Below are 72,089 nucleotides of genomic sequence, written 5' to 3'. Positions count from 1 at the left end.
GATGGTAACTAGTGGACAGAGCACAGTTTACTCCCAGCATCTTACAGAAAGCACGCCAAAACCTGGCTGTAAACTGTGAGCCTCGATCCGAAACAATACTCTTTGGTAGCACATGCAACCTAACAACATGTTGTAAGAACAACTCTGCTAACTTGCCTGCCCCGGGAATATCAATACATGGAACAAAATGAGCCTGTTTGGACATGAAATCCACCACTACCCAAATGGTATCAAACTGGTTATCTGGTGGCAAATCAGTTATAAAATCCATGGAAATGTGAGTCCATACTTTTTCTGGTGTAGGCAATGGCTGTAAGTAACCTCTCTTTTTAACATGATCAGCCTTGTTCCGTACACAATTTTCAGACTGTAACAGATATTTTACCACATCCTGTCTTAATGTAGGCCACCAAAAATACTTCTCCAACATTTTTTGCACCTTTCTCTGACCTGCATGCCCCGCCAACGGGGATCCATGGCACCAAAACAGCGCCTTTTCTTGCAATCTTTTAGTGAGCAAATACAAATGACCCTGGTGGTAGGGTAACCCATATCGCACAGTACGTGCCGGATGACTGTCTTTCCACTGTTGCAATTGTCTAGAAGAGACAGCTTTCTTTATTTGGTCAATTAATTGTTTAGTGACTGCCCCAATGACTTTCTCTGGAGAAATAATGGTCTTAACTTCCCCTACTGTCTGGTCTATGTTTTGTTGCCGGGATAATGCATCCGCCTTCCCATTTTTACTCCCTGGTCTGAATGTCACCACAAAATCAAATTCATTAAAGTACTGGGACCATCGGAGCTGTCTTTGACTCAAGGTGTGCTTGGTTTTGAAATACAGTAAATTCTTATGATCAGTCACCACCACCACCTGATGTCTCGCTGCCAGTAAATAATGTCTCCATTCTAAGAATGCTGCTCGAATGGCCAACAATTCTTTGTCAGTGACTGAATAATTCTGCTCACAACCAGTTAACTTCCTTGAAAAAAGACTACAGGATGCCATACTCCTTCCTCATTCTTCTGTGATAATATGGCTCCTATGGCGATGTTACTTGCATCGGTCTCTAGCTGAAATGGTTTCTCCGTGTTTGGGTGTCTCAATACCAGAGCCGTAGTCAAGGCCACTTTCAATTCTTTAAACGCCCTCTCTGCCTCCGGGCTCCACACAAAACTCACTGCCTTCTTCAGTAATTGTGTAATGGGTGTGACTATTTTAGAAAAATGACTAATAAAGCGTCTTTAGAAATTGGCAAATCCCAAAAAGGATTGAATGTCTTTGATACATTGTGGAGACGGCCAATCTTTGACTGCCTGCACCTTCTTTGGGTCCAAGACCACACCAGATGGAGTCAAAATATACCCTAAAAACTCCACTTGTTTCACATGAAACGCACATTTCTCCAATTTTACACATAATTGGTATTCTTCACCAATCCAATGTGAGTGAAAGCAAGTACATAATGAGCCCCCACCCCGCAATGGCTTCGGCACTTATCTGATCGCCGAGGGCCCCTCGGGACACCTCAGAGTTTTTGTAGCATGCCGTGAGTCGCAGCCGGCCCGCCTGCTCTGCACTGTGCGAGCGAATGATGGCGGCTTCAATGGTCCATCATGCGAAACTTCGTTGCAGCAATCAAAGGGACAGAGCTTCGGCGTCCCTGGCTCTGCAGCGCTCCGTCGACCTGCTCCTCACACCAACCGCACCAAAATCATTAATAAGCCACACCTGATTTACGCACCATTGCCCTTTATGCTGCTCACAATCACTGCAGTTGGCAACGCGCACGTGACATACGCCTGTGGCCGTGATCTGAACTACAAGCCCCCCGTGACTTGCTGGGAATTGTAGTATTGCCTCCATACTTGCCTTAGGAGGTTAAGAAACAAAACGTGTTACTCCCGTGCGCTTCCAGCCCTTATTCCTCACAGATTGCTCCATTGACCTCTTACCAGACATGGTGATACCACACGGCAAGGTGTACTCTTTAACCTCACAGGAAAGGGAGGTACTACTGGACTATCTTCAGGAATGTCTTTGGAAAGGATACATTGCACCCTCAACCTTCCCAGCGGGGGTTCCCTTATTTTTTGTCAAAAAGAAGGAGGGTACCCTGCGACCATGCATCGATTACCGGCAACTAAATGACATCACTAGGAAAGACAGATATCCACTTCCCTTAATACGAACCATAATGGAATCTCTGCATGAAGCCCGGGTGTTTACCAAATTCGATCTCCGAGGAGCTTATCACTTGGTGCGCATAAAACCCGGTGATGAGTGGAAGACTGCGTTTAAGACACCGTTGGGACATTACGAGTTTCGTGTGATGCCCTTTAGCTTATGCAATGCTCCTTCAGTCTTTCAGCGCCTCATGGATCATGTATTTGCTGATTTAATTGGAGTATCTGTGTGGGTTTACTTGGACGACATCCTGGTATTTTCAAAAGACCTTAGAGAACATTTAGTCCAGGTGAAAGAGGTTCTTAGAAGGTTACAACAGGATCATCTATACGTTAAACCTGAACAATGTCTTTTTCATCAAAATCACATTGAGTTCCTAGGATACGTAATCAGTTCCTCAGGTATACATATGGATCCTGCAAAGGTTTGCGCCATTTTGGATTGGAAGTCTCCCAGTGATCGGCGATCGCTTCAACGTTTCCTTGGTTTTGTCAATTTATAACGCCATTTCATACCATCATTCTCCAAGTTGGCTGCTCCCCTTTCTAGTTTGACCAGTATCAAGATGACCTTTGAGTGGGGACCGGAGGCCGCAGTCTCCTTTTAGCAATTAAAGGAAGCCTTCAGCACCTCTCCAATCCTTCATCATCCCCGGGAAGACAGGCCCTTTATTGTGGAGGCCGTTCTGTTACAACTTGACCCTGAATTGAAGATAGAATTCCCACTAGCATACTGTCATGCTTTCAGACTCACCCAATCACGACCGGGTGATATGCAGGCGGCGGAGAGAAACATGGACCCCTCCCGCGATCACCTCTGCTTGATCGTTAGTGGGACGCTACACTCGGAGGTATCCCTGGCGTCGATTTCCACGCCTGCAGTGGGGATTGCCTTGGAGATTGCAAGCGCGGAGGAGATCACCACTCCATACTGCGGTTCCCCGCTCGACGCGATTCGTCACAAAGAAGGGGTCATGTGACATGGCTTCCAGGAAACAGGCATCAAATGAACCACTGGATCATGTGACCAAGTGAAAGATCACGTGACCAGGAAAATGGATCATGTGACCAAGTGAAAGATCACATTACCAGGAAAATGGATCATGTGACCAAGTGAAAGATCATGTGACCGTCCCCGATTGGCCAACGAATCAGGAAGACTGCAATAAAAGGGGCTTGGCCTTTGCACACATTGCTTCTCAGCTGATCTCTCGGCGTTTAGCGGTTTCCTGTGTTTTGAACTTCATGCTTATCGAATTTCTTGGATTTTGGACTTTGTTTTTCTTCTGGATTACCCTCAAATTTTGGTGCTTGGATTTCTTCTGACCTGTATTACTAGATTATCTGAACTTTGAACTGTTTTCCTGGATTGTTTGTGGATTGACCTTTGGATTTGGCGCTTGATAAACCTTCAGTTACCTCTTGGAACTTTGTCAAGAACTGTGCACCTACAATCAAGCCCTCTCCTCTCCCTTTAGATCCCGTGGTCCCGTTATCCCCTCTGATCCTTGGGGAAAACTCACTTAGATTCAAGTCACTCATCATTTACCTCCAGGGTAAGTCTTTCTTATTATTTGTTTATGCTTGTTGTGAATACCGTGTAGTCATTAGCTAACCTGGTATTTTCTTTGCAGCCACCCGGGACCTGGAGTTTCCTGTTTTCCCCACCTGTGGCTCCAATAACCGGTCAGCGAGTACTTTGCCCCTCTCTGACTGGTGCTTGGGGACGGAGGTATACTAATCCACGTGGCCCTCCGGATTTGACAGACTGAGAAGCCGTATACCACTGGATTATGGATACCTCCGCCGGGGATCCGGTGGCTGCGCTTGTACAAGCAATCACTGTCTTAAGGGCTGACATGACAGCCGCTAACACGGCTATTCATCAGCGGTTAGATGCCATACAAAGTGAAAGACACGCCTTACCACCAGATGAGGAGTTTGGAGATGCACCCGAACAGGCTGCACCACCTGTAGGGGCAGTGGCACCATCCCCAGTCTACGTCCCCACCCCATTTCCTTTGGCGGCCCCCGAGAAATTCCAGGGTGACCCACGTACATTTCGCACTTTCCTAAATCAGTGTAAGCTACATTTTTTATGTCGACCACAGGCCTTCCCTGATTCGACTACTAAGGCAGCCTTCACTTTGTCTCATTTAAGCGGCATTGCCGCTACGTGGGCGAATCCCCTGTTGGAGAATAATAGTCCCGTTTTGTATGATTTTGATAGAGTAGTGGCAGAAATGACTAAGGTTTTTGACACACGACATAAAGCGCAAACACAGGACCTCGAATTCCTAGATTTGACCCAAGGAACAACCACATTAATAGAATACATAACACCCTTCAACCAACTGTCTGTCGAAACTGCCTGGCCAGAAGAAAAAAAGGCAGTTGTGTTCTACAAAGGTCTCAGCGAACGTTTGAAGGACGCCCTGTCCGTCATACCTACCTTACCTACTCAATACCCTGAATTGGTTGACTTGGTCTTACAAGTTGATGCCCGGTTCAATGAAAGAAAGACTGAAACAAAGAGAACGAATCTGGTATTTTCCCTAAGCTCGAACTGTACAGAACAAACAAGCGAACCCATGCAAATAGGGGGAATACGAAGTCCCATATCACCCTTAGAGAGAGAACGACGCAGACAGGCTAATGCTTGTTTTTACTGCGGAATGTCAGGTCATTTTGTCAAGGAATGTACCCGAAGACCCAAACAAAAGACAATGGGCCTCATTACAAGTACTCCGGTCCGGAATTAACACTGCCGGTAAAACCATACCGGCACCGTTTGCATGTCCGCGCAATCATGACCCGCGGCCCCGGTAATAGCACCACCCTGAACCGCCACCGCGGAAATAGGGTTCCCCTTAATTCCGCCTGCACGGAAACCCCTCCGTTACCGGCAACACGAAACACCGTGAGCATCACAACTAGCGCGGACACGGAAATACCGGGAAGAAAATGGCGGAAATACCGTGATCACGGTGGCGGAACCGCCGCCACCGCGAACATGGCGTTATACACTGCCGGCTGAACTGAATCAGGGCACAGGTGCACCAAATCAGCCCAGCTGGACCTAGCAGGCCACTGGGAGCCTACAAAAGGGCCACACCCAGCCCAACACAACACAGAACCATGCAGGCAGCAGGGCTAGTAGCACTGGGACTGGGCCTACTCAACCAACAGGCAGTACTGCACATGGTGGCAGCAATGGCGCAGAGGAGGAGGCGTAGGCGGAGGAGGCGCAGGCGGCAACCAGCCAACCCTGCAGCTATGGCAAACCCCATTGCCCAGCCAGCCCGACCCCGCCGCCAGCCACCAATACCACGCATCATGGCCTCACCCTGGAACCTCACCCCAGGACAGATCCACACCCTATACCGGCTGGACCGTGCAACAATCATGCACATCACCGCCATGATTGAGGACAACATCAGCAGCCTAATTGACACCCCCACCGCCACCCCCCCCCTCTTGAAGGTTGTCTCAGTTCTGCATTTCCTTGGCACTGGCACCTATCAACACACGGTTGGTGAGCTGCACGGCATATCACAACCGTGTTTCTCAAAAGTCCTGGTACAGGTACTGGATGCCCTGTTGCGCCATGTGTCGGAACACATAGCCCTACCCCGCACCCTCCCCGAGGTCATTGCCACCAAGTTGGCCTTCCATGCCATGGCAGGCATGCCAAATTGCATAGGCGCAGTTGACTGCACCCACGTCGAGCTGACAGTACCACATGCAATTGAGGCGGTGTTCCGCAATAGGAAACAGTATCACTCTCTGAATGTCCAGATGGTTTGTGATGCCATGCAACTGATTACACACTGCTGCGCACGTTTCCCAGGCTCATCACATGACTCAATGGTACTGCGGAATTCCACGTTGCCACGGTACATGGAACGCTATGCCGGACAAAGCACATGGCTATTGGGTGAGTACAGCTGACGATGCTACAACCCTGTCGGAGTGGTGTGTGTGTGTCCAGGCAATGAGCATTGTGAGTGTGCCGCTGTGACCGCACATGCATCACCCCCCTTCCATCTACCAAATACACAGCGGATGCCAAACATCATGAAGGAAGACATGACAGGGCACCACAATGTGCCCGTGCACACGCTGCCACAGCCAATCCCGTCACTGTCCCATGAACCCTGTGCCACTGCAGACACCCACCCTCAATTGAAACACTGCCCCAAAAAGCACGAGAGGCGTGCAAATGATACGACGAGTATTTACTACTTCCGTACAGTGGAGTCACTCTGCCATGTGTGGACAGCACTGCACCATGACATGCACACAATCAAATGTCACCCGCAGGGCACAGCAAACATGCAAGTTAATGTGTAGGCCCATATGCAGTCAGCGACATTCCTCGTGATGGCCAAAACATACCTCCAGACACTGCATGGTTCATATGCATGAATGAATGATGATACAAGAATGCACAGCAGCAGATGAGGACATGATGCCACAAACACTGACATGTTCCCCCATCTACATCCCATGTAGGTGATGCGGGATATGCACTCACGCCATGGTTGATGACACCTGTACGGAGACCAAGGAACAGGCATGAAGAGGCATACAATAGGGCACATATCCGCACACGTGGAATGATTGAGAGGACATTTGGACTGCTGAAGGCCCGTTTCCGCTGTCTGAGCAGATCTGGCGGATCACTGCTGTACAGCCCAGTGAAGGCGGGCAAAATCACGCTGGTATGTGCCATGCTGCACAATATATGCCTGCGCAGGAACATCCCAATGCCACCAGACGCAGATGAGGAAGATGGGGATGGGGATGGGGATGGAGATGGGGATGGGGATGGGGATGGGGATGGAGATGGGGATGGAGATGGAGATGGGGATGGGATGGCACCGCCTCCCCCTGGGGGTGCACATGATGGCCAGAGAGCACGGGATGCCCTGATTCGCATTTACTTTTGAGTCACAGCACATTCACAGTAATGCACAAACATGGTGACGACAATGAATTAATAGTTGCACTGCAAAATAAATGATCAATGTCCACACATGTATGTCTTGATTTGAAATGGTGATGTATTGATGTAATCACAACAGGGAAGAAGGTGCATTGGTTAGGGAAGCTGTACACCCGGGGCCACCCACCACCCAAACGTGCCCACCCCCACCCAGAGCCCATTGTCCAAACCCCCAAAACTACCTACCCCACCACCCAAACGTGTCCACCCCTCTCACACCCTTGTAGTCCACATGTGTCCTGCACTGCCCCACACACATGCCATCACTTCCGTGTGCGCTTCTGTGCAACCTTGCCCAAGGGACCCGTTAGTCTACTCGAGCGCCTCCTTGGACTGGCAGTAGTGGAGCTGGATGGGGTGGTAGTGTTTGATTGGCCAGAATCAGGGATTGAGGGCATCCGTGCCAGATTTGCCTGTTGGCCAACCAACATGGCCTCCACAAGCCTGGAGGTGTGGTCATTGCCCTCCCGCACATGGCGTGCAAGGGTCACTATGGTGCTCGCAAAGCGTCCTATGGACCTCGACAGGCGACGCACTGAGGCGCTGTAGCTCTCCCTCTGCAGCCTGGATTCCTCTAGCTGCCTCTCCACCAGCTGGGTGAGGGTAGCCTGCTGGTCCTCCATCCGCTGCATGCGGGCATTCAGTTCGGCCATGGATGGGGTGGGCGACCTCATGGGACTCCCCAGTGAAGTGGGGCTGAACCCCAGCTCATGGAAGGAGCCCAGGTCTTCCAATGTGGGCATCTGCCCCTGTGGCCCCGTTTCCGAGTGCTCTTGCGGGGCACTGTTATCACTGCAGGCCGCCCCCTCTGCAGTGCTGCTGCCTTCGGTGTTGTGTTGGGTGGCCATGATAGGTTCCTGTGGCACCTGTCTGGACTCAGCCAGTGTGGAGATGGTGGGGATGTTGGTGGTGGTGTGCTGCACATCTGTAGTGGCTGGTAATGTGGCCAGAGGTGCAGAACTGGCGGCAGCATCCTCCTGTGTGGTGGCGGTGGCTAGTGTACTTGCCGATGCTGATTGGCTGGCCTGTTGTGCAGTATCACTGTCACTTGAAACGGCTGTGGGGACACAAAGGGCATGCAATTAGTGTTGTTGTGGTGGCAGATGGGTGCATCACATGCGTCATTAAGATTGTACATTGAATAGTGTTAGTCACATGCATCTGATTGCTGGTGTCTGCATTCAGTGATATTGGTTGCCATACGGATCATAATGGGTCCTTTGGCCCACACATGCACTGCCTGGGGGGGGGGGATTGTTAATGGGCCCTTTGGCCCACACATGCACTGCCTGGGGGGGGGGATTGTTAATGGGTCCTTTGGCCCACACATGCACTGCCTGGGGGGGGGGGATTGTTAATGGGTCCTTTGGCCCACACATGCACTGCCTGGGGGGGGGGGATTGTTAATGGGTCCTTTGGCCCACACATGCACTGCCTGGGGGGGGGATTGTTAATGGGTCCTTTGGCCCAGTACTCACAACTGCATATTTACATGTGGCATTCATGTTTGGGCACTTACCGGCATCTGCAGGTGGGCTCACTCCTGCCTCAGCCTGCCCAATCCCATGGATTCCCTCTAGGTGGAGGACGCTGCTGCAACGCTCCTCCCATGCTTGCAGCCTCAGTGGGGAAGGGGGTCCTCCGCCTGTCCCACTGCTGCGTTGGCGGTGCGTGGAAATGAGGTTGCGTACCCTCAGCCTCAGGTCGTCCCAACGCTTGTGGCAGTCCTTCACGCTCCTCACTGCCACGCCCACAGCGGTGCACTTGCGTGCAGCTTCGGCCCACACCTCCTTCCTCCGCTGCTGTGTGGCACGCCGTTGGTCGGCGCTGAACAGCATCTCAGCATTGTCCACAATGTGCTCCACCAAGACGGTTAGCTCCGCCTCGCTGAAGCGCTGTTTGCGCTGCCTCTGAGCAGGAATCCTGGCAGACATGCTTGTGGTCCCTTTTTGCTTCTCAGAGTCAGGATTGTGCTTGTGCTGGCTCTGGATGGCAATGGATTGTGCTTTTATATGATGGCCGCCTCTCTGTTTCCTGTTTTGGCGATCATGGTATTTCCGGTTCCGTGTCCGTGGCGGCGGAGGCGGAAACGGGTTTTGCGCCACTTGTGGCTTCGTTATTTCCATTTCCGTGGGGTATTCCGTGACGGCGGTAACAACGTTTCCGAGTCCGTGTGGTGCGCGCGACCGACAGCGTGTAATCGGGCGGTTTTTCCGCACCCTTGCGGACACGGAAACGTTTTTACCGCCATCACGGATTTTGCACGGTCCCGAACTGGCAGGTTGTAATGAGGCCCAATGGGCCTCATGACGACCCTTGCGGTCCGGAAATAACGGTGGCGGTAAACCCGCCGACACCGTTGTTTCCGGACCGCCTGATCCCGACCCCTGCAGGCGGGAGGTGATGTTCCCGCCAGGTCTGACCTGGCGGGTTTAACACCGCCCGCCTGCAGGCGGACGAGGAAACACCGGCAGCATTACAAGATGCTGCCGGTGTTTCCATGATCCCGATTCCCATTGAGTCCCATAGGACTCAATGGGAATGGGGATTTACACCATTCCGCCTCCGTGATTCCCGGAAAGCCGGGGTTGTGATGACCCGGTAATTCCGGGAATCACGGAGGCGGAATGGTAATACGAGTCCGGCGTTAACCAGGCGGTTTTACCGCCTCGGTTAACGCCGGACTCGTAATGAGGCCCAATGGGTTTTCTGAAGGCGCGTCCTTAGATAAGGGGGCGCGGACTAGCCTACCAGTACAATCGTACATACCCCCTTCATTGTCGGATTCAACCCGGCCTTTGTTTCTTCCGGCACTTTTGTTTTCCTCTGACAACGTTAAACACCAGGTACACTTGGTCATCGATTAAGGGGCAACAGGTAACTACGTTGACAGTGCTTTGGCCGCGTCCCTAAATCTCCCTTTACAAAATAAAAAACATCCAGAACCTGTACAAGCGGTTGATGGTTCTCCGTTGATTTCGGGCCCTATCAGGCAACAGACGGCACCCATAAGTCTCATATTCCAGGACACACACCAGGAAACCCTTAGTTTTGACTTGATAACTACCCCTAAATACGGTATTATCCTTGGTATCCCCTGGTTACGCACACATAATCCGCTCATTAACTGGTCCTTGAGCTCCATTTCTTTCGAATCCTTGTATTGTCAGGAACATTGTTTGCTATCCCCAGAGCAGGCAACGACGCCAGCACAAGCGCTCGGGGCATTAGCTCATTTATCTTTACAAGAATCACAGATTGAGGTTGACCCTCCTAGGCATGTGGTAGGTTCGGTTTCGGCCCAGATACCCTCACAATATCATGACTTCTTGGAAGTGTTTGATAAAAAATCATCTGAACACTTACCCCCGCATCGTCCCTTTGATTGTCCGATAGATCTGGAACTAGGGGTCCCTGTGCCCCACGGACGCATATACTCCCTTTCAGCATCTGAAGACCTGATTCTTAAAGAGTACATACAACATTCTTTACGTTTAGGCCACATCAGACCCTCACAGTCTCCTGCAGCTAGTCCTATTTTCTTTGTACCCAAGAGGGAAGGCGATCTTCCCCCCTGAATTGATTATCGCCGTTTGAACAACATCACGATCAAGAATAGATACCCCATACCCCTTATCACTCCACTGCTAGATCGTCTCACACATGCCACTATTTTTATCAAGCTCGATCTGCGAGGAGCATATAATCTCATACGCATCCGAAAAGGGGATGAATGGAAAACAGCTTTTTGTACCAAATACGGCCTCTTCGAATATACCGTCATGCCCTTTGGGCTATGTAACGCACCCGCAACCTTCCAGAGGTTTATGAATGAAATATTCCACGACATCATAGATAACTATGTGGTGGTATATCTGGATGATATTTTGGTATTTTCTCAATCACACCAAGATCACGTCACTCATGTACGAGAAGTCCTGAATCGGCTGCGCACACACTCCCTTTACGCTAAACCAGAAAAATGCCTATTTCACGCCAAGGAAGTAGACTTCCTAGGTTTTCACATCACGTCTGGCGGTTTGGCTATGAATTCAACCAAGATCTGTGCAGTCGTAGATTAGCCCATTCCACAAAATGTCAAAGAAGTGCAGTCATTCCTTGGCTTCGCCAACTTCTACAGGCGATTCATTGCAGGGTTTTCAGCCTTGGCTTCCCCATTAACTGAACTCACTAGCCCCCGTACCCCGTTTGTTTGGTCCTCTTCTCAACAAGATGCTTTTTCAGCTCTCAAAACGGCTTTTACCACAGCCCCTATTTTACAGCATTCCAATCCAGATCTCCCCTTTATTCTTGAAGCCGATGCCTCTTCCTATGCTCTGGGAGCTGTCTTGTCTCAATCATGCCCCTCCACAGGTCTCCTACATCCGGTTGCCTTTCATTCTCGAAAATTCACACAGGCTGAAATCCATTACACAGTCACAGAGAAAGAACTTCTCTCCATTAAAGATGCCTTCCAAGTCTGGCGTCACCATTTACTTGGGGCAAAACATCAGGTCACGGTTTATACTGAACATCGCAATCTTCAGGATTTGGCCACGTTCAAGTGCACCAATAGCCGCCAAGTCCGCTGGCGTTTATTCTTTGCAGCATATGACTTTGTCATTAAGCACCGACCGGGCATAGCCCACGGCAAAGCGGACGCTGTCTCCCGCATTCCTGGGGGCGTCTCTTTGCCTGTCTTTCCGGAAACACTTCTGGACAGCAAACACATCATCTGTCTCTGTACGCCAACTAAAGACTTAGGGCCTCATTACACGTTGTGCGGTAATGGAATACTGGTACCGATAACGAATTACCGGTACCGTTAATTCCCTAAGCCAATCACGACCCGAACCCACCGCTATCTGCGCACCCGTTAATTACGGTGCCACTAATAGCGACAAGGTCGCGGGCGCGCGACCCCCAGGCCGGAATTAGCGCCATGGCGCTAATACCAGGCCATCACAAGCCATGCGGACATGGTATTAGCGGCATGTTAAACACCCAAAAACCCCTTACCGGCATGGCGCTAATAACGGCATCGAAAATCACCCGTTAAGAGACCTGAGCAGTGTACCCATCAACTACAGATGGACACAATCAGCACAGGTGCATGCAATGGAGACAGGCAGCACAAAAGAGCACACCACACCCCTACCCACACCCCTTCCCACACCAAGATGGTGCCAATAGCAGCAGCATGACATGACAGCCTTGACTACATGATAGCAGTGCAGCACCAACAACAACAGCCCACACCAGAGGTGACCCATAACAGGTACCCATTCCTCACACCATACAGGCAATGCCAGTGATCCACTGAGGAGGTGGCTCCCAACACCTGTACGGAACCCACAGAACCAGCAGGAAGAGGACAACAATATAGTACATCCCTCCAATGACAGTGCTCCGCTGCCTAAGCGGCCTGGGTGTGGCACTCCTGTACGGCCGTGTCAAAGTGGCAAAGACAACCATGGCATGTGTAGAGCATCACAAAATGTGCATATGATAGAACGTGCCTATGCCACCTGAAATTGACATGCAACCACCAGAAGAGTATGATGTGGCTGAGGATGAGTGCGGGTGGAATGCCCCGGCAGGACATGAAAGAGGCAGTGCCAAGGAGGCACACGATGTACATCAGCATCTGATTCTGTAATCTCATAATGCACCAAGGTGAAATAGCATGGACGTAGATGGGAATTGTTGCCCTGGTGCATGTTTCGAGGCCCACAAAGGACCCTGTCCACAATGAATGACACATACACAATAATGGAGACCACGCTTGGGTTTCAAACTCTGAACAGTGTATATTGAACATATTGTGGTACGAAAGTGCATTACCCAAACTCCCAAAATACACCCTTACCCCCCTGACCCCTCAACACACCCAAACAGACCCTTTCCCCCCTCCCCCCTCAACACACCCAAATAGACCCTTACCCCCCTCTCCCCTCAACACTCCCATGTGAGTCTCATGACGTGATTGTGTCCATCGCCACATGTGGCACACGAATCCTGGTGGCCCTATTTGCCAGTGCCTGCATTGTCATCTGGTGGTTGTGAAGCCGTGCGCCGCAGGTTCCGCATAGACCGGCGCAGGGGACTAGTCTGGCGTGAACTCTCAGGCGAGGAGGGGCCTGGTTCTTCCTGGGCCGTGAGTGGGCACCGACGCTCAATAGCGTCTGCTATGCGGTTCATGGCCTGCCGCAGTTGGGCCATTTCACTGCAGATTCGGCTGGTGCATGCCTCCATGCCCTCCCTTGTCTGCTGTGCCAATGTAGCAATGTCCTCCCTCAGGCGGACTGTCTCTGCCACATGTTGACCTACTAGGCCACTCATCTCGTTCTGCCTCTGGTAGATGCTCGAGAGGTCATGTCGCATGGTGGGTGCTGGTGGGATGGCTGATGCACCTGGTCCCATTGCACTTGCATCAGGAGAGGATATCTGGGGGCTCCATATCCCTTCAGGGGTGGGTGAATCTCCATGACTACCCGGACCTGAGGAGTACCTCGGTCTTGCCAGTAAGGGGCTTGTTGGTCTGGGGCTCTGGCTATCGGCATCAATGGCAGGTGTGTCCTCCTCATCTGAAGGTGGGGCCGTGGCTGCTGCTTCACCCGTTGAGCTGGTGGCAGCAGAGTGCATTCCCTCGATGCTGCCCTCACCTGCTGGGAGACACACTTCCGTGGGTGCCACGACGGGAGCAGCCATGGCCTGTGGATGCGTGCAACTGGTGTTCCGGCTGCTTTTGTCCCTGTGGTCATGGACACTCGTCCTGGCTGCCCTAGTGGATGTGGCGGTGTCCCCTGTGGCATCCCTCCTTGCTTTTTTGCTGGATGTGGGAGCAGGTGTGGAAGTGCGTGCCTCCTCAGTGTCAGTGTGTGATCCTGCAAGGGTGAGAAATGTTGACAACCATCAGTAATGGGTCGACCTGCCTTGAGCAAAATGAATACGTCATGCCGTTCTATGCATTCCGGGCTCTTCAGTGTGGATGCAGCTAATGGGGATGTTGGATGTGGGTCATGCATGAATGGGTCTGTGTTGTTTGGGCATGTGGTGATGCATGCATGTCTGTTTGTGGCTGGAGCCACAGCATTGATATGGACACATGATTGGGGGGAACATCACACTTCACTGTGCATTGTTTGATGCATACACTCACCTCCATCGGACGAAACGGCCACGCCATGCTCCATTTGTCCAACTCCCTCAATGCATTCCACCCCGATGGTTGATGCGCATGTCTCCTCCCACTCGGTGAGCTTGATTGGCGATTCACTGCCTCCTCCTGTGCCCGTAGCCAGGTTGCGGTTCACGGATAGGATGTTCCGCACACGGAGCAGGAGGTCATCCCACCTCTTTCGGCAGTCTTTGACTGTGTGGGTTGTGGTGCCTACCGCGCTGACCTTGTGGGCTACCTCTTCCCAGATGGCCTTCTTCTTCACAATGGTCTCCCGACGCATGTCGTTGTTGAAGACGACATGAGCATTGTCTGCTAGTGTCTGCGTTAGCATCAGGAGCTCCTCCTTGCAAAACTTCTCCTTGCGTTGCCGCTCAGACGATTTTTTAATGGCCTTGGGCATCTTCACGGTGTCCTTGGTGTATTTCCCAACGTGGTTCCTGGTAAGGTGTCCTGGATAAGGGGGATGGCAATGGATTGTGTTTTTAAAGATGGCCGCCGTGCTCTTTCCCGTTCCGGTGCGATGACGCTATTTCCGTTTCCGCAATATAGCGGTGACCGCTATTAGCGGTGACCGCTAATGGCGGTCACTGCTATTTGCCGAAACCGCTATTTGCATGTGGCGGCAGGGCGGAAGTGCTAACAGCGCTTTCGAGGATGCCGTTAAGGGACTTTTTTGGGACTTTTGCGGCATGGCGGTAGGCTCATTACCGGCATGGCGGTAGGCTCGTGCCCGCGATCTCGTAATGGCATGCAATTTGCGGCCTCTTGCGAGGGTGGACACGCTATTTACGCCATGCCGGTAATTGCCGGTTTTTACCGCATACCGTGTAATGAGGCCCTTACTAACCTTAGTTCGACAATGGGTCAAGTTACATCCAGAACAACTACGGGAGTGGGAGATAGAATTGTATGAAGGCCTACCATATTTACAGGGCAGATTATACTTACCAACACCAGATACTCGCTCTATCGCATTAGAATGGTCTCATGATGCTCCCATAAATGGTCATCCCGGCCAGAAGCGCACACTGGCCTTGCTCCAACGTTGGTGTTGGTGGCCTTCCATGAACAGAGATACAATGGCTTATGTGTCTTCCTGTTCGATTTGTGCCCAATGCAAAAACAGAAAAGGTCGTCCTCTAGGCCTATTACAACCATTGCCTCTCCCAGTTAAACCCTGGCATACAATTACGATGGATTTCGTCACTGACTTACCTAAAGTTAGTGGGTTTGATACTATTTGGGTAGTGATTGATTCCTTCACGAAGATGGCCTGATTCATTCCCTGCACCGGTATACCTACAGCACCTGCCCTGGCTGACCTCTTCTTCTGCCATGTCTTTTGTTTTTTTGGGTTACCTGCTATTGTCATTTCTGATAGGGGCTCCCAGTTTACTTCACGATTTTGGCAGTCCCTTACGAGACAACTAGGTATTGACACATGCTTCTCGTCCTCCTACCATCCCGAAACTGACGGGCAGACCGAACGTGTCAACCAAACCGTGGAGCAATATCTCCGTTGTCTCTCCTTACAACATCAACAATCCTGGCACAAGCTACTGCATGTAGCTGAATTTGCTTACAATAATGCACCCCACTCATCCACAGGCTATTCACCTTTTTATTCCTTGTATGGGCAGCATCTTCGCACACTTCCTATTCCAGATGTACCTCCCCTACTCTCTCCTTCTGTTCCCTCATGTGTACAGCATCTTAAAGACATCCATGGCCAGGTCATATTACATCTTCAGGAAGCACAGGCTTCTATGTGTCGGGCTGCTGATAAGAAATGGACTACTGCCCCCACTTATGCAGTTGGGGATCGGGAATGGCTTTCCACCAGACACCTACCTGTACCCGGATGTCGTAAACTGCTTCCTCGCTTCGTGGGGCCGTATCGTATTACCAAAGTCATCAATCCAGTAGCCTACAAGGTTTCCCTGCCAACCACTTGGCGAATACATCCTGTGTTCCACACTTCCCTTCTCAAACCATGTCCTCTCTCCACTCGTATCATTCTACCTCCTTCCCCTGTAATGAAAGGTACTTCTGAAGAGTACGAGGTCAATGATATTCTTGGATCCCGTCTCACGAAGGGCCGTCTTTATTATCTAGTGGACTGGTTGGGTTACGGCCCGGAACAAAGATCGTGGGAACCTGCTGATCAAGTACATGCCCCAATTCTAGTTGCCCGGTTTCATAAGAACAACCCCCATAGCCCACGAGGACGTGTGCCTTTGAGGGGGGGTTCTGTCATGCTTTCAGACTCACCCAATCACGACCGGGTGATTGCAGGCGGCGGAGAGAAACATGGACCCCTCCCGCGATCACCTCTGCTCGATCGTTAGTGGGACGCTACACTCTGAGGCATCCCTGGCGTCGATTTCCACGCCTGCAGTGGGGATTGCCTTGGAGATTGCAAGCGCGGAGGAGATCACCACTCCATACTGCGTTTCCCCGCTCGACGCGATTCGTCACAAAGAAGGGGTCATGTGACATGGCTTCCAGGAAACAGGCATCAAATGAACCACTGGATCATGTGACCAAGTGAAAGATCACGTGACCAGGAAAATGGATCATGTGACCAAGTGAAAGATCACGTGACCAGGAAAATGGATCATGTGACGAAGTGAAAGATCATGTGACCAGGAAACCGTCCCCGATTGGCCAACGAATCAGGAAGACTGCAATAAAAGGGGCTTGGCCTTTGCACACATTGCTTCTCAGCTGATCTCTCAGCGTTTAGCGGTTTCCTGTGTTTTGAACTTCATGCTTATCGAATTTCTTGGATTTTGGACTTTGTTTTTCTTCTGGATTACCCTCAAATTTTGGTGCTTGGATTTCTTCTGACCTGTATTACTGGATTATCTGAACTTTGAACTGTTTTCCTGGATTGTTTGTGGATTGACCTTTGGATTTGGCGCTTGATAAACCTTCAGTTACCTCTTGGAACTTTGTCAAGAACTGTGCACCTACAATCAAGCCCTCTCCTCTCCCTTTAGATCCCGTGGTCCCGTTATCCCCTCTGCACTACTCATCTGACCCTTGGGGAAAACTCACTTAGATTCAAGTCACTCATCATTTACCTCCAGGGTAGGTCTTTCTTATTATTTGTTTATGCTTGTTGTGAATACTGTGTAGCCATTAGCTAACCTGGTATTTTCTTTGCAGCCACCCGGGACCTGGAGTTTCCTGTTTTCCCCACCTGTGGCTCCAATAACCGGTCAGCGAGTACTTTGCCCCTCTCTGACTGGTGCTTGGGGATGGAGGTATACTAATCCACGTGGCCCTCAGGATTTGACACATACTACTCTAGAAAACTTACTGCCAGTGAACGTAACTATCCAATTATTGAGAAAGAGCTTCTGGCCATAAAAACTGCCTTTGAAGAATGGCGTCACCATCTTTTGGGAGGACAATTCCCAGTAGAAATACGCACGGATCATCGAAACCTACAGTTTCTAAGTTCTCTACAGTGCAGAACTTCACGACAGGCTCGGTGGGCCTTCTTCTTTTCACATTTCGATTTCAATATCATCTACATATCTAACACCAGAAACGCGAAAGCTGATGCACTGTCTCGCTCTTTGGAGGACGATATTATACAAGAGAATAGAGGGCAACCTGTGTTAGCCCCGAAACATTTTCTCCAGGCTTTAGTACCCTATCTACAAAGAGTCGCTCAGGAAACGTCAGTGGATCCTAGACGTTCCACCTTACTGAAACATCCACAAATAAGCGAAAATGACGGCCTTCTGCTTTTTCGAAAAAGGTTGTACTTGCCCACTGAAGATCTCCGTAAAGTTGTATTGCAAGGTCTACATGATTCCAAGAAAGGGGGGCATCGTGGTATTCGATCTACACAGGAGGTGATAGCCCGTCAGTTCTGGTGGCTTGGCTGGGCTACTCAAGTCAAGCAATACGTGGAGTCCTGTCCGGTTTGTGCCCAGGTTAAGACCCCACGCAGGAGACCTGTGGGCTTGTTGCAACCTACTGAAATACCACCATACCCCTGGCACACACTTGCCACTGACTGTATTGTGGATCTCCCACGTTCCGAGGGCCATACCTGTATCATGGTGGTGGTGGATTGCTTTACTAAAACGGCTCACTTCATTCCTTTCGAGAAGATACCCAAAGCGACTCAAATGGCACAATCCTTTCTACAGAATATTTTCCGTCTACATGGGTTACCTGAAAAGATAATGGGCCTCATTCCGAGGCTGGCGCTATCCATGGAGTAAAGAGCACCATGGTAAGCAACCATGGAGCTATTTACTCCATGGAAATCCGGCATGGTGAATGGAGTAATTACCGGTCCATTCCAAGGTTGGAGGGACCGGTAATTCCCCATTCACCATACCGGTTCCCCATCCCCATTCCTGCCCCCATAGGGCTCAATGGGAATGGGGAAGGAGTAAATTACGGCACGGTAAATTACGGTGCCGTAATTTACTCCAAGGTATCTTTGCGGGTTGGATTTTTAACGCCTGCTAAAAGCAGGCGTTAAATGCCAACCCGCAAAAGGGAACTCGGAATATGGTGGTAAGTGTTAACGGTCACCGTTGCCATTAACGGTGACCGTTAACCCTTACCTCCAGCCTCGGAATGAGGCCCAATATCAGATTGGGGCTCTCAATTTGTTTCGGCTTTCTGGAGTCAACTCTGTCAACATTTGGGTGTACATAGAGTGTCAGGAACTGGAGATTGTGGAAGCGCTGGAGGCTATGATCAGCGCGCGCTCCAGTCCTCACCCAAGATGGCCGCCGTACCTTTAAGAGGCTGGCTCCTCCCACAAGCCGGTGCGTTGTATCTGTTTGTCAACGCTCGGTTCGTGTGTTGGAGTTTCTTCTGTGGATCCTTCCGTGCCTACAGCGAACTTACTTACCGCCTTGGATCCTGCTCTAGTCACCCTCCTCCTTCCTGCCCGTGCCTCTTTTGTTTGTTTGCTCTGTTTTGCTTCCCGCCTTATCTTCTTCATCTTTCTACTCCCGGTGTCTCTGCGCCGCCTGTCCTGTGCCTTTGCCTTTAGTTTGTCCTTCTTTGCTCCTGTTCCTTTCGCTACTCAGCTTCTCCTTTATTATTTTATTTTGAATTGTGGGCGCCGGTATGTCTTACTTCTATCGGCGCTGCCTTGCCTTTCACTTGTTGGGTCCCTGTTGCTCTGACTACACCCTGGGAACCTTTTGCTCTTGCTTATTTAGACTAGATCCGTATACATTTATTTCCTTTCGGTCAGCCTTTCATAACCAGTTCAGGATATTCTTTTTGTCCTAATCCTATTTATATCCATCTTCGGTCTCTTATCACGTGGTGTTGCCTTTTCACCTTATATCCCTTTACTCTTATCAGCATTCAATTTGGAGAACTTCTGGTGTTCTATTCCATTTATACTCCCTACAGTCTGGACAATTGTGGAATCAGACATCTATTCAACCAGCATTGCTTTTTGGTGTGGAGCAACAACGCCTTCCTTGTCGATTGAGGGGAACCGACTGTCCCCCATCTGAGCCCATCCGGAAACAGGGTTTTTTCTGCATTCGTGCTTTTTCCCTGGAAATTAGGACTGGCCCTCTGGGGATCCCCAAGGTTAGAGTTACATCTCTGCCAAGGTGGCCTCCGGAGGGGCCAGACCCTACCTACACGATAAGAAGGTCCGAACTCCAAAGGACAAGACTCCCTCAAGGAGAAGGGATCAGAAGAAGCCAGAGGCCAACCCTAAAGAATCCTTCCCAGAAGAATCAGGTGAGGAGTTGGGGGAGGAAGCCTCGGTTCTTGACAGTTGTCATGAGCAGCCGACCCTGGCGGGTATGGAGAAGGTGGAAATGGTAGACGGACACCGCCCTTGTAAACTTCAGGCACATTCTAGTCTTCCAGCCTATAAAAACCCGGAAGAAGCTAACGCGCATGCGTTGCAACTTTCCAGTGCTACGGGAAAGTTTTTCCTTATCGCTCTTGTGCGTTTGTTTTTCTTCCCGTTTTCAGACGGGACCCCTTCCTACTCCTTTTTCCGGCTTCCCTGCCCTTCCCTCCTTCTGACTACTTTCCAGTACGTAGTTCCCTGTGCCTAGTACTTTCTTCCTGTTCCGTGCTTCCCTGTTATTTTAGCCTTGTGCTCTGCTTACCTTCGTCTGACCTCTCCCTCTGTTGGATTCTCCGCCTGACAATCTTTGCTGTACAGTTGCTGCTCCATTTCGCCGAACTCCTGTGTATACTCGCATCCGCATCACAGTGCATCCTGGGAACTGAAGTCCTCAGCTGGTTTACGCCGTTACAACTTGCCAGGGTTTTTTCAACAAGCTTTTTCCCTGGTTTGGGGTGGGCTCCCTGGGGTCCCCGCTGCCAGATTTACCCACGTTTCTGGCAAAGTGGCTTCCGGTGGAGCCCATACCTGCAACTACAAGCAGAAGGGAAGGATTTACCCGAAGGAGATCAGCGAAACTTGGCGACAAAGAAGGAAAGGACTATCCTCAGACAAATCGGAAGAATTCTCTACAACTCATACCAGCTCAGGTGAGGAGGGGGTCGGGAAACCTGGTGTTACCATACAGTCCAAACCTGAGAGATTGCAACGCCCAAAAATGGCCTCCCTTGAACAGTTTCAGGAAATGGTAAATGCCATTCAGGCTCTGACCTCAGAAGTGCAGTCCCTGAGAGCGGATAATTCCGCACTCAGACAAACTGTCCAACAAATACAACAAGCAGGGCAGCATGTCCCACAACAAGATAACTATCGTGGAGAATTGCCTCCCATTCCATTACCTTGTGGGAAATACGACGGAAACCCCAAAAAAATCAAAGAATTCTTGGACGCTTGTATTATCCAGTTTACCTTTCAGCCTAGAACTTATGATTTAGATAAAACAAAGGTGGGATTCCTGGTTTCCAATTTGACAGGAAATGCCCTTGCATGGGCCACTCCTCTGGTGACAAGTGCAGATCCGATTCTCACGGAATATTCCGGTTTTGTCCAAATATTCCGGGACAGATTTGAAAGACCCGAAGTAGGGTATTCGGCATACGAAAACCTGTTGGACATCCGCCAAGGTTCTTTTGATGTCCAGACATACGTCACGGGTTTTCAAAGGATAGCTGCCGAAGCTGGATGGCCAGAGACGGCTCAACAAACTATCTTCAGAAGGGGACTCCGTGAGGATTTCAAGGATGAACTGGCGAGAGTAGCCAGACCGAATACCTTTCAAGAATTGATTTCACTAGCTCTTCAAATAGAGTTTCGCATGGCCGAAAGGAAAGCAGAAAGAAGAAAACCAAGAACCTTCGTTCCAGGTCCAAACCCCTCCTCAATACCTGAAAAAGGATCCATGGAAGAGCCGATGCAAATTGGATCCACCACAAGAGGACCGCTTTCCACCAGTGAACGCAAGAGACGGAAGGACCTTGGGTTATGCATGTATTGTGGTTCAAATGGTCATCTGTTACGGGACTGTACGGAAATCCCTCTCAGAAGACAGGGAAACGAAAGACCCCAACCTTAAACAGGGAAAGGGAAGGGGTGAATAACGTAAATTCCTGTCACCCAGCACAGCCTCCGGTCTTGAACAATAACTGTTTATTGGTTATCAAGGTTCAGATCGAGTGGGTCGAACATGAACCGGTGACATGTCTAGCCATGGTTGATTGCGGAGCTGCCGGCAACTTCGTGGACGATAAATGGGCTCTGGACCAGCAGATTCCTAGACACCCCAAGATACGACCTATAACCGTAGAAGGGGTAGATGGTAGCCCGTTAACCTCCGGTCCCATCAGTCATGAAACTCAGGATCTTAAGATCACAATGGCTTCCCATCAAGAATATCTATCTTTCGATTTAATCAGGGCGGCACATTTTCCAGTGATACTAGGCATACCCTGGTTGAGGAAACACAACCCGTACATCGATTGGAGTCTTAACACAGTGGACTTCAGATCTCAGTATTGTGAACAACATTGTCTTACTGCAGAAAGTTCAAGGTGCGTACAAGCAGCACTACACCCTTCTAATGGTATTCATATGATTCCAGCACCCTATCAAGAGTTTGTAGATGTGTTCACTGACACACAACCCCGCCTACTACCTCCTCATCGCAAGGAAGATTGCAAGATCGACCTGATTCCAGACGGAGTCGTTCCCTTTGGAAGAATGTTTCCTTTGTCCTTACCCGAGAAAGAAGCCCTAAAGGAGTATCTTGCAACCAATTTAAAGAATGGTCTCATCAGAGAGTCGTCGTCATCAGCTGGAGCTTCACTTTTTTTTGTGTCCAAAAAAGGGACGACTGAGTTAAGACCCTGTATAGACTACAGAGGCCTGAACAGTCTTACGGTGCGGGACAGATACCCTATGCCCCTAATTAAGGACATCTTAGAAGCGGTTCAGGGAGCTCGAATATTCACGAAACTGGACCTGAGAGGGGCTTACCACCTCTTACGTCTCCGTGAAGGGGACGAGTGGAAGACCGCTTTCCGGACACCACTAGGTCATTATGAATATAGGGTTATGCCATTTGGCTTAGTCAATGCACCTGCTCAATTCCAGCGTTTTATGGACAATGTGTTTGCAGATATGCTATTCTCTTCAGTAGTAGTCTACTTAGACGATATATTAGTGTATTCTACCAACCTGGACGAACATCGCACGTTGGTTATAGAGGTTCTACACAGATTAAGAAGACACAGTCTATTAGCTAAGCCCGAAAAGTGCGTCTTTGAAGCAACCACGGTACCTTATTTGGGTTTTGTTTTATCCGCTGACAATGTACAGATGGACCCAGCTAAGACTAAAGCAATCACCCAGTGGTCCGTACCCTCCAACGTGAAGGAAGTACAAAGATTCCTAGGCCTTGCGAACTTCTATAGAAAATTCATACCGAACTTCTCAATGATTGTTCTACCCATAACGAATTTGCTAAAAAAAGGAGTCAAATTTATTTGGGACACAAGCACCGAACAAGCCTTCCAAGTATTGAAAGAGACATTCGTAAGCGCTCCTATTTTGAGACAACCGGACCAGACCAGACCGTTTATCGTGGAGACCGATGCCTCCCAAGGTGCGATTGGGGCTGCTCTTCTACAGAAGGAAGAAGATGATTTGGAACACCCTGTCTCCTATTACTCACGGATGTTAAGTCCAAGTGAAAGGAACTATTCAGTCCTAGAAAAGGAGCTTCTAGCTATTCGCCAGGCCTGCAAGGAATGGAGACATCTTCTCCAGGGTTCCGTGGTTCCCTTTCTAGTTCGCACCGATCATCGAAACCTTAAGGTCTTACAACAGATGGAGTGTCGTAATTCAAGACATGCCAGATGGGCCTACTACTTTTCACAGTTTGATTTTTCTATCACCTATCTTCCAGGGAAAGAGACTACTCTAGCAGATGCCCTTTCACGCAGCTTTTGCGAAGAAGCAGAAGAGCCACACGAACAGGAACTCATACTAGCAGGAAAGACATTCATCAACACAATCAACTCTTTTTTACAGAAGGTACAGGCAGGACAACAAAGAAACCCCAGCACGGAAACAAGTCTTAACCAGAAAGGTGGTTTTCTTTTCAAAAACGATGCCTTGTTTTTACCTACCCGAGACCTACAAACACAGGCGGTTTCATGGTGCCATGATATTCCGTCAGCAGGACATAAGGGTCAGAGAGCCACGATAGAACTTACATCCCATCATTTTTGGTGGCCTTCTCTGATCAAAGATGTAAAGGAATATGTAGCGACTTGTCCAGTGTGCGCTCAGAGTAAATACTCCTGCCATAAACCTTTGGGTCTTCTTCAACAAGAAGCACCTCCAGGTGGTCCATGGCAACACATTTCTACGGATTTCATTGTGGATTTACCGGACTCATGTGGATACACCGCCATAATGGTCACAGTGGACTCCTTTAGTAAACTGGCTCACTTTTCTCCACTTAAAGGACTCCCTACTGCCAGTGTTACCGCAGAGGTTTTCTTGAAGGACATAGTGAGGCTGCATGGGCTCCCCAACATTATCGTCTCCGACAGAGGGACACAATTCACGTCCAAGTTCTGGACCGTTCTGTGCAACATGTTAGGAATAAAGAGAGCACTTTCTTCAGGATTCCATCCAGAAAGCAACGGACAAACAGAACGTCTTAACGCCACCTTAGAACAGTATGTTAGATGTTTTTGTAACCAGGAACAAGACAACTGGCTCCATCTTTTGCCGCTGGCTGAATTCTCATATAACAATGCCATCCATACCTCCATTGGAATGAGTCCCTTTAAGTGCACTTACGGTTACGAACCCAAGCATATATCACTGTCTGGTTTGCCTCCTACCAATACACCTTCAGTGGATCAATTACTGGACACGATACAAAGATTGCATCGGGATACGTTATCTAATCTCATGAAGGCCCGACAAGACTGCAAGAGATGGGCGGATTCCAAAAGGAGCCCAAACCCTCAGTGGGATATAGGAGACCGCGTATGGTTGTCTACTAAATACTTACCCAGATGGGTTCGTCCAGGAAAGTTTGCACCCAGATTTCTGGGTCCCTTCCGGATAACAGCTAAGATCAATCCAGTAGCATTCAAGCTAAATCTCCCATCAAGTCTCAAGAGGGTTCATCCAGTCTTCCATACGTCGCTTCTTAAAGCCTACCGTGAAGATCCCCATTCTAGAAAGATACAAAGACCACCGCAGAAGAACCCGGATTCTACAAAGGAATATGAAGTATCCGGCATTCTCGACTCCAGATACAAGAAGGGAGTTCTGCAGTACCTGGTCTTTTGGAAAGGGTATCCAAAGACCGAATGCACATGGGAACCACTTAGGAACATTTCTGCTCCTAAATTGCTTCGGAAGTTTCATTATCTCCATCCGGGAAAGCCGGGAGGGAGAGCACTGAAGAGGGGTCATACTGTCATGAGCAGCCGACCCTGGCGGGTATGGAGAAGGTGGAAATGGTAGACGGACACCGCCCTTGTAAACTTCAGGCACATTCTAGTCTTCCAGCCTATAAAAACCCGGAAGAAGCTAACGCGCATGCGTTGCAACTTTCCAGTGCTACGGGAAAGTTTTTCCTTATCGCTCTTGTGCGTTTGTTTTTCTTCCCGTTTTCAGACGGGACCCCTTCCTACTCCTTTTTCCGGCTTCCCTGCCCTTCCCTCCTTCTGACTACTTTCCAGTACGTAGTTCCCTGTGCCTAGTACTTTCTTCCTGTTCCGTGCTTCCCTGTTATTTTAGCCTTGTGCTCTGCTTACCTTCGTCTGACCTCTCCCTCTGTTGGATTCTCCGCCTGACAATCTTTGCTGTACAGTTGCTGCTCCATTTCGCCGAACTCCTGCGTATACTCGCATCCGCATCACAGTGCATCCTGGGAACTGAAGTCCTCAACTGGTTTACGCCGTTACAACTTGCCAGGGTTTTTTCAACAAGCTTTTTCCCTGGTTTGGGGTGGGCTCCCTGGGGTCCCCGCTGCCAGATTTACCCACGTTTCTGGCAAAGTGGCTTCCGGTGGAGCCCATACCTGCAACTACAAGCAGAAGGGAAGGATTTACCCGAAGGAGATCAGCGAAACTTGGCGACAAAGAAGGAAAGGACTATCCTCAGACAAATCGGAAGAATCCTCTACAACTCATACCAGCTCAGATGAGGAGGGGGTCGGGAAACCTGGTGTTACCATACAGTCCAAACCTGAGAACAGTATACAACGCCCAATAACCATCATGGCCTCACTAGAGCAGTATCAGGAGTTGGCAGCTGCTTTACAGAACCTTACTTTAGAGGTGCAGGCTTTACGGACAGAGAACGTAGCCCTCCGGCAGCAGGTAGTGTTACATCGGGATGATCGTGGAGACATGCCTACGATGCCCCTTTCCTTTGGCAAATATGATGGTCACCCGGGAGGTCTGAAGGAATTTCTGGATGCCTGCAGAGTGTATTTCGCCTTCCGACCTCACGCCTATGAGACTGCCAGATCTAAGGTGGGGTTCATCATAGCCAATCTAATCGGAAACGCCCTCGCATGGGCCACACCCTTGGTTACCAGAGATGATCCCGTTTTGAGCGACTATGATCGTTTTACAGAAGTTTTTGGTGAAAGATTTGATAGACCAGAAGTATTCTATTCTTCTCTGGAAGCAATACTTGATGTCCAACAGGGAAACACGGACATACAGACCTATCTCTCCCGTTTCCAGAGGCTGGCAGCCAAGGCAGATTGGCCTGATTCCGCTCAGCAGACAATCTACAGACGGGGTCTTCGTGAAGAAATCAAGGACGAGCTAGCTAGAGTGGCTCGTCCGGCATCCTTTCAGGAATTGGTGACTTTATCACTTCAGATCGAGTTCCGTCTCCAAGAAAGAAGATCCGAAAGAAGAAGAACCAGAGGCTTCCCACAACAGTCCAGTCAACCATCCCCTGCTCCTCCACCTCGAACTAATCCTAGTACGGATGAACCTATGCAGATTGGGGCGGCTCGCGGTCCCTTGACGCAAGAAGAAAGAAGAAGAAAGAGAGAGGCAAGATTATGTATGTACTGCGGCTCCTCGAAGCATTTATTGAGAGACTGTCCGGAAGTCCCACCTAGACGACAGGGAAACTTCCACCCCCGATCCACAGCAAGGTCAGGTTTCGGGGGAAGTAACTAGCACCCTTGCTACTACACAAGAGCAGTGAGCACCCCGGAAGATAACAGCCTTATGGTGTTTCGGGTCAACCTGTGGTTGGCGGAGGATTCCCCCACCGAGGTGTTCGCTATGCTAGACTGCGGGGCTGCTGGAAATTTCATTGACTCTAAGTGGGCGGCAGAGCACCTGATCTCCACTATACCCAAGGCCACCCCGATTCCAGTAGAAGGGGTCGATGGTAGGCCCCTGTCGTCCGGACCCATAACGCTGGAGACCATTCCATTAAGGATGAGGCTAGGCCAACATGAAGAGTTTTTGGTGTTTGACCAGATCCGTGCTGCTCATTTTCCGTTAGTTATAGGAATTCCTTGGCTAAGGAGACACAACCCTCACATTGATTGGACTGCCAACAGGTTCTCTTTCAATTCGACCTTCTGTGAGTCCCACTGTATGAACCTGTCTGCTTCTCCTAACACCCTAGAACACAGCCAGCGTGGGGTTCAGGAACCTGTCACTGTGGCCTCAGTTCCCGTACATTATCAAGACTTCTCGCCTTATCTTCTTCATCTTTCTACTCCCGGTGTCTCAGCGCCGCCTGTTCTGTGCCTTTGCCTTTAGTTTGTCCTTCTTTGCTCCTGTTCCTTTCGCTACTCAGCATCTCCTTTATTATTTTATTTTGAATTGTGGGCGCCGGTATTTCTTACTTCTATCGGCGCTGCCTTGCCTTTCACTTGTTGGGTCCCTGTTGCTCTGACTACACCCTGGGAACCTTTTGCTCTTGCTTATTTAGACTAGATCCGTATACATTTCTATTTCCTTTCGGTCAGCCTTTCATAACCAGTTCAGGATATTCTTTTTGTCCTAATCCTATTTATATCCATCTTCGGCCTCTTATCACGTGGTGTTGCCTTTTCACCTTATATCCCTTTACTCTTATCAGCATTCAATTTGGAGAACTTCTGGTGTTCTATTCCATTTATACTCCCTACAGTCTGGACAATTGTGGAATCAGACATCTATTCAACCAGCATTCCTTTTTGGTGTGGAGCAAACAACGCCTTCCTTGTCGATTGAGAGGAACCGACTGTCCCCCATCTGAGCCCATCTGGAAACAGGGTTTTTTCTGCATTCGTGCTTTTTCCCTGGAAATTAGGACTGGCCCTCTGGGGATCCCCGAGGTTAGAGTTACATCTCTGCCAAGGTGGCCTCCGGAGGGGCCAGACCCTACCTACACGATAAGAAGGTCCGAACTCCAAAGGACAAGACTCCCTCAAGGAGAAGGGATCAGAAGAAGCCAGAGGCCAACCCTAAAGAATCCTTCCCAGAAGAATCAGGTGAGGAGTTGGGGGAGGAAGCCTCGGTTCTTGACATAGAGCCCTTAGTTCTGGTCATCATCCACAACCCAATGGGCAGACTGAAAGGACCAATCAAACTTTAGAACAGTATCTACGATGTTTCACCAACGCGTCTCTGTCTAATTGGATGTCGCATCTAGCCCTGGCTGAAGTGGCTTACAATAATTCAGTTCACTCGACAACTGGGTTTAGTCCTTTCTACTGTTCTTCTGGTTTACATCCCAAATTACTGCCTCTCCCTCCTGTTCAACCCAGTCCAGTTCCTTCTGCGGATCAGCTGATATCTGAAATACAAGATTTCCCCCATCAGGCGGCTGGTACTCTGGCTCTGGCACAAGCTAACATGAAGAAGACAGCCGACAAACGTCCGAGCCTTGGTCCCTTGTTTCGGGTGGGAGACCTGGTGTGGTTATCTTCCAGGGATCTACCAGCCCGAAACCTCCCACTGAAATTGGCCCCCAGATTCCATGGCCCCTTCCGCATAACTAAACAGGTTTTCCCGGTTGCCTTTAGATTAGCGCTACCTCCTTCTTGGCGTGTCCATCCAGTGTTTCATGTTTCCCTGCTGAAGGCCTATCATCCCGACCCCTATGGTCGGTCCCACTCCTGCCCGGCTGCCATTGATGTTCAGGGTACGCCAGAATTTGAGATCCAAGAGATCTGTGACTCCTGTTATCATAGGGGGAAATTACAATTTTTGGTGGATTGGAAGGGTTATCCCCCCTGTGATCGCACTTGGGAACTAGTGAGTAATGTCCTTGCACCCCATTTGGTGCGGGAGTTCTACCTCAGTCATCCCTGGAAACCTGGTGCCCCTGGTCTTTCTGTGGGGGGTCATGGTGTTAGGGCACCCACCTGGAGGACGGCGGGACGCTGCCAATCCTGGAGGGTCTATCTGAGATTTCGGCTCGCCGGGAGAGGGGTCTCCCGATGTCCGAACTTGCCTCTCTGTTCTGTGCCGGGCGCACGCATGCGCCGTGGTACACGGAGACTGGCGGCTTGCGTGTCAAGCCTTGTTTTCGCCCCGGCTTCATGCCGTGGACCGTAAATAGCGGTCGAGTACAGGAACGGATCGCGTCTTAACGCGGTTTGTTCCTGACTCGCCGTTGTTTACGATTCGTTTCCCTGCTCTTGCTGCCCCTCCGGATCCCGCTCTCTCCAGCTTCCTTGCCTTCAGTTTCTTTTGCCGGATTTGGGTTCCGGTTTGCCTCCCCTCCTTGGCTTCCCAGTTTCTCTTGGGGGGCTTCCTCCTCTCCTTTAGGGGGTCCCTTCCCTGTGGTTCCCTCCTTGGTTTTTTGCCTGGGTTTTCCTTGCTGCCTGTTTGTTCTGAGTACCAGCCCTGCCTGTCGCCTTCCTATTGGCCTTGCATCTCCGGACTCCAGCCTTTGCCTCTCCATCTGGTTCTCCTCTCCTGGTTCCCCCCGGACCTCTACGTCTGAACATCAGTATTCAGTTGTCTTCTACTGATTCCAGCATCCACTTGTCGCCTGGCTCCACCATTGGCACTATTGGACTGTGTGTGCCTACACACCGCAAGAGACTGAGGTTACCTCCTCCAACTATTGTGTACTGAGGTCCTTGGACTTACCGTCTTCAGTACCATCTTCCCTGTCAGTCGCAGGGAAGAGAGTTCGTGGCATCAGGAGGTGGTTCCCTTCCACCCCTGTTCCATCAGGGCTGGGCTGGAGCTGCTACCTTGCGTCACCTTATCAACAGGCGGCTTCTGACTACCAGTCTGGCCTCTCCAGCACGGACGTCTTCCAGAAATCCAGGTACTACCCGATCACGGGACGCACAGTTTAACAGATGGGCACATTAGTGTACCCATCTGCCCCCAGGGTGCACAAAACGTACTGCCCCATGATTTGGGGGGCCATTCCAATGATTTCTGGTGGCCCTCTCCCCCCACCCCAAATGGATGGGGGGGCATCTCATGTACTCATGTACTCATTCCTCAGGCTACATGAGATGCCCCATCCATTTGGGGTGGGGGGACACCCCCTTTCCACTAAAAACATCCATGGTGGTTTGGTGTCCCCCACCCCCACCCAAAACAACACTTTGTTTACATATGTCTTTTCGTTTTGCCCCTTCCTTAGGGGCAGATGGGCACATTAGTGTGCCCATATACCCCAGGGTGAGCAAAACATACTGCCCCATGCTTTAGGGGCCATTCAAATGTTTTTCTGATGGCCCTCTCTCCCCTACCCCAAATGGATGGGGTCATCTCATGTACCCTTTCCTATGAGTTGCCCCCCCATACACTTGGGGTGGGGAGAGAGGGCCACCCCCCTTTCATTATGAAAATCTCTGGTGGTTTAGGGTGCCCCCCACCAAAAACACAATCTTTGTTTTTTTATGTTTTGCCCTTTTCCTAGAGGCAGATGGGCACATTACTGTGCCCATGTGCCCCCAGGGTGGGCAATACGGACTGCCCCATGCTTTGGGGGCTGGGGGGAGAGGGCCGCTTACATAGTAAGCGGCCCCCTATCCCCCCACTTCAGAAACAGATCCCTGGTGGTCTAGTGGCATTGCTGGGCGTGGATCGAGCTTTTCGTTTTGCCCCTTCCTAAGGGGCAGATGGGCACATTAGTGTGCCCATATGCCCCAGGGTGAACAAAACGTACTGCCCCATGCTTTAGGGGCCATTCAAATGTTTTTCTGATGGCCCTCTCTCCCCTACCCCAAATGGATGGGGTCATCTCATGTACCCTTTCCTATGAGTTGCCCCCCCATACACTTGGGGTGGGGAGAGAGGGCCACCCCCCTTTCATTATGAAAATCTCTGGTGGTTTAGGGTGCCCCCCACCAAAAACACAATCTTTGTTTTTTTATGTTTTGCCCTTTTCCTAGAGGCAGATGGGCACATTACTGTGCCCATGTGCCCCCAGGGTGGGCAATACGGACTGCCCCATGCTTTGGGGGCTGGGGGGGAGAGGGCCGCTTACATAGTAAGCAGCCCCCTATCCCCCCACTTCAGAAACAGATCCCTGGTGGTCTAGTGGCATTGCTGGGCGCGGATCGAGCAATGCTTCAAATAAGGTGTCGTTGGAAAAGGGAGAGTCTCCCCTTTCCAACAACACATCCCTCGATCTCAATGGCTCAATAATGCCGAAGATCGAGGGAGAGGGAGAAGGGAACTCACCTCTCTTTTCACTCCAGCAGCCGAAAATGGCTGCCCCAGTGAAATTCACTTTTAGTTTCACATCAGCGTGCATTATGCATGCTGATGTGAAACTGAAGGACATCCAACCCCCAGCCCATGCGTAGGAACCTCCTCCTCACATAGCCCAGGGGTTGGATTACACTTTTGTGTGATCTCTGCTTTGCAGAGATCACACAAAGTGCAGTGCCAAAAAGGATGAGGTATCTCTCGCTTGGCACTGCAAACGTAATGTCAAGGACGAGATACCTCATCCTTGGTACTTAAGGGGTTGGAGAACAGACACAGCAGAGTGTGTTCGGAGATAGCAGAGGCCTCGCCCATTCCGGTTCTTTTTGGAGTACCACAGGGAGCTAGTACGTCCCCGTGCCTGTACAACATATTCATGGCTCCTTTTTTCTCAGACTTAAACTGGGCGCGCCCAGGTCCGTTCCTCTGATTGGAGTCCAGGACTTCACCCACTCTGGCCTCCCGAAAGTCATAGAATTTGTTCCCTGTTCGGCTGGTGTCCACACCCCAGGTTCCCATAGTCTCTCAGGCTGGGGGGAGGGCAGAGAGCGACAGACAGTGGGTGTTGGAAGCAGCCCCCCACAACAGGACTCTCCCACCTGTTGGTCCCGTCATGGGTCTCCACTCACAGTGGTTGTCCGCCCCACTTCTTAGACCAGATCGGATCCCTGCCTCCAGCGCAGGCTGTCCCTCACTGTGCGAGATGCTGCTCTGGGTCATCGTTATTATATGCAACTGCGGACGGCAACTCCAGGAGTTCTCCTTCCCACTCCGGTGTGGGTCACTGGCAGCCTCCGTTGCCCTCCCAGGACCCGTGCTGGTCTGCACAGGTTGAGCCGACCTCCGGGTTGTGTGGTGCTGGGATCCATCCCCCATCTGTCTGTGTGTCAGCACACGGGGGCCGCGAGTCGGCCTCCCTCACCCCAACCTGAGCTGCACAGCTCCCGCTCTGCACGTAGATCCCAACTGGTCTCAGTTGCGTGTGTGCTGCACAGATCCAGGGCCCACCTCCCGTTTGTCGCTGTTAAGATGCATAGGGCTCTCGGATTTTCTTAATAGGTGCTCCCCACCTGCTCAGGCTTCTCCTCAAGTGCTTTCAGTGGCTGTAGCACGTAGGATTCAACAGGATATTTTCCCGATGTCTGGGGCTGAATGGGAGCTCACAGGCCTCCGGCCATCTTGGCTGGGCTCTCTAGCGCCCTCCCTTGTTACCAGCACCATTGTTACTGGCATTCTTTCTCGTAGTGCTGTGGTCTAGAAATAGTGCCGGTAATCAGAATTACTGGCACGTTGTTTCCGGACCGCGACACTTGTAATGAGGTCCAATGTTTTGAATATAGCAACAAAGAAAAACAAGTGCTGAACCATTATGAACATTTATGAATGAAGTGAAAGAAAGTTGAAGTGAAAGCAAAGTGATGAGAAAGGATAAAGTACCACAGAGTGAATTGCACGAGATACAAGTGTTGGCAAATCCAAAAAGACTGCCAGGAAGAGTGGGAAATAAAGTATTGCTACAAGAGTCCACAAGATTACAGGTTGAGAGAGGAAAACCTGTGGGGACCAGAATCTGAAGAATACAAAAGTACAGCAAAGTGCCTAGGGCTACTGGTTGATTGACCTGTGATGTGGGAACCGTGTGGTCCGATAACTGTGCCTAGACTGCCCCCCTTTCAAGCCACCCCTGGTGGTCTACTGAGCCTCACCCCCCAGCAGTTGTCGGGCCACAGGATCCACCCACTTCAGGTCACGCAACCGATAACCTTGCTTTCCTTGGCTCTTTTCAAGGAAATTTCAGTTTCAAGGAAAAGAGCCAAGGAAAGCAGGGTTATCGGTTGCGTGACCTGAAGTGGGTGGATCCTGTGGTCCGACAACTGCGCCTAAACCGAGCGGCCCATTGAGGATGAACAAGAAATTGAACTGAAATAATTTTGAGAGCCAGTGTATTTGAACTGCCTTTTGGGTTTTTGCCAGCTGAAGGACTCGGCGTCTTGGGGAAGGATCCCCCAACACTTTATGAACTGTGTTGAATCTTGGGGAAGGGAAACCCTGTGGCCTTTTGAGGACCTGTTGAACTGTCTTGAACTCTTGGGGAAGGGAACCTGAGGTCTTTGTGAACTATTTTGAATTTGAGAAAAGGGGAAGCTGAGAGAAAGACAAAGAGCTGGAAGAAGCTCGGAACTTTACTTTAGAACACTATTTATTTTGCTACTGACATCTCTACACATTGTATAGATTTAGTTTTGAGGGCAAATATAGGTTTTGGATACACACAGACTTTTCATTTGAACTTACGGACACTGGCTATACTTATTTGGCTTTGGTTAGGAAAATCCCACCTTAGCATAGGGCAAATTAGGCCTTACTCCATCCTGACATACAAAATAAAGAAAGCTTTTCTTAGAAAGTTGAATCTGTTGTCTGTGTCTTAATTCATGATGCCTTCACAGAATGCAGAAAAGGCAAATACAGATTTAAACCCCAATGGGATATGGATGCATGAGATGCAAGTGTGGTGCAAAGCTTGAAAAACTATTAAAACAGAAAGATATACCGAGCCAAAAGCGGTATATGCAGTTTTGGTGACTCAGAGGAACTTTGAAAAACGTAAGAAATCCTGGAAAGAGAAGAACACCAGGAAAGTGAAACTACAAGAGATGACCTGGCAGGGGAGTATGCCAGAAAAGTGAAACCATGAAAGGTCTTGGCAGAAGAGTACACCAGGCAGTTGGAATTGTACAGAGTCCTGGCAGGAGAGTATACCAGGAGAGTTGCAAAGCTACACGAAATACTAAATGAAAGATAGTGTTTGCTAGACAAGAGAGAAACTTGTGTTAAAGAAAGACTGTTGCAGAACATGTTGCCTAACAGGAATATTGTGGATCCGGGAGAGACACAAAGGGAACTGTTAGTAAAAGAGACATTACCATCCATTTTAGAATCCAGGGTAAAGGAACCACCCTCCGAGTACAAAGTCTTTTCACCTTGGAGAACATTCTTCATTTGTGAACACTGTTTTTGCCAATATCAGGTGGAAGACATTTCCTTGCGCACTTTATTGTTTTCTTTATAGTGTGAGGGTCAGGACAAGACATTTTGGAGACAAGGACGGCTTTTCAATTTTTAACATCCTGACACTGCCAAGACTGGACGAACTTTCACCCTACTCCCCCTCACCTGTGTCTTCCCAGGAACTCTCCTACTTTTCTGACTTCTTCTTTAGTCTTGTAGACTTGGTTGGCCTTTCCTTTCTTTCCTTCTTATGGTGTAGATAAGGGCGAGCTCCCTCAGCCAGGAATAAAACCTGGGTCAGAGGAAGGTGTCATACACCATGTCACGCATTCCCTTACCTCTCTTGTGGTCCAGCGTCCTACTGGGGATTCGGCCCGGCAGCCACGGAGGACACTGCCATTGGGCCCTACGTTGACCCGCAGTACATGCTTGCCCATACTCTGCGGTGCTTCATGGGCTCGCGCATTTGGCGGCATCCCTGGCATCTGTCACACCGCTTCCTACTCAGCCGAAGACACGCCCCTCCGCTTCTACCACTATCAGCGCTTCCCGGCACACACGCTCAGATTCCTGCACAGCATTTCCCACTCACGTTCCACACGGCAGGGCACGGCGTGGCATGTTTGGCGGTACAGGCATTTATCGCCCTTCACTGCGGTGGCAAACCAAGTGGAGACTTTTGCAATCCAGGAACTCGTATCTTCCGCGGAGATCAGTGCTGCCCGGCGCGTCACGGACTATGTGACCCTGGTTTCCTAGCAACGCGGCAACGCTTTCGGTTCGCTTCCACGTGACGTTGTCACGTGTGTCCCTTCCAGGGATAAAAAGAGTTCGGAAACCGAAGGCGTTGCTTCACAGCTGTTTCAATCAGGATTACGTGACGTACTCTCTTCGTTCTACAGACCTGTTTTCATTGTCGACCTACGCCTGCTCCACGGATTGTCTCTGCTTAGCCCTTCTCTGACTCTGGAACTTTGGAACTTTGGATTGCCTATCATTGACCTACGCCTGCTCCACGGATCATCTTTGCTTAGCCCTTCTCTGACTCTGGAACATTGGATTGCCTGTTGCCGACCTACGCTTAGTACACGGATTGTTTTTTGCTTCACCCTTCACTGACGCTGGAACATTTGATCATCAAGTTTCTGACCTCGGATTTCCACGTGTTTCCAGTTGGACCTCGGTCCTACAATAGGTGGTTGCCTGCTATACCCTACAGCCTTGTCCCGCCACAGTCTGGAGGTTCACACCTCTTCCAAGTCCTCACAGGTATTTTAGTATCTGCTATTTACATACAAGTAATTGTGTCTTGCTTTCATATTTACGTAACCATTGTACCTTGCCTTACAGCGCTCAAGGGATTCTTCCGGCTGTCCCGCGTCCTGGTTTGGGGACTTCCACCTGTGGCCTTAATAATCACGCTGACAGTATTTTAGGTGTTGTCAGGGTGTTTCTTGGGGACAGAGGGGTAGTTCATACTCTACACGACCAACGAACTTCGTAACACATCTCTATCCTCATGCATCCTGGGGGTAGCCATGGCGCTTATTGGCAGTGTGGCATTGCGGGTGCTCACGTGACCGTTCGCGCAGCATACTACAGAGTAGAAATCGCTTGCGCATCGGTCACGTGATGCAAGTAGGCCGATCACGTGACCCGATACAACAATCACATGACCTGGAAATTACACATAAAAGAAGCCCGAATCATTTACTCACTGCTTCTCAGCTGTTCTAATGGCGCCAATCGACTCTTTCATCCTGATCCCTTCTGTTTTGACCATTGGATTTTCGAACCTTGTTTCTGACCTTCGATTGTCTTTGGATACCCTTTGGACTTGTTGATATCGGACTGCCTTTTGAAACTATTCTACCTTTGGACTTTGTGTACACAGATTGCTCTTTCCTCACGATTTTGATACCAGGAACCAAGTCTTCGGTCTCTTCTTGTTTGGACTCAAGTGGTGCCTCAGGTGGACGCTGTGTATATTGAGGCATTCCATCCTCTATTCCTGCCTTTCCATCAACCACAGGGGGAACATTTAGGTAAAACACAGTCACCGGTCATCCTACGGGTAGGTGCTCTTGTCTCCCTATATTCCATTATTGTCACTAAACCTTGTTCATTGCAACCTAACCTTGTGCTTTCCTTTGCAGCTACCCGGGATCCGGTGTTCTATGTTCCAGCCACCACCTGTGGCGTCAGTAAACGGTCAGCGAGTGGTTACTAATTCTCTGACTGGTGCTTGGGGACTGAGGTATACTAATCTACGTGGACCTCAGATCTCGTGACAGAAGGCCAAGGAGCAAGCCCCTAAATCAGGGAAAAAGCCGTAGCAGAAAAAACTCTGGTATTCAAGTCTTGGCACGAAGAAGGCACCTGATGGATTTCTCGATAGTCCATGCTAGAAAGATGACAGAAGATTGATAATGTAAGTACAGTTTTCTCCGGAGGATTTGATGGAGTAGAGGCTCAATATGAATGACAACAACTTTGCAGTTCTGATGAGGAAAGGTTCTTGAATGAGCACTGGCGTTTGATTGGAATTGAGAGACGTAGCTCCAAACGGAAGGCTAAATGAAGACAGGAGGAGGCTGAAGCCAAATACTATAGCGTGAAAGGAAAAAATAACAGAAAACAAAGGCAGAAGCAAGGTAGGAGGAAGATACGCCGCAAGGAAGGCAGGGGCAGAGGTAAGAATAGCGTAAAGTTGGAGCCGCAAGGAAGGTGGAGGCAAAGTAAGACCAGCGGAATAGACTGAGCTAGAAGTAAACAGAAGGCACTCGAACAAAATCGAGCGGAGCGGGTGAAGACAAGTGTTTGGACAGAATCCGAGCGGAGAGAAAGTGGTACGAATAGCGCAGAAGGTGAGAAAAATTATGAGTAAACAAATAAGAGAAAGAAGAATAATAAGGTACGGGAACTAGACATCAAGAAAGAAAAGGAACTGACCATGTAGTGATATAACAAAAGATCGAAAGATACTAAATGTACCTTATAAGATATGAATCTGGAAGTGGTGGAACAGAAAAGAACACCGGGAAAGCTTTGGAATGAATTAAGGCAAAGGGAAATAAATGCTGGAAGGCAAAAGTCACTGAGAAGTTCACAGAGACTGTCGGTGAAAGAATCAGAGACGATACAATGCGCCACATTAGAGAAAAGGACCTACTTATAGACAAGCGGCCATATTGGAAAAGCATAGACCGTCAAGAGGGACTTCGGTTCCAATTCTTCCATGCCTGATGCAAGACAGCATGCCTCCTTTGGTGCCTACCCTCCCCAGGCTTTCCCGGGTAGACCCTGTGAAATCTCTGAATCAGTCTGGGAGCATGTATATGGGATCGAGGTTCCCAAGTCCTTTCCGACCTGGGAAATCCCTTCCAATGGACCAGATACTGTAGGATACCCTGCTTGTAACGGGAGTCCCCTACCTGGACACCTCATACTCCTCTGGTTCTGTAGGAGCCGATGTCATAACCTTCATTTGTTGTCTTTTGAAAGGATCTACCTTATATTCTTTCAGTAGAGAAGTGTGAAATACTAGATGTACATGTTTCAGGCTAGTGGGTAGCTTTAGGTTAATCTTGGACAGTATTTGAAAAGGTCCAACATACATTGGGGTGAACTTGCCTATATGTATCCACCGTGGTAGGTATTTTGTGGATAGCCATACTCGCATACCAGGATTCCAAAGAGGATTAGAGGTTCTTTTGCGATCAGCATACTTCTTGTAAATCTTACGACTATCCTTCAAGGATCGCAAGGCTTCTTTGTGGACTCTCTTAAGTTCCGATACCATTCCTTCCACAGCTGGTGTTCTTGTATCAAAGGAACTTAGAACTGGCATGTGCCGAGGGTGGTAACCATAGGTACATTTAAAAGAACTCATCTGGATAGCTGTGTGGTAAGTATTATTATAGGCAAATTCTGCCATTGGGAGAAAATCAGACCAGTCATTCTGTTCCTTATTGCAAAAACATCTGAGATACTGTTCTAAGTTGGCGTTAAATCTCTCAGTCTGTCCATTAGATTGGGAATGGTAGCTCGAAGAAAGAGCCCTTTGAATACCCAACCTAACACAGAGGGATGCCCTAAATTTTGAAGTGAACTGAGTACCTATGTCAGAAATTACTGTCTGTGGAATGCCGTATAGTCTTGTGACCTCCCAAAGGAATATTCCAGCGGTCTCTGAGGCGGCAGGCACCCCGTTCAGGGCTGAGAAATGGGGCGATTTCGTGTAAGAGTTTATGGGCCTCATTACACGGTAGGCGGTGAGCCATGGCGCTATTAGCGCCATGGCTCATGCCGGTAAAATACTGGCACCGCGTTGGCGGAAAGGGATTTACCGCCCCATTCCAAGCTTGGAGGGGCGGTAAATCCCCCTTCCACCATTGCCCTTCCCCATTCCCATTTCTGCCCCATAGGGCTCTATGGGAATGGGGAAGGCGCTAATTACGGCCCCGCAATTTTGCAGTGCCGTAATTAGCTCCGAGGTCCCTTAGCGGGTTGGATTTTAACACCTGCAAAAAGCAGGCGTTAAATCCCCCAAACCCGCAAAGGGACCTCGTAGTAAGGCGGTAAGGATTTACCGGTACCGGTATTTTACCGCTACCGGTAAATCCCTACCGCCATCCATGTAATGAGGCCCTATGATTACCATAGTAGCAGTTATTCCTCGAGACACTGAGGGACTTCGGTTCCAATTCTTCCATGCCTGATGCAAGACAGCATGCCTCCTTTGGTGCCTACCCTCCCCAGGCTTTCCCGGGTAGACCCTGTGAAATCTCTGAATCAGTCTGGGAGCATGTATATGGGATCGAGGTTCCCAAGTCCTTTCCGACCTGGGAAATCCCTTCCAATGGACCAGATACTGTAGGATACCCTGCTTGTAACGGGAGTCCCCTACCTGGACACCTCATACTCCTCTGGTTCTGTAGGAGCCGATGTCATAACCTTCATTTGTTGTCTTTTGAAAGGATCTACCTTATATTCTTTCAGTAGAGAAGTGTGAAATACTAGATGTACATGTTTCAGGCTAGTGGGTAGCTTTAGGTTAATCTTGGACAGTATTTGAAAAGGTCCAACATACATTGGGGTGAACTTGCCTATATGTATCCACCGTGGTAGGTATTTTGTGGATAGCCATACTCGCATACCAGGATTCCAAAGAGGATTAGAGGTTCTTTTGCGATCAGCATACTTCTTGTAAATCTTACGACTATCCTTCAAGGATCGCAAGGCTTCTTTGTGGACTCTCTTAAGTTCCGATACCATTCCTTCCACAGCTGGTGTTCTTGTATCAAAGGAACTTAGAACTGGCATGTGCCAAGGGTGGTAACCATAGGTACATTTAAAAGAACTCATCTGGATAGCTGTGTGGTAAGTATTATTATAGGCAAATTCTGCCATTGGGAGAAAATCAGACCAGTCATTCTGTTCCTTTTTGCAAAAACATCTGAGATACTGTTCTAAGTTGGCGTTAAATCTCTCAGTCTGTCCATTAGATTGGGAATGGTAGCTCGAAGAAAGAGCCCTTTGAATACCCAACCTAACACAGAGGGATGCCCTAAATTTTGAAGTGAACTGAGTACCTATGTCAGAAATTACTGTCTGTGGAATGCCGTATAGTCTTGTGACCTCACAAAGGAATATTCCAGCGGTCTCTGAGGCGGCAGGCACCCCGTTCAGGGCTGAGAAATGGGGCGATTTCGTGTAAGAGTTTATGGGCCTCATTACACGGTAGGCGGTGAGCCATGGCGCTATTAGCGCCATGGCTCATGCCGGTAAAATACTGGCACCGCGTTGGCGGAAAGGGATTTACCGCCCCATTCCAAGCTTGGAGGGGCGGTAAATCCCCCTTCCACCATTGCCCTTCCCCATTCCCATTTCTGCCCCATAGGGCTCTATGGGAATGGGGAAGGCGCTAATTACGGCCCCGCAATTTTGCAGTGCCGTAATTAGCTCCGAGGTCCCTTAGCGGGTTGGATTTTAACACCTGCAAAAAGCAGGCGTTAAATCCCCCAAACCCGCAAAGGGACCTCGTAGTAAGGCGGTAAGGATTTACCGGTACCGGTATTTTACCGCTACTGGTAAATCCCTACCGCCATCCATGTAATGAGGCCCTATGATTACCATAGTAGCAGTTATTCCTCGAGACACTGGAAGATCGACTACAAAATCCATCGATATAACCTCCCACGGTTGAGACGGTAATTTGGCCTGCTGTAAAAGACCCAAAGGTCTCTGTCGGGAAACCTTACAAGCAGCACATGTAGGGCAAAAGGATACATAGGATCTCACATCTTCACAGATGGTAGGCCACCAAAAACTTCGCGTTAACAACTCGTAAGTGGCTTTCTGTCCCTTATGTCCTGCCAAGGGAGCGTCATGACAGGATTGGAGAGCCATTCTTTGTAAAGTATCTGAAGGCAGGAAAAGAGCGTTACTCTGAAACCATAAGCCTTCTCCCTTCTGCAGACGGTAAGACTTCAGCTCTCTTATGGTATATTGACTTACTTCAGTCCGCATCCTCTGAAGAAACGTGTTCACCTCCATAACGAATTTGTGTTCGGGTAGAATCCTTTCTACTGAAGATATGCCCTGGTCTTCCGTCGGCCAACTCATGGACAATGCTTCTGCAACCCTGTTCTGGGCTGGGTACCGGGTAAGTTATGGTAAAGTCGAAATTAGAGAAATAGTAACCCCAGCGTGCGTGTCTGGCATCTGCACTCCATCTGTTTCAAGACCTTGAGGTTGTGGTGATCAGTTTGAATCACAAAAGGGTGGGATGCGCCTTGCAACAAGTGACGCCATTCTTCACTGGCCATATGCATAGCCAGGAGTTCACGTTCAAGTACAGAGTAATTCCTCTCACTAGAGGACAGCGTTCGTGAATAGTAGGCTATTGGGTGTTCTTGTCCATCTTGGTCTTCTTGTAGCAAGACGGCCCCCAGCGCACCTCCAGAGGCATCTGTTTCAAGTATAAATGGTTTCGTTTGATCAGGTTGGATAAGGACTGGAGCTGATGTAAAGACCTCCTTAAGAGACTGGAAGGCCTTGTGTGCTTCAGGTTGCCAAACAAAGGGAACTCCTTTCTTCAACAAGGATGTTATGGGTAACACCAATTCTGAAAAATGTGGGATAAAACAGCGATAAAAGTTCACCAGTCCCAAAAAGCGTTGCACCTCCTTTACAGAGGATGGCTCTGTCCACCGAGTAATCGCCTTCACCTTGTCCGGTTCCATCCGAAACCCCTGGGATGAGAGGATGAATCCCAAGTAAGGTACTTCTTCAGCTTCGAATATGCACTTTTCAGGCTTAGCATACAGATAATTTATCCGGAGTCTTCCCAATACTTCTGACACGTGTAGCCTGTGCTCATCAAGGTTCTTGGAGAAGACAAGTATGTCGTCCAAGTAGACAACCACGGAAACATAGAGAATGTCGGCAAAAAGTTTATCTATAAATCTTTGAAAAATTGCTGGGCGTTAACCAAACCAAACGGCATGACGCAGTATTCATATAAACCCATGGGTGTCCTGAAAGCTGTCTTCCACTCATCTCCGCTTCTTATTCTCAAGAGATGGTAGGCTCCGCGGAGATCCAACTTGGTGAAATACTGAGCATTCCTTACAGCTTCAAGAACGTCTCATATTAAGGGCATGGGGTATCGATCCTTAATAGTAATACTATTCAGGCCTCGATAGTCTATACAGGGACGTAGTTCCTGGGAATTCTTTTTAGAAACAAAAAACAATGAAGCTCCACCTGAGGATCTTGATTCTCTGATAAGTCGATTCTTGATGTTAGCCTCACGATATTCCTTTAATGCCTGTCTCTCAGATTCAGACAACGGGTACATTCTTCCAAAGGGGATAGAAACCTCTTCTTTGAGTTCAATACAGCAGTCCTCAGGACGGTGAGATGGGAGGAGGCGAGGTTCAACATCTTCAAAAACTTCAGCATAAGCACGATACTGTTGAGGTATTGTAGACACTGTGTTACACAGCTGGACCTTAGAGACCTTTGCCTGTTTCGCCAATGGCTCCTTTCCAAAGCAGTTGTTGCTACAATATGAGGATTCAAAGTATAGTTTGTTAGAGGACCAGTCAATCTTAGGATTATGGTGCCTCAGCAACGAAATCCCTAATATGATGGGAAAGTGAGCGGCTTGTATGACATCGAAAGTAAGGGATTCGTTGTGATGGCTCATTGAAATCTGCAGTGGTATGGTCTCTTTTGTTTTCAGACCTGAGGTCAACGGACGACCATCCACCCCTTCGACAGGTACAGCCTTCCCTTTGACCTGGAAGGGAATCTGATGTTCGGTAGACCAGGTCACATCCATAAAATTTCCTGCCGCTCCGCAGTCCAACATGGCCAATACGGATAGAGGTTGTCGGGATTGAATCTTTAACTCAAGTTGAAACACCATCAGACGATTGTCTTCTAATCCTTCATTTCTTGCTTGGGTACAGTTGCAAGGGTTGAGGCTTCCTTCCCCGATATCTCCCTTGCATAGATAAGGGGTTGAGTGTTTCCCGAGCGTCGAGGGGGTATATCAGGACAATTTCTCAGTAAATGTTTGGAAGATCCACAATACATACATAGATTAAACTCATGCCTTCTCTTCCTTTCTTCAGATGTCAAAGGACCCCTTGTGGCTCCAACCTGCATTGGTTCTTCTGCAGAAACATTCTCCTTCACCTGGGGAAGAAATGAAGGCCAAGCAGAGGGAGAATGTACCTTCCTTCGTTCCTGACGCCTCTCCTGTAGCCAAAACTCTATCTGCAGTACCATTGAGACAAGTTCTTGGAAAGAATTCGGTCTAGCAACTCGGGCTAGCTCGTCTTTTATCTCCTCCTGCAACCCTCTTCTGAATATAGTCTGTTGAGCTGTGTCAGGCCACCCTAGCAGTTGAAGCCAACCTATGAAACTGTGCTATGTAAGATTGGACACTCTGAATCCTAATGGCTCAGCTGATGTGCTGGTCAGAGCCCACTTCTACAAGCTCAAGGAGGAGATAATGCAAGAAGCCAGGGCCATGGAACACATCCACTTCCGGGACTCAGAGATATCCCTTTTCCAAGACTTGGCAGCAGCGACATTAGCAAAACGAAGAGCTCTCCAACTCATGGCTGACTAGCTACGCGAACGCAAGATAACCTACCGCTGGAGCTTCCCCTCTGGCCTTGCCTTCATGTGGGAGGGGAAAACTAGACAAATCCCTTCCATGCAAGAAGCGGAATTATTCATGAACCCGGAGGCGGGAGAGGAGGCCCCTGGGAGCTCGAGCCACTCACCCGAGGGAACTAACAGAGAGTCTCTCCGCTCATGGTCCCGAGTGGAGGGTCGTCGCAGGATGCGCGGCCCACCCTCCAAGGGGAAGAACATCAACAATCGCTGAAGCCGCCCCCTCTTTAACCACCGAAAACTCTGCTTCGGCGGATGGTACTCATCGAATGATGGGCTCCAAGCATGCCTGGGCCCTTGGCGGAAACGACTATCTAAACTCCATCCCACACTGTTATATTTTCACTGGCAATGCACAAGGCCCTAGGGTCTCCCATCTAGCTGGTAGCTACGGCTCAGCCGACAGCCCTGTTGGTAGAAGGCTGGTCTGGATACTGATACCTGTTCTCTGTTTTAGGTTTTGTTCTAGTTTCTTTTGTTTGTTCACCATGGTCAGAGGGAAGGGGGGAGCTAGATCTAAGAAGATAACTGAAGGAAAGGGTGAACCAGGGGTCAGGGCGCAAGCTGCAGGGGGGTTTCTCCCCCTACACGAGTCCTCTGCAACATGCACAGCCCTGCCCACAGGGGAAGGGGAGACTTTAACCCCGCACTTGGACAGAAGCATGGGAAATCCACTAACTGACTCACCGACGAATGGCCCTGCCGGATAGAGAGCTATCGGTGTTAACCTGGAACGTGCAGGGCCTGAATGCCCCACGGAAGAGGAAGTCCGTAGAGCACAGGCTTTCCCAGCTGGCACCTGATATTATATGCCTTCAGGAGACATACCTCCTCAGGACAGACAAGCGCCGCATCGCCTTCCAACACTACACAAAACGCTTCTTCGCCTCTGCGGGCCTCAAGAAAAGAGGGGTGGCCATCTTGATAAGCCAAGACATCCCTTTAACGAATATTATGATCAAAAGAGATCCAGAGGGGCAGTATATTCTCCTGAAAGGCCGGCTAGTAGAGCTTCCCATCACCATATCAGCTATATACTGCCCAAACACAGCGCAAAGCCTATTCCTGCGTAACCTCCTTCCCGTACTTACAACTTTCACTGAAGGTCAGCTGCTTATAGGGGGCGATTTCAACCTGACTCCAGACCCTAACATGTATAAAACACTCCCTCCATCCAAGGAGGACTTCGACAAAGCTCTCGCCATGGCAGAATTCCTGAGGGAAACCGACTCCATAGATGTTTGGAGATGGGCCAACATGGGGGCTAGGGATTACACTTTCTTCTCCCACGCCCATCTGGGGCATTCAAAGATCGATCTGCTGCTTCTCTCCAGTTCTCTGATCCCCTGCGTTGAAACCATCCAAATAGGACACAGAGCCCTTTTCGGACCACGCTCCGGTCATAATGAAACTGAGGGTACAGAGCTTTCCCGAGCCGACCCAGCGACAATGGAAACTTCAAGACCAGATCTTGGCAGACATAGCGATCAGAATGGAAATGGCTGAAGCCCTCAAAAACTACTTCAAGGAAAACACCACCAAAGACACATAGATTTCCACGATCTGGGATGCCATGAAACCGGTGATCAGGGGCATGGCTAACGATTGCACCGCCAGGCTACGACGTCTGCGCAAACTACAGCAGGACAAACTCGAATCGGAGGTGTCCGAGGCGGAACGTATCCTGAAGCAGGGTCAGAACAGGAAAGCGAGCCGCGTGCTCCAGAAAGCAAAACGATCTCTAGAAATGCACCTAGCAGACAAGGCGGCCAGAACACTAACATACACCAAACAATTCTACTATGTGCACAGCAACAAAGCAAACCGCCTCCTGGTCCACAAATTGAAAAAGCTGCACTCGCGGAACAGCATCCAATGTCTCCAGGACGCTCAGGGAACGCTGCGCTACGCCGACCCAGAGAAAATAGACATTATGACTGCACACCATAGAGTAATCATGTCGGGTTCCCCACGGCAGCAGACGCACATTCGAAATACCTAGCTAGGATACAGCTGTGCGATCCATACCCTCAACTGGCAGCCCTAGAAGCACCTATCTCGATAGAAGAAGTGAGTGAGGTCATAGCAAAATTGAAAAACTCAACGCCTGATCCGGATGGGCTCACAGCTCCATTTTATAAAAAGTTCTCATACATACTCGCCCCCCAGCTGGCGGCCCTCTTCAACTCTTTCCTCTCATCAGGGACGACCACCCCCTCAATGGAAGAGTCGCTAACAGTGCTGCTTTTGAAACCTGTCAGGGACCGGAACCTCTGTGCTTCTTACAGACCCATCATGCTCCTGAATTATGACGCCAAAATCTTCTCCAAAATCCTAGCGAACAGGCTGGCCCCCTTGCTCCTGGACATCATACACCCAGACCAAACCGGATTCATCCCCGGCCTTCGCACTCACGACAATATAAGAAGAACCATAAACGTTATTGAATCAGCCAGCAGGAAGGGTCAGGAGTTGATGGTGCTCTAGCTCGACGCTCATAAAGCTTTTGACATGCTAGACTGGGGCTATATACAGAAAACATTAAGGCACTATGGCTTCGGCCCCAAGTTCATAAAATGGACACTAGCTAACTACCAGCACCCATCCACCAGGCTGAGAATTAAAGGAACCAGATCCGACACAATTCACATTTCAAGAGGCACAAGGCAAGATTGTTCCCTCTCCCCACTGATCTTTGACCTCTCCATGGAGCCGTTCGCAAGCAGAGTACGGCAAAACGCAGCAATCCAAGGCCTAGCAATCAAAGCCCAAGTATACAAAGCCGCCTTATATGCTGACGATGTACTCTTAACATTAACCAAGCCCAGGGAATCCATGAAAGCTCTGTGGACGGAACTGAAAGAATTTGGGGAAGCATCGGGGTTCAAGGTCAACCTTTCTAAGTCATCCGCACTGGGCATCAACCTATCTCGATCTCTGACCACGGACATGGCAAATGAATATCTCATACCCTGGGCGGGAAAGCACCTATCATACCTAGGGGTCCAGCTGCCAGGCACACCCAACAGACTATATAAAGCTAACTTTCCCCCGCTGTTCAAGGAATTCAAGAGCGATCTACGATGCTGGCAGAAACAGGAGATTTCCTGGTTCGGAAGAATAACGGTTCTGAAAATGAACCTCATTCCAAGATTGCTTTACCACTGCTCAGCCCTACCAACGGCTATTCCGAGGCAAGCTGCACAGAAACTACAAAGGTGCATCATGAGATACATCTGGGAACGAACACAGCCACGGATCCCAAGGAAACTCATGCTGCGGGTTCGGGCGGTGGGAGGATTGGGAGCACCCGACGTTGCCAGATATATCCTGGCCGCCCAGCTCTCGCATGCATTCGCCTGGCCACCTGCCACACCGAAACCCTGCTGGCTGGAGCTGGAGGAGGCATGGAGTCCAGTCCCGATAAACTCACTACCACACATGAAACGCTCCATCGACCGTGCGGACAGGGGGCCTCTCTCAGCAACCGAAAACACAGTGGCGAACTGGAAGAAGGCGGCGCGGCTATGGAAAGTCCGCAGCACAACAGGCCCACTCACCCCGATCTGGATGAATCCAGAATTTTCGCCGGGCATCAACCACAAGGACTTCTTGAGGTGGAGGGAGGGAGGGCTGGAGAGAGTGCAAGACTTTTTCGAGGAGGGAAATCCTCCGGACTTCGAGGCCTGCAAGGTGAAATTCAAGGTTCCCGAAAGCGAGAGGTTTAGATACACCCAACTTCGGCATTGGCTCTCAAACAGGAGCATGAGAAACCTGGGAGGCAGAGACCTTACAGCCCTGGAGCAGACCCTCACATCGCCTCCTCCTAAGGGCAAGATCTCTACTCTCTACAAGATCCTAGACAGAACTGACCCGACCCACAAGGAACCATATATGCTCAAATGGGAGAGAGACATTGGGAGACCCATTGAGCCGGAAGAATGGGTCCAGATATGGAATAGAGCTAATAGAAGCTCGAAATGTGTATCCAATAAGGAGGGGGCATTCAAGGTATGCTACAGGTGGTACCGAACCCCAGAATCTCTCAATAAATGCAACCCGGCGATCCCACCGACGTGCTGGAGAGGCTGCCCGGACAAAGGGACACTATACCATCTGCTCTGGACATGTCCCAAGTCGACGCAATTTTGGAAAGCAGTGTTAGATCAAATCAATATGATCATGGGCTTATCAATCCCATGGGACCCAGGTATCGTACTGCTCGGAGCAAGCGGCAAGGGCCAATTCTCTCGATCAGGCCACAGAGCAGAACTTTGCAGGTGGCCAGCTGACGGCTGCCAAGATTTCAGTGGCAAGGCTCTGGAAAAACCCAGAGGGCCCGTCGGTCCAAATGTGGTGGACTAAATGTTGGGACATAATAGCGGCGGAAAGAATCACTGCCCTCAGGTTTGGGAACAGAGACAAATTCCTCCATACTTGGTCTCCCTTCCTAGACTAGGCACAGACATTCCCAGGCCGGGCCCGACAACCTCCCTCTCTACATTGGATGAACAAATATGACTGAATCAAAAGACGGAAGAGTAGACGGGGATACCCATCTGGGAAGGTCAGCCCCTGCTAGCAAAATCAGAGTCGAAACATCGAAGGCCTTGAACTAAGTGATGCCTTCTCCCTTCCCCCAGCAGGATCCGGAAGCATGATCTACCTCCAGGAGCTCTGAATCCGACGAGGGGCCTCGAGAGGCTCACCCCCACCAAACTCTGGCCTCCCCATGCAGTTACACCTTCTTCGCTGACCTACTGTTATTGTTTAAGTTTTCTGTTGTTTCTTTGATTTGTATTCTCAAGCGAGACTTTACCGATTGAAACACCCTCATTTCACATGCCATAATGTATAACTTGCTTGTTTAAAACCAATAAAAACATATTTGGAAAAATAAAAAAAACGATTGGACACTCTGGTTCCCCTGTTTGACGTCCAACAATTCTTCAAACGTATGATACTGCACCTCTGGTCGGTCAGAACGGGCCTTGAGAGCTTGAACAAACTGCACATAGTCGTTAACCACTGGATCCCGGCTGGCTACCAAAGGGGTTTCCCAGGCTAGGGCGCTTCCTACCATATTGGATATGGTGAAACCTACTCAGGTCCTGTCCGTCTCAAATGCCCTTGGTCTAAAGGAAAAGTAAACTGCACAAGCATCTAAAAATTCTTTTAGCAATCTTGGGTTGCCATCAAATTTCCCGCTAGCAAGTGGTATTGGTGACAGGTCTCCTCGACCTCCTTCACGGTTGTCAACCTGTTGCTTGAGGGACTGATTCTGAGCTTGGAGGGTCTGCATGTCTGTCCGTAGCCCTTGGATGGCATTACAAAGTTCCTGGAATTGTTCCAAAGAGGCCATTTGTTCTGGTTGGCGTTGTATACTGTCAAGACTGGACGAACTTTCATCCCACTCCTCCTCACCTGTGTCTTCCCAGGAACTCTCCTGCTTTTCTGACTTCTTCTTTAGTCTTGTAGACTTGGTTGGCCTTTCCTTTCTTTCCTTCTTATGGTGTAGATAAGAGCGAGCTCCCTCAGCCGCCACCTTGACCAGGAATAAAACCTGGGTCACGGGAAGGCCAAGGAGCAAGCCCCTAAATCAGGGAAAAAGCCATAGCAGAAAAAACCCTGGTATTCAAGTCTTGGCACGAAGAAGGCACCTGATGGATTTCTCGATAGTCCACGGTAGAAAGAAGACTTCAAGAAGGCAACTTAGAATGGCAGAAGATTGATCATGTAAGTACATTTTTCTCTGGAGGATTTGATGTAGTAGAGGCTCAATATAAATGACAACAACTTTGCAGTTCAGATGAGGAAAGGTTCTCAAATGAGCACTGGCGTTTGATTGGAATTGAGAGACGTAGCTCCAAACGGAAGGCTAAATGAAGACAGGAGGAGGCTGAAGCCAAATACTATAGCGTGAAAGGAAAAAATAACAGAGCAGAAAGGCAGAAGCAAGGTAGAAGGAAGATACGCTGTAAGGAAGGCGGGGGCAGAGGTAAGAATAGCATAAAGGTGGAGCCGCAAGGAAGGCGGAGGCAAGGTAGGAACAGCGGAGTAGACTGAGCTAGAAGTAAACAGAAGTCATTCGAACAAAATCGAGCGGAGCGGGTGAAGACAAGTGTTCGGACAGAATCCGAGCAGAGAGAAAGTGATACGAATAGCGCAGAAGGTGAGAAAAATGATGAGTAAACAAATAAGAGAAAGGAGAATAATAAGGTACGGGAACTAGACACCAAGAAAGAAAAGGAACTGACCATGTAGTGATATAACAAAAGATCGAAGGATACTAAACGTACCTTATAAGATATGAATCCGAAAGTGGTGGAGCAGAAAAGAACACAGGGAAAGCATTGGAATGAATTAAGGCAAAGGGAAATAAACGCTGGAAGGCAAAAGTCACTGAGAAGTTCACAGAGACTGTCGGCGAAAGAATCAGAGACGAAACAACGTGCCGGTATTAGAGAAAAGGACCTACTTATAGACAAGCGGCCATATTGGAAAAAGCATAGACCGTCAAGATGGGCTTCTAACAGCCATGTTAGGAGAGTCGCCATCGGTTCCAGTGCTTCCATGCCTGATGCATGACAGACACAGACAGATCCTTCATTTTTGGTTATTAGGTAGGGAAACTCCTTTTTTAGCCTAGGGCTAGAGAGGTATTTTGCCAACCCATTTTCATTTAAATAAAATCCTTTAACCAAAAACATGACAACTTTGTATCTGGCTTTCATTTCTGACCCCAAGGTCTACTCTTACATCTGGGATGCCCCTTAACGTGGTCACTTGCTCCACCGGCTATACAAGATACACTTGACCTTTGTTTGCAGGGAGGCTTACAATGCCCACTTTCTTGCTTGTGATGGTATGTCCCACTACCCTTTACATTCTCCCCATGTGGCTTACTACCCTTAGTGGAAGGTCTGTGTTCTTGTGGGAGGAGGTTTTATCAGAAAGTCCAACCTCTTTCTCTTTTTGCTTTTCTCTCTTCTTATACTTAGTAGAAGCATGCTCGTCCTTATGGGACAGTCTATGGGATACCCAAAGGTCAGTGGCAATGGCCAGTTTCTCAGGATCTAACCCTTTGAATCTGCCAAGTGTTGCTTCAGCTCAGGGGAATGTGAGAAACCAAAGGTGTCTTAACCGCTAGTGCCCACGGATCTCTTTCTCAGGTGGCCAGGGCACAGCCATCGCCTTTAGATCCAGACACTGGGGGTGGGCCAGTGTGGGAAGATCACCTGAGTGAGGAGTCTTCGGGGAGTGGGACGCCGGATGGCGAGATGTGGTATCCCTCCCCCTTCAACACCTTTACCCCATCCTACCAGGTAGGATATGTGGGAACCTTACCCCCCACCTCTTTCCCTTCTGCAACACTACCACACGGACAGCCCACTCTGGGAGAAAACAGACTCACACCCGAGCAGTATACCTGACATGTCCCACTACAATTGTCAGGCGAGGTCAGGCAATTACTGACAATCACTCACACCTGACTACCATTAAACTTCCTAACACGTATAAAAGGCGGAGCATGAAAGCACACTCTGAGCAAGCCAAAGCACACAAAGGAACAGCAGTTTTGAGTCGGCAGCTGAATGAGGGAGAAAGATGGGAAACCAAGAAGGGTTTGCAAGGAGGGGAATACCCTTGACCCTTTTGGCAAGAAACCACTACTGTCACAAAATCTACAAGCCAAAAAGCATAAGGCCAGGAAACCAGACTGAGAATCATCCTGCATTGGGTGTCGGAGAAAACAAAGGCCCTCCCGCGTAGCTAACCAACGCAGGGAGGAGCAGCAGCTACTGTGGTATCGTCCTTGGCTCCAAGAACAAAGAAACATCAGAGAGATCAACATAGTTGGTGAGTTGGGGAGACCGATGCAAGACCGGTCTGTTTTGAAGTCAAGGTTGCAAGCAGCAACATTGTACAACGAGCGCTGAAACTTAAAAGTGTGTGATGAAAGACACGAGTAAAGCAAAACTGCTGATGAACATTTGAACTTGAGAAGGAAAGATGCGATACAGTTGACAGAGTGGTCCAGCACTGTGAATGTGATCAATCGAAGGTAAGGTATCCCGCCAAGAGAAACAAAAGTAGAAGATTATATGGACAGTATGTGAAATGAATCTAAGTGGTCCTGCAATGGTTTAAGCAAAACGCATTGCACATTCGAAAGTTTTCGATTTTGGTATCAACAGGATCCAAGCCCGAATGAGGGAGCTCTATGGTCCGAGCCCGAACAAGGGAGACCAAGTGTGAACATTGTGAATAAAAGAGGATCTGAGCCGGAACGAGGGAGGTCCATGGTCTGAGCCCGAATGAGGGAGACCAAGTGTGAACACTGTGACAAAAAGAGGATCTGATTCCGAACGAAGGAGGTCCATGGTCCAATCCGAACAAGGGAGATCAAGTGTGAACATTGGGATATGATATGATATGATATGATATGATATGGCATTTGTAACGCGCCTATACACAGGTGTTTCAAGGCGCGACGAGGCAGGGAGGGGAGGAAACAAGGGGAAACAGACAACGATCCTACTAGGCCAGGTGTCATTCAGATCGCGCAAGTGCAAGGGTGGGGGAGGGGGAAAAGTGCAAGGGGAAGGGGAGGGGGGGGGAAGTGCAGTAAAGGTAAGTGGCGTAAAGAAATAAATAAATAGGGCCAATTGGTGGCAAGTGCAAGGTAAGTGCAGAACAAGTGCTGGAAAAGGGGGGGGGCTGTAGGGATACAGAGACAGTCCCGCAGTGCAGAGGGGTTCCAGGGCATCAGTGCAAGTGGAGAGTGGCTGGGCCCAGGACCGAGGCCGTTAAGAGTGGTCCAGTTGCAGAATCAGTGCAGTATCAGTGAGGAATAATTGGCTGTTCAGCAGGGGAGAGGGAGAGAGAAAGCAGAGGCAAAGAGGAAGGTTTTGAGGTGCTTCCGGAACCGGAGATGGTTCTCCTCAAGTTTCAGGGAGGCAGGAAGGCTGTTCCAGAGGGAGGCCCCTGCCGCGGAGAGAGATCTACCCCCAGCTCGTTGCTTCGAGAAGCGGCTGACCCTGAGGGAGTTGGAGGCGGATGAGCGAAGGGCTCGGGAAGGAAGATATTTGGGAAGAGAGAGTTGAAGGTATATAGGACCAAGGCCCCAGAAGGCCTTGTGGACAATGCAGAGGGTTTTGAACTTTATCCTCGCAGCTACTGGGAGCCAGTGTAGAGATTTCAGTCCTGGAGAGATACGGTCCCTGGGCTTGAGGCCAAGGACAAGTCTCGCAGTTCTGTTCTGTATGAGTTGCAGAGGGCGGAGAGTGGAGGCAGGCAGATTAAGGTAGAGGCTGTTACAGTAATCCAGCTTCGAGAGAACCAGGGCTCGGGAGACAGTGAGCTTCTGGGGGAAGGAGAGGAAGGGAAGAATACCTCTGAGGAGGTGCAGCTGGTAGTGTGACTTCTTAGCGACGTCAGAAATATGAGGAGAGAAGGAGAGTGTGGAGTCGAAGATGACCCCAAGGTTTTTTGCATTGCAGGTAGGAGCAGGGAGGGGGCCAAGGGAGGCAGGCCAGAGAGCTGCAGGGAAGGAGGGAGTGGGTGTACCGATGAGTAGGATCTCAGTCTTACTGGCATTAAGGCAGAGGTCATTTGCGGCACACCATTCCTGGATAGCAGACAGACAGTCAGAGATGAGGGAAGGAGAGGGGGAGGCTGAGGGTAGCCTGTAAATGAGCTGGGTATCGTCCGCATAGCACTGAAAATTAGGGCAGAGAGCGGCGATGCGGTGGGCAAGGAGTGCCATATACTGGTTGAACAGCCAGGGAGAGAGATTTGATCCCTGGGGGACACCACAGGTGGAGAAAAAGATGTCGGAGAGGAAGGACCCCAGTTGGACCTGGGAGGGTCGATTTGAAAGGAAAGAGGTCAGCCACGCCAGAGCCTGACCAGTGATACCCAGGTTTTCACGGAGACGGTTGAGCAGGATGGCAGTGTCAAAGGCAGAGGAGAGATCGAGCAGAATGAGAACACACGGAGTGTTGGAATCGAGGTTCAAGAGCAGGTCTTCACGGCTGTTCAGGAGAGCAGTTTCCGTGCTTCTGGCAGCTCTGAAACCAGATTGATGGTCATGAAGACTACCAACAGATTCAGCATGGAGGTTTAGCTGGGAGATGGCCAGTTTCTCCAGGAGCTTGCCCAGGAAGGAAGTGATGGAGATAGGGCGATAGTTAGCCGGGCAGGAGGGGTCGGAAGAGGGTTTCTTGAGAAGAGGGTGCACAAGGGAGTGCTTGAGGGGGGAAGGGAAGACTCCAGAGGCGAAGGAGTGGTTGCAAAAGTCAGCCAGGGCAGGAGCCAGGGAGTCGATGTGGTCCTTGATAGTTTTGGAGGAACAGGGGTGAACCTGTTTAGACGAGACTTTCATAGATCGGACTTGTCTGGAAACCTCGTCAACAGAGAAAAGTGGAAAGGCAGAGAAAGAGGGAGGAGGGGTGAATGCAGAAGGGCCAGAGGAAGAGCCGGGAAGGGAGGGAGGTGAAAGGAGGAGAGCGAGGACAGGATGTCCTGAGTTTTAGAGATGAAGTGAGAGGCCAATGCAGTGCAGAGGGCCTGGGAGGGGTCAGGAGAGGTAGAGACTGCAACAGGGTTGGCCAGCTCCTTGCAGATTTTAAAGAGTTCGGCGGAGTTGTTAGATGCCGCAGTGATGCGGGCTTGGATAAGGGCTCTCTTCTTGGTGAGAACGGAGAGCCGATACTGCCTTTGGAGCAGGCGGCAGGCCAGTTTGTCAGAGGATGAACATGAAGCACGCCATTTCCTCTCTGCAACCCGGCACTTGCGTTTTAGGGTGGCGAGATCGGAGTCATACCAGGAGTTACATTTGGCTTTGGGCTTCAGGCGGATTCTCATGACGGGGGCAAGGATATCAAGAGTAGCAGATATAGCAGAGTGGAGCATGGAGAGGGCTGTGTCAGGGTGGGAGTCAGCCGAAGGGGTGGGGGGGGCGAGAAGGTAGCAGCAAAAGCCTCAACTGACACACGCTTCATGGGTCGGATGACCGAGAAGGTGGGTGGCAGTGAAGAGGGTGGCTTTGCCTGTGGGGTAGGGAGGGTGAGGTGGGAGGATAGGAGAAAGTGATCACTCCAGGAGAGAGGAGTGGAGAGAGGGACGGAGAGGGGAAGGTCAGAAGAGATCAGAGCATCAAGAGTGTGCCCAGGAGAGTGAGTAGGCCCAGACGGGAGAATAGAGAGTGAGAGAGAGTCGCAGAGGTCACGAAAGAGAGCAGTGGAGGGACTGGAGGCATCAAGGTGGATGTTGAAGTCGCCAAGAAAGAGGAGTTGAGTGGTTGAGGACAGGAGTGAGGAGGAGAGGTCAGCCCACTCAGAGAGGAAGGAGGAAATTTGACCAGGTGGCTGATAGATAGTAGCCACGGTAAGGGAATGGCTAGGAGAGAGAGAGTCGGCAGACAAGACATTCAAAAGAGGAGTAGGTCTGCGTAGGAATGACAGTGGCAGGAATCCACTCAGGGAAGATAAGGGCAACACCACCCCCTGCACGGTTAGGCCTGGGCATGGAGAGGATCTTGTAACCGTCAGGTAGGAGTGTGTCAAAGCTGGTGGCAGAGCTGGCTGTGAACCATGTCTCAGTGAGACAGAGGACGTCGAGGTCCAGTTCCTCAAGAAGGTGACAGATATCAGAGGAGTGTTTGATGGCAGAGTGAGAATTTAGAGTGGCAATGTGGAGAAGGTTGCCCTCCTTGAAGAGCTTCTGGGGAGGGGTACAGATCAGAGGTACGCCCTGCGGAGAGAGAGGGATAAAAAAGGGGGTCCGCGCCCGACGGAGAGAGACCCTGATGAACATTAGGAGCAAGAACTTGTACATGTGAAAATCCTAATAGGGATGGAACTTTGAGATTTGTTTGTTGCGACAGTCCCTATGCAGTAAGAGACTCCTAATGGAAAAGAGGCTTTTGCAGAAGGCCCCCATGTCTATGCTTTGAACTGTATCATTGTGGCAGAGAAGATAGAATGTGTGCGGAGCTTGAGCGAGCCACCTTGTCCTTTGCTGAAAACGTGGGGAAGGGAAATCAACTGCTCAACTGTCCTGACATTATTTCTTGAACACTTTCTTTTGTTGCATACATTATTGTCTAACACCCTTTTATATATAGAAGTAAGAATTGCCAATATGTTTATTAGTATGGGCTGTTTCATTTTGACAGACTCGACTAGGATGGCGTTATTATTATTTGATGGTTGTAGCTTGCTCCCATCCCTAGATTTAGGTTAGATAGGCGTTCAACCAACCCATTGAAGTTCAATAAATACCCTTGAACTGTGATCACTTGTGTCTGTCTTCACTGTTTGATACCTTGCCTTCCTTACAGGAAAAAGAGGTAAAATGTGTTTAAGCATAACAAGATTACTCCAGTTCTTCAAGGATTTGTTCACATATGTCACCCAAGTATTATCTTCTCTCTTTTTGTGGTCTCTGAATCTTGAGTAGGAGTTTTCCCATACTTTAAGAGAAGAGCTTGCTTTAATTTTTCAATTACTTTTCTCTCAGGCTTTGACAACTCCATAATGGCATGGCAATCAGTCTGTGGAAGTCTGCTGAGGAACTATGCAATTTTGTCAGATTCAATCACCTCTTTCACTTCACACTAAAATGCAGTCAACTAATCAATAATATCAATCCTTTCATCATAAACGTTCAGCAGATCCTAAGAAAATACTGGATGAGAGGAGGCCCTGAACCATTCCAAGACACTCTGGGGGAGCTGGAAGACACTTAAGTCTGGCTAACTCCAACTAGAATATTGTGTCCTTCTGTTTCAAACTCCATCTTTGCAAGCTTATAGTTAATTTATTTTTCTTTGAGCCTCACTTCCACTTTCTTGAAATGAAAAACAGCATCTGCTTCAGATGTGATGATGGAGGCATGAACGGCTACATCTACTTCTTCACTGGTGTCATCTGTGGTTTCCGAAGCAATAAGACAATTACTACTGCTATGCCGTCCCAACATCTCCGACACCACTAAAAGGCAAAGACTGTGTTCTAGATTTCTGATGATTAGCTTCTGCACATGATTAGCTTTCACACCAGAGGTAGGTAAACCCCTTTCTGCACACAACCTTTTTCAAATCCTCAACCGTGTGCATAGAAAATGTAGAGGTAGTGTATGTCTCCAGTGGTAACTCAGAAGGAGGAGATAGACTTATAGGTGCCATTGACAAAAGGTTTATTAGAAACTAATAAAGAAAAGCTCCCTAACTTTCCCTATTCTAATTGTTTTCCTATGTAACACAACTAGGTATGTAGTTGTTCTGACAGCCTTGTAAAACGTCTGTCTTGGGTTGATGGTTAAGCTATGTATACAATAGCACTGCCCTATGTGAGGAACCTGATGGTGCCCTCATCTATTTTTCCCCAGGCTTCTCCTCTCAGGTGACCAGGGAAAGGCCATCGCTTTTGGATCCCGACCCTGGGGGTGGATATGCGAGGGAGGATCACCTGGGTAGAGGGAACTTGGGGAATGGGGAGAGGACATCCTTAGGTGAGACACGGTATTCCCCCCTTTGCCTTTCATAATGAGCCCTCTATCCCTAAAGCCTTTGTAGAATATTGTCAACCCTTTACCTTCTCCTCCTTTCAATCTGGCAAACTTAGAACTCTCCCAGACCCAGATTTCTATTCTGTCCAAAGGCCTCTCATTAGTACCATCACAGCAGACCAACTGGTTTGCATTGGAAATGCAAGTCCATAGATTCCTAAGAACAGTTTGATTAAAAACGTACTTTCTTCAAAGACTGTTACGCTCATCTGGTCTCCGCGGGGGCGTTGGGGCACGGTTGGAGCCCTCCCTTGACTTGACTCCTCAGAATCGCCTTCCCCTCCAGATAGTGGTTGGACCTGCGGTTCTGGGGATGGATGTGGCTCATGAGTGAAGAGAAGAGGCAATGAAAATGGAGTGGGGATATCGTGACTTCCCCCAACCCTTTCGTGCCAATGTACGGTGTGCAAGCGCTTTCCCATATAGGCTCACCTGTAGTTTTGTAATGTTGAGATATTCATCCTGCTTATCCTAGCAGTTACTTCACTGGTCCGTGGGAGACTTGATCCAGACCAGCTGCGACCAATCCACTTAGAAGTTAAGTCTTTTGTTATGAGTATAGTTCGATTAGACTGTCTGTATTTCGTCTAATAATGATTCTTGCAATGTCTCATTCCATTTCCATAGGTACAGAGAAGTAAATCGGGACCGAAGAGAGTCCGGAAGACCTTAGAGGCTGATGGAGTTTCAACAGTGACAGGTAGTTGGTCTTTATGATGGAACTCTATTCTCTTGTATGATGCGGCCGTGGGTTCAATATGCATATGAGTTCTAGCCTGTTGTGTTCTTATTTCCTCGTAGGTGCAGGCCGACTATGAAGAATGAAGTCCGGATTCTCGATGAAGATTCGCAGTTGCAGGATGAAGACTCCGACCGTGATGGAATGGCGGTGAGAAAGAAGACTTTGGTCCGACCGTGATGGAATGCAGGTAAGAAGCGCACTCAGCGATGTAGCGGCTGGAAGCAGGTAAAATGAGCGACCAGCGATGTAGCTGCTGGTAGCGGATAAGGAGCACCCTCAGCGATGTAGCGGCTGGCAGCAGGTAAGATGCGCGCCCAGCGATGTAGTGGCTGGCAGCAAGTAAGGAGCGCCCTCACCGATGTAGCAGCTGGCAGCAGGTAATATGCGCGCCCAGAGATGTAGCGGGTGGCAGCAGGTAAGGAGCACCCTCAGCGATGGAGTAGCTGGGGTGAAAGGCGCGCACAGCGATGTAGCGGTAGACTGCAGGTAAGGAGCGCTCTCACGAAGATCTTCAGGATGGGGCTGCAGGAATCCAGTGATGCGCACGTAAGGACCGCAGGGAGCGTTATGCTGCTGAAAGCGAAGGCACATGGATGGGCTGGCCTTATATAGGCTGGCTCGGGCCCCTCCCTTTAGCCCTGCCTACTGACTCCACCTTGCCCTTCTTTAGGACTGTAGCACGTGCCTTCCAGTTCTGGTCTATGGCCACACCTGGCCCAGCTGCACACGCCCTTGGCATAGAGGCGCCAGGACTGGGTCCAATGGAAACCTGGGGATGAGGAAAGACTGGCCTCTTGACTGGTGGCCATGACAGCACTCCCCCGTAAGGCCCCTCTCACGGGCAATCTTCTCCCTGGTCCAGGCTTAGTGGGTTTATTGCGATGAAACCGCCTGATTAGTCGAGGTGCATGGATAAACTCCACAGGCTACCAAGTGCGATCTTGAGGTCCATAACCCTTCCAGTCGATTAAGTAGTACAGTTTTGACTGCACCATTTTAGAGTCCAAGATGTCCTTAACCTCATACTCAGGTTCTCCTTCGATAATTTCAGGTTCCGGTGGTTATGTAATTCTTTTCTCAGTCTTCACAGGCTTCAAAAGGGAAACGTGAAATACAGGGTGGATTACCAAATTGTCAGGTAGCTCTAGCTTTGCTGCGGCTGGGTTGATGATGGCTTTGATGGAATAGGGTCCAAGATACCTGGGACGGAAGGCCCGAGGCGCTTTTAGCGGGAAATTTCTGGCCGCTAACCATACTTTATCTCCGATTTGGTAGTGTGGAGCTTCCCTTCTATGCCGGTCAGCAAACTTCTTTTGTTGTTCCTTGGCTTTAGTTAAGCTCTGGGTTGCTTCCTTGAGGGTTTGAGTAATTTTTCATGTATGGAGGTAATTGCTGGCATTTCTAGCTCATCAAGTGGGTCAAAGGAAGATGTCCGGGGGTGCCGACCATTCCTGATGTAGAATGGGGTGTGTACCGTGCTATTGTGGATAGAGTTATTGTAAGCAAACTCCGTTAGCCGAAGAACATCTTTCCAGGATCCTTCGGTCTGTTGCAGCATGCACCTCAGGTACTGCTCCAGTGTCTGGTTAGTCCTTTTGGTTTGACCATCGGTCTGGGGGTGGTGACTGGTAGAAAGGCAGAGGTCAATTTGTGCTATCTTACAGCAACTTCTCCAGAAGGCTGAGACAAATTGTGTCCCCCGATCAGAGATCAGTACTGAGGGGAAACCATGCAATTTGACTACTTGTTCCAGGAACACGGTGGCTAGGATTCCAGCAGTAGGAAGTCCTTTTAGTGGAATAAAGTGTGCCATTTTAGAGAATAAGTCCACCACCAGTAAAATGGTGTCGAACCCGTCACAAGGAGGTAAGTCTGTAATGAAGTCCATGGACAAAGTATGGAAGGAACCGGTGGTATGCTTAGGGGACGTAATAGTCCTGCTGGGCTGTTTTTTTTAGATTTTTGCTGTGCGCAGACTCCGTAGGTTGCAATTAATTGGGCCACATCCTTTCTCCAAGTTGGCCACCAATAATTCTTCCTGATTTTGGCCCTTGTCTTAGTAATCCCGGGGTATCCCTCCACTAGTGAGTCGTGGTAGTTGGCGATGATCTTGTTTTGGGTTTCTTTATCAGTGGTCGAAGTGGGCGGGAGCGGGCAGGAGCGGTCGGGAGCGGTGCTCCTATACTTCTTTTAATTAGGTTTTACTATTCCTATACTTTTATTTTAAAAAGAAACCGTTCCGGAACGGTTTCGTTTTAAAATAAAAGTGCAGGAAGAAGTTGAAGCGTGCACTGTAAGTGCACTGCAGTGGACGTTCCCTTAAACAGCAGATGCATGTGTTTTGGGATTTGTATTGTGCTTGGGAGGGGCCGTGGTGATGGGGTTTGTGGGGAGTGGTGCAGTCCAGTAGGGAACATAGTTCCACTACTTCTTTTCATACACTTCGACCACTGTTCTTTATCCTTATTGGATAGTCTCCCCTGAAATTAGGGTAAGTTGTCCATGACAGAGTACTGATCTCCCTTATTCAACCTTTCTTGTTGGGCGGTCTGATCCATTTGCGATTGGAGGTCGGTCTTTAATTCTTCCCAGCAGGCTGTTACCGCAATCTGGTTCTGAATTCATTCCTCCCGAATAATGGGTAATGGTTCTGATGGTATGAATGCATCCTGGTTATCGCCCATTCGTGACAGAGTGTCAGCTTTTCCGTTCCGTGCTCCAGGTCGGTACGTGATTATGAAATCGTAGTCTGCGAAGAAGAGAGCCCAGCGAAGCTGATGAGATGATTGGGCCTTGGCTGTCTTTAAATACTGCAAGTTGCGATGGTCCGTGATAGCAGTGACAGTATGCCTAGCCTCCAGGAGGTAATGTCTCCAGTTTTTAAGGGCTCCTTTGATTTCCAATAGTTCTTTGTCGGTTATGGCATAGTTCTTCTCAGGTGCTGTAAACTTGCGGACCAGAATGATGTAGGATGTAACTGTCCGATGTCTGGGTCACTCTGTGATAACACCGCCCCCATGGCCACATTGGAGGCGTCGGTCTCAACTACATAAGGTAAATCGGGTTGAGGATGCCGGAGAACAGAGGCTGAAGTGAAAGCCAATTTCAATTCCTGGAATGCCTTATCAGCGTCGGAGGTCCAAGAAAACTTTTTAATCTTTCTTAGCAAAGAGGTGATGGGGTGGACAATTGTCACGCCGAAAACCTCTGCGATGTCTATGGGTACCTCTGTCCCCAAGCACCAGTGAAGGAGAGATATAGTATACTCCTCCACCAATTATTGGGGCCACAGGTGCGAAGGTTCAGGAACACGGGCATCAGGTACTGTAAGGAAAAAGCGGGTAAGTATGAGTGCAAGACAAGAGACTGGAGATGAGCAACAATTAAGAAAACGGAGTGGGACCTACCTAGCATGTAAGATGAACCAGGATGGGGAGATATCAGGGAGCACTGGAGCCAGACCCCCTTACTAGGCACTTGACGTGATACACAGCTGAGGTCCAAAACAAACTTGAGCCCAAAGGAGTTTCCAGAAGCAGTTCCAAAATGTCCGAAGCAGAAAAGGTCCAAGATCCGTGGAAGGCAAAACCCAAAAGTTCAAGAAGCCAGAAGTCCGAAATCCATAGGGAGCAAGTCCAAAGGTGCAAGCCAAATGTCCAAAGTCCGAGAAAATGAGTCCGAGCAACAAATTCAAGGAGCAGGCAAGGCAATCCAAAATCACCAGAAACCAAGGTCCAAAAGCCGGAATATCAGGTTCAGAAAAAAAACAACGCCACTCGAGATGCTGAGAACAGCTGAGAAGCGCGGAAGATCGGCTTCAGTGGGCTTTTGAGCCGGTGCTTGGGTCATGTGATCGCTTTCTCATTAGGCCACGTGAATGGTGTTGCGTGTCATGCGACCCTCGCAACCGGGAAGCAGCAACAGGATTGGCTGGGCGGGCCGCCCCTTTAGTATCACGTGAGCGCTGCACACGTGACCAGGAAGCCGGGTCAGTGGAGACCGATCCTCCGCAGCGCCACCGCGGCCATAGTTTCTATGACGCTGCACGCCGCCTACCCCATCCGGAGAATCCGGCGCCATGGACTCTGAAGGGGCGCGCCCGGGAAGGGTTACTGCCACAGGTATGGTGCTGCTGGGAAGTGGTTGGTGTTGTGTGGGTTGTGCGTCTCGTGACAGAACCCCCACCCAAAGGCCCACGTCCACATGGGCAGGACGGATGTTCCCGATGGAACCGTGACACTAAAAGGGGGCGTGAACGTTAGATGCAGGGTCCCATGACCTCTCCTCCTGGCCGAAGCCGGCCCAATCGATCAGGTAGTACAAGACCCCATTACGAAGACGCGATCCTAATATCTCCTTCACCTTATACTCATCCGAGGACCCCTGCACAAGTGGTGCTGGTGGCAGAAGTGGTCTCGTGAGAGGCCGGCAAGACTTTAACAGGGAAGTATGGAACACTGGGTGTATGCGCCATGAGGAGGGTATGGTTAGACGGAAAGCCACTTGATTAATGACCTTTGATATTCGGTACGGACCTATAAAACGTGGAAGGAGCTTATGACAACCTGGTATTCGTAGGTGGCGAGTGGATAAACAGACCTTATCCCCAATCGAGTAGCAAGGGTCCAGGGCACGATTTCTATTGGCTGCGTGGCACATTGTGGTCTGGGCTTCCCTTAAATGTTCCAGGGTCTGAGCATGTACGTCTTTCAGATCCCTAATGCAGCTGGCTGCTGCAGGAGTTAATGCTGTGGATAAGTCTGGGACGGGAAAGACTCGGGGATGTTGACCGTACATGGAACAGAACAGAGAAAATCCGGTGGCAGAATGTGGTGCGTTGTTATATGCGAATTCTGCGAGGTGTAGCACTTGGTACCAGGTATATTGGTGTTGTAGAGAGAGACAGCGAAGATATTGTTCTAGTGTCTGATTGACACGTTCAGTCTGGCCATCAGTTTCGGGGTGGCATGAAGACGAGAACCGAGCATCTATGCCCAAGAGGTGGGTGAGGGAACGCCAAAATCTAGAGGTGAACTGGGAACCTCTATCGGATACAATAACCGAAGGTAATCCGAAAAGGCAGAACACAGACTGGAAAAACAATCTGGCTAGTGTCGGTGCTGAAGGGTTGCCGGTGCATGGGACGAAGCGCGCCATCTTGGTGAATGCGTCCACCTCGACCCATATGGTATCATGATATGATATGATATGATATGATATGATATGGCATTTGTAACGCGCCTATACACAAGTGTTTCAAGGCGCGACGAGCCAGGGAGGGGGGAACAAGGGGAAGACAGACAATGATCCTACTAGGCCAGGTGTCATTTGGATCGCGCAAGTGCAGGGGTAGGGGGAAGGGAAAAAGTACAAGGGGAAGGGGAGGGGGGAAGTGCAGTACAAGGTAAGTAGAATAAAATAAATAAATAGGACCAGCTGGTGGCAAGTGCAAGGTAAGTGCAGGCACGTGCTGGGAAGGGAGGGCTGTAGGGATGAAGAGACATTCCCGCAGTGCAGGGGTTGCCAGGGAGGCAGTGCAAGTGGAAAGTGGCTGGGCCCAGAACCGAGGTCGGTGAGAGTGGTCCAGTTGCAGATTCAGTGCAGTTTCAGTGAAGAATTTAGCAGGGGAGAGGGAGAGAGAAAGCAGAAGCAAAGAGGAAGGTTTTGAGGTGCTTCTGGAACCGGAGATGGTTCTCCTCAAGTTTCAGGGAGGCAGGAAGGCTGTTCCAGAGGGAGGCCCCTGCTGCGGAGAGAGATCTACCCCCAGCTCGTTGCTTCGAGAAGCGGCTGACCCTGAGGGAGTTGGAGACGGATGAGCGAAGGGCTCGGGAAGGAAGATATTTAGGAAGAGAGAGTTGAAGGTATTTAGGCCCCAGGCCCCAGAAGGCCTTGTGGACAATGCAGAGGGTTTTTAACTTAATCCCCACAGCCACTGGGAGCCAGTGTAGAGATTTCAGTCCTGGAGAGATACGGTCCCTGGGCTTGAGGCCAAGGACAAGTCTCGCAGTTCTGTTCTGGATGAGTTGCAGAGGGAGGAGAGTGCAGACAGGCAGATTAAGATAGAGGCTGTTACAGTAGTCCAGCTTCGAGAGAACCACGGCTCGGGAGACAGTGGGCCTCATTACGACCCTGGCGCTAAGTGAAAAACGATGGCGGTAAATGGTTACCGCCATCGTTTTCCGCCAGGTCCGATCATGACCCGTGACCATTAACTACGAAGCCAATAGCGGCATCGTAGTTAACGCTGCCGCTAACTGCGCTAAGGGTGCGTGCACGCGACCGCCCACACCGTACTTAGCGCCATGGCGGAAAGGTACGCAAATGCCGACCCAAGCGGACATGCACCTAACGCCATCACCCAGGCCGTTAAGTACCTTACCGCCATGGTGCAAATAACGCCATCGCGAACCAACCGTAAAGGGCCATGTTAAGTGAATGCAGCTGCCACAGGTGCACAGAAACAGCACAGGTGAAGGCAATACAGACTCAGGGGAGTACAAAAAGAGCACACCCCACCCCTTCCCACACCCAGTCACACTCCACAATGATACCAATACGACTAGCAATGTTGGGGCTGGAGGACCTGATAGCAATGCATGTGCTACAACAGCAACAACAACAACAGGCAGCACAGAGGAGACGCAGGAGGAGAAGGAGGGCAAGGCAGGCCCAGCAAGCCCCACCAGCACAGCCAGTGCCACCACGCAGGCAGCCCCCAATCCCACGCATCAGAGCCAATCCATTCAACCTCACTGCTAAGCAGATCCACACCCTGTACCGTTTGGACCGGGACACCATCACCGCCATCGTAGACATGACACACAACGACATCGTCAGCATGATAGAAAGTCCAACCGCCATCCCCCCCCTACTGAAGGTAGTGGCCGTACTCCACTTCCTGGCCACAGGCACCTACCAGCACACAGTGGGGCACCTGCATGGCATCTCACAACCATTATTCTCACGAACACTCATCCAAGTGCTCGATGCCCTCCTCAAGCACACAGACGACCACATCTCATTACCACGGACTGCCCAGGAGATTGCAAACACCAAAGTGGGTTTCCATGCACTAGCCAGCATACCCGGTTGCATTGGTGCCATCGACTGCACCCATGTGGAATTGGTGGTTCCACGTGCCATGGAGGTACCGTACCGCAACCGGAAACAGTTCCACTCAATCAACGTGCAAATGGTCTGTGACTCCAACAAGATCATCACACATTGTTGTGCCCGATTCCCCGGATCAACCCATGATTCCATGGTCCTGAGGAACTCCACAATACCACGCTACATGGAGCGACATGCAGGGCCAAGATCCTGGTTACTCGGTGAGTGCAATGTCATGGAAGTGGGCAGGTGAATGACGTACCAATGCATACTCCACCTGGCAGAAAGGGGGGGGGGGGGGGTGATGCATACTCCACCTGGCAGAAAGGGGGGGGGGTGATGCATACTCCACCTGGCAGAAAGGGGGGGGGATGATGCATACTCCATCTGGCAGAAAGGGGGGGGGATGATGCATACTCCACCTGGCAGAAAGGGGGGGGGGATGATGCATACTCCACCTGGCAGAAAGGGGGGGGATGATGCATACTCCACCTGGCAGGAAGGGGGGGGGGATGATGCATACTCCACCTGGCAGAAAGGGGGGGGGATGATGCATACTCCACCTGGCAGAAAGGGGGGGGGGATGATGCATACTCCACCTGGCAGAAAGGGGGGGGCGGATGATGCATACTCCACCTGGCTGTGAGTAACACAGGGAACGGAGACAGAGGAAGGGCACTCACAATGCACACAACCCCTCTGCATACATTGGGTGATGGCATGCAAAACAGGCCATGGGAGCCATGAGCACATACTGGTTGCATTGTGTGAATCAATTAGTGCATGTAGAAGTGAGCCAAAGTAACAGTTGGATGCGAGCCATGGTGGAACATCATGTTCCTGATCAGACAACATGACTGACACATACATTCTCGCCTACATACAGGTGATGCAGCCTATCCCCTGAAGAGGTGGCTCCTCACACCAGTCCGGAACCCGCAGAACCAGCACGAGGAGGACTTCAACCGTGCACATACACGTACTCGTGTGGTCATAGAGCAGACATTCGGCCTCTTGAAGGCACGGTTCCGAAGCCTCAGCAGGTCTGGTGGGGCACTCCTGTATGGCCATGAGAAGGTGGCAAAGATCGTCATGGCATGTGTCATGCTACACAATATGTGCGTCAGACGGAATGTGCCCCTGCCCCCTGACGCAGAACTGCAACCACCTGACGATGAGGATGAGGAGGGTGCAGATGGGGCGGCACCCCATGGAGGAGGCGAAGCACAGGAGGGGCGTGCCATGCGCCAAAGTATCATCGACCACTGCTTCTAGCACACACGGCTGGTGTTTATCGCATGGAGACTGCACTTGGGGCACTGTGTGTCCCTGGGACATGCACACTGTGGACTGTACACCAATAAAGCACACATACGCAATGAAAATGTCCGCACATTTCTTTTTTGGAAAGAAAAAAGTGTATTGAAACTATGAACTGTCGTGTCACACCCCCTCCCACCTCCCCCCTGCACACCCCAACACACCCCCTCCCACCTCCCCCTGCACACCCCAACACACCCCCTCCCACCTCCCCCCTGCACACCCCAACACACCCCCTCCCACCTCCCCCTGCACACCCCAACACACCCCCTCCCACCTCCCCCTGCACACCCCCAACACACCCCCTCCCACCTCCCCCCTGCACACCCCAACACACCCCCTCCCACCTCCCCCCTGCACACCCCAACACACCCCCTCCCACCTCCCCCCTGCACACCCCAACACACCCCATGCAGGTGTCAACAGATGCCTGTGACAGTGGCCACAGGCCGTCACAAGCCCCCTCTCCCGGCCCCCGGGGCACCCCTGGCTGTGGAGCGCAGGTTACGACCGGAACGTCGCACGGGGCTGCTCTGCGCAGAACTGGCAGTGGAGGATGTCCCTGGCTGCCCCTGTGCATGCACGTCCTGTTGTGTGTGGGTGAGGCCAGTGACCGCATGACGCAAGGCCGCAAGTTCTGCACAGATGTCCCTGGACATGGCCTGCATGGCATCCCTCAGGGTGGCAGTGCTCTGCGCCACTTCGGCCCTTAGGGTCTCCGTGGCCTGTTCAATGCTAGACCTAGCCCCCACACATTCCGCGGCATGCTCATCCAGCATTGCGGACAGTTGATGCTGCCGTTGAGTGATGTCCTGGAGGGACTGCTGGCCGTGCTGGCCCATGGCCAGTGCTGGTGGAGTGATGGAGGGGCTGCTCCCCTCCTGTGGAGTGTGGACAGGGCATGGGGTGGATGGCCACTCCTCTACCTCTGTGTGCCCCTGTGAGTGACCCTCATGGGGACTGGCGTCTGAGAAACAGGGGGAATGTAGCAGGTCAGTGGGGCTTCTGACCTCGTGCTCCATGTCCGAGTCTGAACATGCAGCTGTTGCAGCTGTCTCCCCGATGTTGCTGCTGGCCGCTGATCCCCTGCCTCCTGTGGCAGGCAATGTCGGTGGAGGTGGAGCAGCTGCTGCTGGCCTGCTGCCGACAGGGGTGCTTGCCGGTGGGACCTCCGGTATGCCTGCAGTGGGACCTGCTTGTTGTGGGGTCTGCCTCACTGCAGCTGAGGTTGAGGGTGCAGGGACGTTGTTGATGGCCTTCTTGGCCCTCTTTGGCGCAGGGGTGTCCTGGTCCTCTGGGTGTGAATCTGTGCCTGTGGTGGAGCAAAGGAGGGAGGGCGTTATTGATGGGTCTGCGGACTTTGGAATGAAATGTTTGACATTATTGTGGTCAGTGGATGAGGAAGATTTCAGGCAGTGCCATGCAGGTTGTCTCCTTTTAGTGTGGAATGTGGATGCAGGTATGCGGGTGCCAGCAGTGTATGCAGGGTGGTGCTCGCATGTGGCTATGGGCAGTGTTGATATGTGTTGCATTTACACTCTAGGGCACCCTTGTGCTACACATGATTGGACTGCTGTGACTATGGCATGTCTTGTTTGAGGCACCTACCTTCATCGCCTGATGTCGGAGCTCCCCTTTCCATCCCTCCGACGCCTTCAATGGACTCCATGCCAATCGTGGTTGCACAGATCTCCTCCCACGGTTGGAGTTTCAGGGGGGATTCCGACCCTCCACCGGTACCCAGGGCAAGGTTGCGGTTTGCTGAGATGACGGCTCTGACCCGTATGCGTAGGTCATCCCAGCGCTTCCTGCACTGCTGTGGGGTGCGGGGTACGGTCCCTACCGCGCTGACGCGCTCAGCCACCAGGGCCCAGATGGCCTTCTTTTTCCCGATCGCTGTCCTGGTCATGTCCGGGGAGAAAACGACACCTGCGTTGTCTTGCAGGGTTTCCGCAAGCATGCAGAGTTCCTCCCAGCTGAATCTCTCCTGGCGCTGGCGGTCACATGCCTTTTTCACACATTTAGGCATTTTCGGGTACTTGGTAGGGTGGGTGATTGGTTGGGACAGGTGTCAGGGTTGGGTCTGGTGTTGTTTGGTAGGATGGCGATGGATTGTGTTTTTCAAGATGGCCGACGGGCTGTTTCCCGTTCCGGCGCGATGACGCTATTTCCGGTTCGACTTTTTACGGCCGCCGCTAATTACGGCCGCCGCTACTTACGGTGGCCGCTACTTACGGTGCCCGCTACTTACGGTGCCCGCTACTTACGGTGGCGTAAGTGCACCTTGCTCGCTTAACGATGCCGGTAGGGGCCTTTTCCGCCATGGCGTTAATTGCATTACCGCCATGGCGTAATGCTCGTGCGCGATGGGTCGTAATGTGGCGCTCTTTACGCCATCGTCCCACGGCGTAAACGCTCATTACGCCATGGCGGTAATGACGGGCGATTACCGCCAGGGTCGTAATGAGGCCCAGTGAGCTTCTGGGGGAAGGAGAGGAAGGGAAGAATACCACTGAGGAGGTACAGCTGATAGTGTGACTTCTTAGACACGTCCAATATATGAGGAGAGAAGGAGAGTGTGAGGTCGAAGATGACCCCAATGTTTTTTGCCTTGCAGGTAGGAGCAGGAAGAGGGCCAAGAGAGGCTGGCCAGAGAGCTGCAGGGAAGGAGGGAGTGGGTGAGCCGATGAGTAGAATCTCAGTCTTACTGGCATTAAGGCAGAGGTCATTGGCAGCACACCATTCCTGGATAGCAGACAGACAGTCAGAGATGAGGGAAGGCGAGGAGGAGGCCGAGGGTAGCCTGAAAATGAGCTGGGTATCGTCCGCATAGCACTGAAAGTTGGGGCAGAGAGCGGCGATGCGGTGGGCAAGGAGTGCCAGATACTGGTTGAACAGCCAGGGAGAGAGATTAGATCCTTGGGGGACACTACAGGTGGAGAAAAAAGATGTCAGAGAGGAAGGACCCCAGTTGGACCTGGGAGGGTCGATTGGAAAGGAAAGAGGTCAGCCACACCAGAGCCTGACCAGTGATACCCAGGTTATCACGGAGACGGTTGAGCAGGATGGCATGGTTGACAGTGTCAAAGGCAGAAGAGAGATCGAGCAGAATGAGTAAACATGGAGTGTTGGATTCGAGGTTCAAGAGCAGGTCCTCACGGATGTTCAGGAGAGCAGTTTCCGTGCTTCTGGCAGCTCTGAAGCCAGATTGATGCTCATGAAGACTACCAACAGATTCAGCATGGAGGTTAAGCTGGGAGATGGCCAGTTTCTCCAGGAGCTTGCCCAGGAAGGGAGTGATGGAGATTGGGCGATATTTGGCTTGGCAGGAGGGGTCGGAAGAGGGTTTCTTAAGAAGAGGGTACACAAGGGTGTGCTTAAGGGGGGATTGGAAGACTCCAGAGGCGAAGGAGCGGTTGCAAAAGTCAGCCAGGGCAGGAGCCAGGGAGTCAATGTGGTCCTTGATAGTTTTGGAGGAACAGGGATGAACCTGTTTAGACGAGACTTTCATAGATCGGACTTGTCTGGAAACCTCGTCAGCAGAAAAAAGGGGAAAGGCAGAGAAGGAGGGAGGAGGGGTGGCTGCAGAAGGGCCAGAGGAAGAGCAGGGAAGAGAGGGAGGGAGGTGATAGGAGGAGAGTGAGGACAGGATGTCCTGAGTTTTAGAGATGAAGTGAGAGGCCAGTGCAGTGCAGAGGGCCTGGGAGGGGACAGGAGAGGTAGAGACTGCAACAGGGTTGGCAAGCTCCTTGCAGATTTCAAAGAGTTCGGCCGAGTTGTTAGATGCTGCAGAGATGCAGGCTTGGATAAGGGCTCTCTTCTTGGTGAGAACGGAGAGACGGTATTGCCTTTGAAGCAGGCGGCAGGCCAGTTTATCATGACCCTGGACCTTCGGCAAATCGGTTATAAAGTCCATAGTCACTGTATGCCAGGGACGAGGAGGAATGGGTAGTGGTTGAAGCAGACCCAACGGACGCCCCTTCGTATTTTTACATTGAGCATGGATCGGGCAGTTCGAAACATAGTTAGTTACATCTCTGCGCATGGACGTCCATCAACACCATCTCTTTAACAATGCGAGGGTTTTCTGCTGCCCCGGATGTCCGTTAACTGGAGCGTCGTGAGACCACTCGAGAGCCTGAATGCGCGTATCCTTGGTGGGGAGGAACAGTAGGCCCTGCATAAAGGGTAATCCCTCATGAAACATTAAATCCCATTCATTCGTGTCATTGGAATGTGTAGAAGCCCATTTGCGGCCGGAACTAATAAGGTCGGTTGAAGGGGTACATAGACAGATAACATGATTTTTGCCCAAGAGGTGTTCAGGGAACACAGGAAGGGATTCTCCACCCTGTAGATGTGAAAGAGCGTCTGCTTTGCCATGACGGGTACCAGGACGATGACGTATGACAAAGTCATAGGTGGAGAAGAATAGGTGCCAACGGTCTTGTCGACTGTTTATGCATTTCAGGTTCGCCAGGTCTTGTAGTTTACGATGGTCAGAATAAACAACAATTTGATTCTTTGCTCCCAACAAGTGGTGTCTCCAAACCTGAAATGCGCCCTTAACAGCAAGCAATTCCTTTTCGGTCACAGTATAGTGTTGTTCCGCAGCAGTGAATTTGCGGGAATGATAAGCGACAGGGTGCAGCATTCCTGAGGCAGGACAATGTTGTGATAGTACAGCCCCTAAAGCAAATGATGAGGCATCTGCTTCCACTATAAAAGGCATATCAGGGTTTGGGTGCTGCAGAATAGGAGCGGAAGTGAAGGCCGCCTTTAGTGTCTCGAAAGCCAGATCCTGTGCTTTCGTCCAAACAGATGGTTCTCAGGGGCTGGTGAGGTGAGTAAGTGGTGCAGCTATAGAGGAAAACCCTGCAATAAACCTTCTATAGAAATTTGCAAACCCCGAGAAATGATTGCAACGCCCTAACCGCTGTGGGTACCGGCCAGTTCAGAACAGCATCAACTTTGGCCGCATTCATGGACAGCCCCTTAGGAGTGATGTGAAACCCCAGGAAATCTACCTCTGTAACATGAAAGAGGCATTTTTCAGGCTTGGCAACAGGGCGTTGGTCCTAAGCCTGTGGAGCACCTCTTTAACGTGGATTACATGTGACGCGAGTGAGGGGGAATAAATCAGAATATTGTCTAGATATACTATGACATATGTATCCACGATGTCATGGAAGATGTCATTCATGAATCTCTGAAATATCGTAGGGGCATTGCAGAAACCGAAGGGCATGACGGTATATTCAAATAGTCCATGGCCCTCATTACGACCCTGGCGGAAAGGGGAAAACGATGGCGGAAATGCAATACCGCCATCGAATAGCGCTCGGTGCGACTATGACCCGTCACCGCAAAGTACGAAGCCATTAGCGACACCGTAGTGAACGCCAACGCTAACTGCACTAAGCACGCGCGCGCGCGCCATGCCAAACCGCAAACACCACCATGGTGCAACGGTACGCCAATTCCGACCCTAGCGGACATGTACCTAACGCCATCAGGCATGGCGGAATGGACCATTCCGCCATGGCGAGAAGTACGGCATCGCGAATCAACCGTAAACGGCCCCACTGAGTGCCTGTACACCGCTCCCTGCCCACAAAGTACAACTCCCTGTAGGTGCA

The sequence above is a fragment of the Ambystoma mexicanum genome, chromosome 2q, assembly GCF_040938575.1.
Source record: "Ambystoma mexicanum isolate Mex_15411 chromosome 2q, UKY_AmexF1_1, whole genome shotgun sequence".
NCBI lineage: Eukaryota > Metazoa > Chordata > Amphibia > Caudata > Ambystomatidae > Ambystoma > Ambystoma mexicanum.
This window is presented reverse-complemented; position numbering follows the sequence as displayed.